General features: G+C 39.7%; 2 protein-coding genes and 2 pseudogenes across 2 annotated transcripts; 1 reads left to right on the top strand and 3 right to left on the bottom strand.

The window, feature by feature from the left end:
* Nucleotides 1-5,088: 5,088 nt before the first annotated feature.
* LOC101122037 (olfactory receptor 4D1-like) lies at nt 5,089-6,011 on the bottom strand (annotated as a pseudogene).
* Nucleotides 6,012-16,015: 10,004 nt separating this feature from the next.
* Nucleotides 16,016-16,982, bottom strand: LOC101103334 (olfactory receptor 4D2-like; annotated as a pseudogene).
* Nucleotides 16,983-36,002: 19,020 nt separating this feature from the next.
* On the bottom strand, nt 36,003-40,348 carry LOC101121785 (olfactory receptor 4D1). Its single transcript, XM_060394713.1, has one exon. It carries the CDS (start codon nt 37,652-37,654, stop codon nt 36,719-36,721), a length of 936 nt encoding a protein of 311 aa, XP_060250696.1. The 5' UTR covers nt 37,655-40,348; the 3' UTR covers nt 36,003-36,718.
* Nucleotides 40,349-49,070: 8,722 nt separating this feature from the next.
* LOC101121527 (olfactory receptor 4D2-like) lies at nt 49,071-50,029 on the top strand. Its single transcript, XM_027975497.2, has one exon. The coding sequence runs from the start codon at nt 49,094-49,096 to the stop codon at nt 50,027-50,029; it is 936 nt and encodes a 311-aa protein (XP_027831298.1). The 5' UTR covers nt 49,071-49,093.
* The last annotated feature ends 22,060 nt before the right edge of the window (nt 50,030-72,089 follow it).

Below are 72,089 nucleotides of genomic sequence, written 5' to 3'. Positions count from 1 at the left end.
CTATTTAACTATGCATATCTATTCTTTCTTTTTTCCTTTTCTCTCAACATATTTGTTAGTTTTATTTTCATTGCTTTATTCCCCAAATGACATCTTGCTTTAGTTTTGTTTTCCTTTTTGTGCTTCAGTTTGTTCTTAACTAGTAGATATAATTTTTGGTTTCTTTTGTTTGCTAGGTCAATTTACTGTACTTTATGTTTGTTGAACTGTTTTGAGTTTGCTGATGGGTGTATATGTATATGTGTATATTCAGTCGCCCTTTTTATTGTTGTTATAACTCTCTGCATCTACATTGGGCTTTTGCAGTTCTCTGGAGTTCCCCTTCCCCTTTTTTCTCCTTTTCTCTTTCTTCTTCCTTCTTTCCCCTTTTCTCTTTTTTATAATATTAATTTTAATTTTTAAACCTATTATATCTTTTCTACGTTTATTTCTTTGTTTGTCTTTCCTACTATTCTTTTCCCCTTAAGTCAATCTTTAATGTACATAAACCTTCATCTACCTCTATTTAACTTTACATATCTATTCTTTCTTTTTCCTTTCTGTCTTTTCCTCTCAACATATTTGTTAGTTTTGTTTTCATTGCTTTATTAGCCACTTGGCATCTGACTTTAGTACTGTTTTCCAGTTTGTGCTTTAGTTAGTTTCGTTTTTAACTGGTAAATATAAATTTTATTTCCTTTGTTCGCCAGGTCAATCTGCTGTTCTTTATTTTTGTTGGACTGTTTTGACTTCTCATGGGTGTATATGAGTATATTCTATTATTTTAATTATTATTTGCCTGATTTTGTAACTGCCATTTGTCTGGAGTTCATCTTTGGTTTCTTGATTCGGGGTAATTTGTTTTAATCTCACTTAATGCCGTAACAAACCACTTGTGGAATTTTTGTCTCTGACCAAGGATCAAGCCCTGAGCCTTTGGAGTGGAAGCACTGACTCCAAGACCCTAGACTACCAAAGAACTAACCCTAGGGAGGATCAAATAGTAAGAACTCTCACAAAGCAAAGTATTTGAATACAAGACCCGGCATCACCCAACCACCAGTAGCACTCTGTGCAGGACGCCTCATCTAAACACCAAACAAAACAAAAATACAAACCAAATCATAACCAGACAGGATTACCACCTCACTCAGCCTTGCCCATCAGAGGAAAAACCACAACAACAACAAAGACTCAGCACAAATCTCAGCCTATATGAAGCTTACACAAACCATTGGACCAACCTTAGGAGGGCAGAAACCAAAAGGAAGAAAGAATTCAACCTGGAAGCCTGGGAAAAGGAGACCACAAACACAATAAGTTTTTAAAAAATGAAAAGGCAGAGAAGTACCACACAAATGAAGGAATAAACTACAAACCCAGAAGTCCAAATAAATGAAAAGGAAAGAAGCAAAGTACCTGAAAAAGAATTCAGAATAATGATAGTAAACATGATCTAAAACCTTGAAAACAAAATGGAGAAGATGCAAGAATCAATTAACAAAGATATAGAAGAATTAAAGAATATGCCAACGCAAACAACACAATTACTGAAATTAAAAATACTCTAGCAGGACTCAATAACAGAATATTTGAAGCAGAAGAACGAATCAGTGAGCTGGAAGATAAAATGGTGGAAATAACTTTGGAAAAGCAACATATAGTAAAAAGAATGAAAAGAACTGAGGATAGTCTCAGAGGCCTTTGGGACAATTTCAAATGCACCATATGTGAATTATAGGGGTCCCAGAAGAAGAAGAGAAAAAAAAAAGGGTATGAGAAAAATTTTAAAGAGATTATAGTTGAAATTTTCCCCAACATGGAAAAGAAAATAGTCAATCAAGTCCAAGAGGTGCAAAGAGTCCCATACAGGATAAACCCAAGGAGAAACAAGCCAAGATTCATACTAATAAAACTAACAAAGACTAAACGCAAAGGAAGAACCTAGAGGGGTGGGATGGGGAGGGAGCTGTGAGGGAGGTTCAAAAGGGAGGGGATGTTTATATTCCTATGGCTGATTCATGTTGAGGTTTGACAAAAAACAACAAAATTCTGTAAAGCAATTATCCTTCAATTTAAAAAATAAATTAATTTTTAAAAACTACAATGAGATACCATTTCAGGCCTGTCGCTATGGCCATCATCAAAAAGTCTACAATCAATAAATGCTGGAGAGGGTGTGGAGAAAAGGGAACGTTCCTGCATTGTTGGTGGGAATGCAAACTGATACAACTACATGAAAGATGCTATGGAGACTCCTTAAAAAGCTTGGAGTAAAATCACCATATGACCCAGAAATCCCACTCCTAAGCATTTACCCCCTGAGGAAATAAAAACTGAAAAAGACACATATATCCCAATGTTCACTGCAGCACTTTTTACAATTGCTAGAACATGGAAGCAACCTAGATGTCCATCAACAGATGAATGGATAAAGAAGCTGTGGTACATACATATAATGGAATACTACTTGGCCATAAAAAGGATCCCATTTGAATGCGTTCTAATGAGGTGGATGAAAATAGAGCCCGTTATTCAGAGTGAAGTTGGTCAGAAAGAGAAATATAAATATCATATACTGACACATATATATGGAATAGATAGAGACAGCCCTGATGAATTTATTTTCAGGGCAGCAATGGAGAAACAGACATAGAGAATAGACCTATGGACACAGTGGGAAGAGAGGAGGGAGAAGGGGAAATGTATGGAGAGAGTAACAAAAATTTACAATACCATATGTAAACTACACAGCCAATGGGAATTTGCTGTATGACTCAGGGAACTCAAACAAGGACTCTGCAACAGGCTGAAGGGTAGGGTGGGAAGGGAGATGGGAGGGATGTCCAGGAATGAGGGGACATGGTGTACCTATGACTGATTCTTGTTGATGTATGACAGAAAACCACAAAATTCTATAAAACAATTATCCTTCAATTTAAAACTTTTAAAAATGATACAATGACTGAAGTTTTGGGAGTCATATTGCTATCATTAAGGGAAAGACAAGGAATTATAAAGCAGCAAAACCAGATCCTAAAATGTTGGAGTTGATGAATTAACCAACTATAGAATTGCCTACCCTCTAATCTTTCTAAGTGAGATAGTCTCCTCATTCTTTAAGCCACTGTGATTTTGTTATGTTGCTACTTGCAATCAAAAGCATCCTTATGGTGGATGTATATTTCAAAGAGGGCTATCATAGTGTCCAAAAGAGTTCACAGCCCCATATAGCTGTGTGTCATGTGCCAAGCATCACATTTTATGAGCCATGTGATCATATGAGAGTAAATACAGAGGAAATGGTCAGGTTGTTGGAATCAGGAAACTTGTCACAACAGGAATAATTGAAGGAATGTAGATGCTGCATCTGGAAGAGACTAATTAGAGGATGAGAGAAGTACTGTCAAATATTTAAAGGACTTTAGCATGAATGGGAAAACACTGTTCTGTGGGACCTCCCAGATCAAACATGACAGAGTTCATTTTCTCTCCCATCATCCACAAACACCCACTGCAAATGGGGAGAAATGTGTGAAATGGGACAGGGAAGTATAAGGGAAGAAAGGATGAATTCAGAGGTGCCATGATGGCTTGAAGAGTCTGTAACTTTTATTTCCTGCTTGGGATGGTTGCTGGGAAGGAAGGGGAAACAAGAAAGCTTTTTATTATCTTAACTTTGGAGCAATGTTATATGTTGCCCAAGACTTTAACAAAGAAAAACATACTTCAGTGAAATGGGGTAAATAAATACAAGTTATACAGAGATGTGGAGCTCCCCTGGGAGCTCAGCTGGTAAAGAATCTGCTTGCAATGTGGGAGACCTGGGTTTGATCCCTGGGTTGGGACGATCCCCCGGAGAAGGGAACAGCTACCCACTCCAGTATTCTGGCCTGGAGAATGCCAGGGACTGTATAGTCCATGGGGTCGCAAGGAGTTGGACATGACTGAACAAATTTCACCTCACTTTATACAGAGATAAAAGAAGATTTGAACTTCACAGGGAAAGAACAGGATGCAAGAAAAAGTAGAAATGCCTATCTGAATAGGATAATGTCTAGGTCCTGAGAGGATTTAAAGATGAATAAAGTACAGCCCCCACCCTTCAAGAAGCCCTCATTCCAGGGTAGGAAGTCAAAGAGAAAGGCAAAACCCCATGAGGCAGCAGCCTTGGCCTGAACCCATACCTCAGACCAGGACCACTAATAGACATGGTCCTGCTCTCTCTGGCCTTGGTTCCCCAACCATTCTAGAGCATCCTCTTCTTAGCCACATGATACAAATGATGTAAGGATTTGGTTTGGAAAGCAGAATAGTTTTCATATTATCCAAAGAGTATTTGGTAGAAAAGAAACAAATCCAAAGGGAAAATACACTTATGGGAATTTTTAGACAATGTTACAAGTGAGATCACTTCCAAAATACCACAGTGAGGTTGAGACAGAGAGACAGAGAGCAGAACAAATGTGATTGCTTCAGAGTTGAGATGAAAATATGGAGCATTCATCACAGATATTTATCCATAGATTGTCTGAGACTCTGAGTTTCAAATTCTACCCATATCCTCTGCCTTGAAACATGGAGTCAGAGAAACTGTCCCCTAGCCCAGCTCTTCACCTCACTTGCTCCTCATTATTGAACAAGTCACTTCTATCTGAGTTTTCCCATTTGTAAAACTGTTTCGTTCATTTAGTTGCTAAGTCACATCTGACTCTTTGGGACACCAAGGACTCTAGCCCACCAGGCTCTTCTGTCCATGGGATTTGCCAGGCAAGAATATTGGAGTAGGTTGCTGTTTCCTTCTCCAGGGGATCTTTCTGACCCAGGGATTGAACTCATGTTTCCTGCATTGGCAAGCACATTCTTTACCATTGAGGTACCAGGGCTGGGCAAAACTGTTTCATGTAATAATAGCATATCCACGGTCAGTTTTCTGAGAATGACACAGAAGTATGAAAGTGCCTAACACAATACCTGACACAGGAGGAGGTCCATAGAAATATTACTTTAATCTCAGCTGCCACACTCAATAAAATCTTTTCTCCACTTTTCACATTGGAAAACAGTTCAGAGAAAACATTTGTCGTTTAAAGTCAACCTATCTTAAGTTCACTTCCTGCTGGAAATCACTAGGTGCTTGCCTAATCTCTTCATGGTTGCCTGCATCTCCTGATTCCTCAGTGTGTAGATGATGGGGTTGAGCATGGGGGTCAAGACGGTGTAGCTGATAGACACAGCTTTGTCCAGGGGGAAAGAAGTGAAGGGCCGGGCATAGATATAGATACAGGGAATGAAGATCATAGACACAACAATGATGTGGGTGGTGCAGGTGGAAGTTGCCTTCCTCCTCGCCTGCCCAGACTGGGACCTCAGCATCACCAGGATGACAGTATAAGAGATCACAAGGAGGAGGAACCAGATGAAGACCAGCATCCCAGTGTTGGAGATCATAAGGAACTCCAGGAGGGAGGTGTCAGTGCAGGCAAGCCTCAGCACTTGTGGAATGTCACAGTAGAAGTTATTCAAGGTGTTGGGGCCACAAAAAGGCAATGGAAGCATCAAAACAAGCTGGACAATGGAGTGGACAAAGCCCCCTATCCAGGCAGCCACCACTAGCCCCTCACACACTCGAGTGTTCATGATGGTGATGTAGTGGACCGCTATGTAGCGGTCATAGGCCATCACTGAGAGGAAGAAGACAGTCCCACCTCCCAAGAGGTGGAAAAAGAAGATCTGGGCCATGCAGCCATGGTAGGAGATGGTCTTCTTCTCAGCAAGGAAGTCCACCAGCATCTTTGGGGTAGTGACTGAGGAGAAACAGAGATCTAAAACAGCCAGATTTCGCAGCAGGAAATACATGGGTGTGTTGTGCCTGGATTCAGAGGTCACCGTGACTATGATGAGGAGGTTTCCCATGACAGTGGTGGTGTAGACAAGCAGTAACACCAGGACCAAGAAGAGCTAGAGTTCCTCAGTCTGTGAGAGCCCCAGAAGACAAACTCTGACACCCATGTGTGGTTCCCTGAATCCATGCTATCTTCTCCATACACCTAAAGAAAACACACCACAAACAGAGATGTATAAAGTTACTATGCGCCATTCTAGTCCTCAGTGACTCAAAGCAATTGTCCAAGTCCAGACAAAGGACACCCTCATGTGCAGATCATAATACCCTCGCCTGATATAAACGATCTTGTATTTGGAGAGCTGATACTGGAATACGCATTCACAAGACACCTTAAATTGATCTAGAGACACATGCAACCTGCTTTTCAAAGATTCAGTGGTAATAGAGTGGTGGAAAGACACATAGAGCCCAACAGAACTGAAGTTCATAACTATATTTCTCTGAGATTTGACCTTGAGTAAATTTCTTGTCTATGTCTCAGATTTCATCTCTGTAAGAAAATGTTTTGTCTGTAAATCTGTCTAGGAGCTTGAATAAAATAATACATAAGTTTTCTAGAACAGTGTGTCAAATAATAAATGGTAAGCACTCTCCTCTGTGTAGTCTCCTACTCTTATGATATTCTCCCTTTTCCAGTCTCTAATACATTTTTGTACCAATCATTTTTCTTTCATGCAACAGTTAACAGATAATAATGTTAATGAACTTTTTCATGTGTCTATGTTTTTCTTCTACAATTCGACAAAAATGTGCTATGGATACAATCTTCATTTCAGAATTTATTTGTGCTCTGCAGCGCTCATCCTTGCTGTTAGTGACTAATAAGTACCTGGTATTAACTCTAGCATGAGTGAAATATGCAGGTCCATGCAGGAGAACCTCTGGCCACAGTTGCACACCTGGGACACTTCATTTTTCCCCATCCTCCATGGTAGGTAGCCCTTAACAGAGTGAGGCTCAGCTCACCCAGAACATAAGTGGAGTCAAGTGGCAGAAGGGTAACTAATTAGTACAGACATAGATGAATAGGTTGTTTGAAGAGGAGACTTAGAGCTCTTCTGAAAAGACAACAATTTCAGAAGCTGTCGAATCCAATCCAATAGAAGAGAAAAAAAATTATTGAAGGAGAAGAAATGGAAATAGGTGAAGAATTGAATGGAAGAAGAAATTTAAAAGGAAGGAAAATGTGGAAATAGAATGAGTGAAGGAAGAGAAATGGAAAGATGAAGGGGCAAAGGAGAAATTGGGACCAAAGGTGAAGAAAGACTCCCGGAAGGTGAGAGATAGAATGACATGTGCCCTCCCCTCCCCTTCCACTTCCTCTCAGTCTCCACTCGCTCTCACCTGACTCCCCAGATCCATTATCCATTAGAGATCACTCCCTTCTTATTTTTCACTTTCATCTTCTCTTCCTCCAGTACACCTTCTACACAGCTGTACCTGAGATCATTCTAAATGCTGATCTGATCACGTTTCCCTCTCACATTAATTCTTGTAGTGATTCCACCAGAGCCCCTTAGGAGCCACATCCAATACCCCGCGGAACGAGTCAGGGTAGAAAGACATACAGAAGTGTATGCAATTCAGCATGTCATACAGACTATGAAATGTAATCTTCATCTGCCTTCCTAATCAGCATCTATACCGCCAATGAACCACAGCTTTTCAATAGGTTATTAAATATTTTGTTTATTGCCATATTGGTTTCCCAGAATTCTGATCTGACTTTCTCAGAAAAGCCCATTTCTCTCTAGAAAAGCCCATTTCTCTCTAGAAAAGCCCATTTCTCTTTAGAAAAGCCCATTCAAATGTCACCTTCTGTTACTCCTATCACCATTTCTCCCATGCAGAACAAATTCCCCATTCTCAGGGTTCTTATAACATTTCAAAAATACTTCTGTTATATATCTACCATCATTCATTTTTCCAGTTTCTCCCCTCAATCAACTGCATCTTAATTTCAATATCTTAGTAACTCCAGAACTTGGAACAGAAACTCTGGTAACAACACATGCTCAGTGAATGTTGCCAAATACTGTATTAAGTAGGTAATGGATTATGTGGAGATATTTAAAGTGAACTTACTTATCCTCCATTTCCTATCTCACAAGGGCAGTGCTATACTTGGCTGCAAAAAGTACTGGGTTTTACATGGAACCTGAAGCAGTTATTTTAACAGTACATCCACCCAAATTACTTCCTAAAGCTCTCTTCTAACATTAGACCATCAAGTCCATGTGAAAGTGAAGTGAAAATAAAAGTCGCTCAGTCGTGTCCGACTCTTTGCGACCCCATGGACTATACAAACCCTGGAATTCTCCATGCCAGAATACTAGAGTGGATAGCCATTCCCTTCTCCAGGGAATCTTTCCAACCCAGGGATTGAATCCAGGTCTCCCTTATTACAGGTGGATTCTTTCCCAGCTGAGCCACAAGGGAAGCCCAAGAATACTGGAGTGGGTAGTCTATCCCTTCTCCAGCACATCTTCCAGATCCAGGAATCAAACTGGGGTCTCCTGCATTGCAGGTGGATTCTTTACCAACTGAACTACTATGTCACATGTTTATTCTTCAGCTGGTGTTTCCAAAAACCTAACTACCATTGGCTTATATGCTTGTGTGGAAAGCCCTCAGGCTCTCAGCTTCTTTCAGCCCTGAATGGGGGAAGAGAGTTGAGGTCTTACATCTTTTGGTGGGATCCTCCCCATGTAGCCCCACGGCTTCCTGTTCTCTGTCCATCCCTCACACACAGGACTCAGGGGCATGACCCTAGGGAAGAGAGTATATCCTTAGGGAGAAATGATTGGACTGGGCTCAGGAAGCAGAGCTGGAATGATTCCTGCTGGGTACAAGGGAACAATGAGAGTTGTTTCAAAGTTCCAAAGTCTTTTAGAAAGACTTACTATTAGAAAGTTCTCCTTGGGCCAGAAGACAAAGAAACCAAAAACAACAACAAAAACTTACACAAAACAACAAAAGAAAACAAAATCCCACTAAGAATACTGAAAACTGTAGAGATTCATAACATGTAAGATTAGGAGATGAGGATCAGAAAGGACAGAGTTTCTCCAAAATAAACAAAATTTCTGGGATTTTTGGAAAGACCCATTTCACAGTTCATTCATTCACATACTTGAACATCCACTAGAATTATCTGGAGGGGATGTTAAAACTCAGAAAACCCATGAAGAATTCTTCCTTTAGTAGGTCTTGCGTTGAGTCAGAGAATTCGCATTTCTAACAAGTTTTCAGATGATGCTAATGCTGTTTGTTTGGGGCCACAGTTTTGAGAACCACCAACTTTGAGTTCTACTGCTCTTGTTAGCACAATAAAGAAAGAAAAGAAAGAAAGTGAAGTCATCCAGTTGTGTCCGACTCTTTGCGGCCCCATGGACTGTAGCCCACCAGGCTCCTCCATCCATGGGATTTTCCAGGCAAGAGTCCGGAGTGGGTTGCCATTTCCTTCTCCAGGGTCTCTTCCCAACCCAGGGATCGAACCTGGGTCTCCCAGATTGTAGGCAGACACTTTACCGTCTAACCCACCAGGGAAGTTCGTTGTCAGTACAATGGACAGTTCTTTTTCACAGTGTCATTAAAGACAACAGATTTGATAGTTTCGTTTTTTACAAAGAATTAATTGATCTTTTAAAAATTAATTAATTTATTTTATTTAATTTTTAATTTTTATTTTTACTTTATAATACTGTATTGGTTTTGCCATACATTGACATGAATCAGCCATGGGTGTACATGAGTTCCCAATCTTGAAACCCCCTCCCACCTCCAACCCCATATCATCTCTCTAGATCATCCCCGTGCACCAGCCCCAAGCATCCTGCATCGAACATGGACTGGCGATTCATTTCTTACATGATAGTATACATGTTTCATTGCCATTCTCCCAAATCATCCCAACCTCTCTCTCTCCCACAGAGTCCAAAAGTCCGTTCTATACATCTGTGTCTTTTTGCTGTCTCACATAGAGGGTTATCATTACCATCTTTCTAAATTCCATATATATGTGTTAGTAAACTCTATTGGTGTTTTTCTTTCTGGCTTACTTCACTCTGTATAATCGGCTCCAGTTTCATCCACCTCATTAGAACTGATTCAAATGTATTCTTTTTAATGGCTGAGTAATACTTCATTGTGTATATGTACCACAGCTTTCTTATCCATTCATCTGCTGATGGACATCTAGGTTGTTTCCATGTCCTGGCTATTATAGTGTAATTGGAGGCTAATTACAATATTCTAGTGGTTTTTGCCATACATTCGCATGAATCAGCCATGGGTGTACATGTGTCCCCATCCTGAACCCCCCTCCCACCTCCCTTCCCAACCCATCCCTCAGGGTCATCCCAGTGCACCAGCCCTGAGTACCCTGTCTCATGCATCAAACCTGGACTGGTGATCTACTTCACATATGGGAATATACATGTTTCAATGCTAGAATTAATTGATCTTAACTTGCACAATGCCATAGGTGGAAAAATGTTTGTTTACTACATTAGTGGCTCAGACCGTAAAGCGTCTGTCTACAATGCGGGAGAGCCAGGTTCGATCCCTGGGTTGGGAAGATCCCCTGGAGAAGGAAATAGCAATCCACTCCAGTACTATTGCCTGGAAAATCTCATGAACAGAGGAGCCTGGTAGGCTACAGTCCATGGGGTTGCAAAGAGTCAGACATGACTGAGGGACTTCACTTTCACTTTACTACATTGGAAACAAACCTTGTAAATTCTTTTATTTTCTCAACCAGATTTGAAGGTTGATTTCCCATCCATATCCAAGTATACTGAACCATCTGTAACATTCTAGTATTATTTATATAGGAATTATTATTCAGTAAGAGCATCCTTTCATAAAAGTAGTAGTACAGGATGTATATACACCATCTTATGATGAACTGTTTAGAACTGTAATTAACTGGCTTCATAATCCTAGTGTACAATAAAAACTGTATTTCTTAGAGTTTCCTATTCTACTTTAGATTTCAGGTTGGTCCGAATTCCTTGTTACAAATCTTTATAGTTAGCAAGATGTAATCTCTCAGATTTGTTTTTTAAAAAAAAATTACTGGTGAGCTCTGATTTTTCCCACATAGAAGAGATTTTAAAAACACGAATTCCTCCAAGTATTGAGTTTTAGTTCATTTTAAACTCCAGCTTCTTGTCAAAATACCCTGGTCAATGCTAGGGAAGGGAATAGGTCTTACTGGCCTCGTTGACTATCGGATGTTAATAACTGTAGCATTATCTATTGTTATTCAGTCACTAAGTCGTGTCCCACTCGTTGGGACCCCATGGACTCACTCCACCAGTCTTCTCTGTCTGTGGAATTTTTCAAACAAGAATACTGAAGTGGGTTTCCATTTCCCCCTCCCAGAGATCTTCCTGACCCAAGGATTGAAACTGGGTCTCTTGTGCCTCCACAGCAACTAATTAAATTACCTGGATTAATTCATTGTTACTCTGATTTGGTTTTCAGTAAGGAAGTCCTTGTATATTCTACTTTATATATTTCTTCTCTCAAGGAATGCACTCTTTTTGTAAATTAATTAATTAATTTTAATTGGAGGCTAATTATTTTACAATATTGTATTGTTTTTTGCCATACATTGACATGAATCAGCCATGGGTGTACATGTGTCCCCCATCCTGAACCCTCTTCCCACTTCCCTCCACATCCCATCCCTCAGTGTTGTCCCAGTGCACTGGCCCTGAGTGCCCTGTATCATGCGTTGAACGTGGACTGGTGATCTATTTCACATATGGTAATATACATGTTTCAGTGCTGTTCTCTCAAATCATCCCACCCTCGCCTTCTCCCACAGAGTCCAAAAGTCTCTCTTTACATCTGTGTCTCTTTTCCTGTCTCGCATATAGGGTCGTTACCATCTTTCTAAATGCCATATATATGCATTAATGTACTATATTGGTGTTTTCCTTCCTGACTTACTTCACTCCGTATAATAGGCTCCAGTTTCATCCACCTCATTAGAACTGATTCAAACGCATTCTTTTTAATAGCTGAGTAATATTTCATTGTGTATATGTACCACACATTCTTATCCATTCATCTGCCAATGGACATCTAGGTTGATTCCATTTCCTAGCTATTATAAACAGTGCTGCAATGAGCATTGGGGTACACGTGTTTCTTTCAATTCTGGTTTCCTCAGTGTGTATGCCCAGCAGTGGGATTGCTGTGTTGTATAACAGAAAGAGAAATTAAGGAAACAATTCCATTCACCATTGCAATGAAAAGAATAAAATATTTAGGAATAAATCTACCTAAAGAAACAAAAGACCTATATGTAGAAAACAATAAAACACTGATGAAAGAAATCAAAGAGGACACAAATAGGTGAAGAAATATACCATGTTCATGGATCGGAAGAATCAATATAGTGAAAGTGAGTATACTACCCGAAGCAATCTATAGATTCAATGCAATCCCTATCAAGCTACCAATGGTAGTTTTCTGAAAACTAGAACAAATAATTTCATGATTTGTATGGAAATACAAAAAACCTTGAATAGCCAAAGCAATCTTGAAGAACGGAACTGGAGGGATCAACCTGCCTGACTTGAGACTATACTACAAAGCTACAGTCATCAAGACAGTATGGTACTTGTACAAAGACAGAAAAATAGAACAATGGAACAAAAAGGAAGCCCAGAGATTAATCCACGCACCTATGGACACCTTATCTTTGACAAAGGAGCCAAGAATGGAGAAAAGAAAATTTCTTTAACAAGTGGTGCTGGGAAAATGAGTCAACCACTTATAAAAGAATGAAACTAGAACACTTTCTAACACCATACACACAAATAAACTCAAAATGGATTAAAGATCTAAACGTAAGACCAGAAACTAGAAAACTCCTAGAAGATAACATAGGCAAAACACTCTCCAATATAAATCACAGCAGGATCCTCTATGACCCACCACCAAAAATATTGGAAATAAAAGCAGAAATACACAAATGGGACCTAATTAAAATTAAAAGCTTCTGCACAACAAAGGAAACTATAAGCAAGGTGAAATGACAGCCTTCAGAATAGGAGAAAATAATAGCAAATGAAGCAACTGACAAACAACTAATCTCAAAAATATACAAGCAACTCCTGCAGCTCAATTCCAGAAAAATAAATGACCCAATCAAAAAACGGGCCAAAGAACTAAATAGACATTTCTCCAAAGAAGACATACAGATGGCTAACAAACACATGAAAAGATGCACAATATCACTCATTATCAGAGAAATGCAAATCAAAACCACAATGAGGTACCATCTCACGCCAGTCAGAATGGCTGCGATCCAAAAGTCTACAAGCAATAAATGCTGAAGAGGGTGTGGAGAAAAGGGAACCCTCTTACACTGTTGGTGGGAATGCAAACTAGTACAGCCACTATGGAGAACAGTGTGGAGATTCCTTAAAAAACTGGAAGTAGAACTGCCTTATGACCCAGCAATCCCACTGCTGGGCATACACACCGAGGAAACCAGAATTGAAAGAGACACGTGTACCCCAATGTTCATCGCAGCACTGTTTATAATAGCCAGGACATGGAAGCAACCTAGATGTCCATCAGCAGACGAATGGATAAGAAAGCTGTGGTACATATACACAATGGAATATTACTCAGCTATTAAAAAGAAGGCATTTGAATCAGTTCTAATGAGGTGGATGAAACTGAAGCCTATTATACAGAGTGAAGTAAGTCAGGAAGGAAAACACTAATACAGTATATTAACGCATATATGTGGAATTTAGAAAGATGGTAATGATGACCCTATATGTGAGACAGCAAAAGAGACACAGATGTAAAGAACAGACTGTTGGACTCTGTGGGAGAAGGCGAGGATGCTTTGAAAGAATAGCACTGAAACATGTATATTATCATATGCAAAATAGATCACCAGCCCAGGCTCGATGCATGAGACAGGGTGCTCAAGGCTGGTGCACTGGTATGACCCTGAAGGACAGGATAGGGAGGGAAGAGGAAGGGAGGGTCAGGATGGGGAACACATGCACACCCATGACTGATTCATGTTAAGGTATGGCAAAATCCACCACAATGTTGTAAAGTAATTAGCCTCCAATATAATAAAAAATAAATAAAATAAAAATAAAAATGGCAATGAACACAAAAGGACAAAACAAAATAAACAGAAAAATGAATGAGAAACAAACAAATGGTGTAGAAGACAGACAGAAGAAAAGATTATACAATCAGCATCCTTTAAGAGAAGCAAGAACACATTCCTGTCTGCTGAGAAAAGAATCTATGTTTAAATATTAGGTCTCAATAGACACTAAGACAGAAATGAAAGATTGATACATATGACTATGTGAAAACTAATACCAAAAATAAAGAAGAAAAACCACAAATTGGATGAAAGAAAGAAAGTGAAGTTGCTCAGTCATATCCGACTCTTTACGATCCCATGGACTGTAGCCTGCCAGGCTCCTCTGTCCATGGGATTCTCCAGGCAAGAATACTGGAGTGGGTTGCCATTTCCTTTTTCAGGGGATCTTCCCAACCTAAGGATTGAGCCTGTGTCTCCCGCACTGCAGGCAGACTCTACCATCTAAGCCACCAGGGGAGCCCCCAAACTGGGAAAAGGTATTGTAATAAATAAGACTGAAAAAGACCAGTAACAAATTGTATAAGAACTTCTACATTAACAAGAAACAGGCAATAGAAAATCATGCTAAAGGCATTCATGAGAAATTTGAATATAATTAAAACATGGGGAAATGCTAAAGAAATGCAAATCAAGACTACAGTGAAATACCATTTTTTACCTGCTTAATTGAGAAAAATGAAAAACTATGACAATCAACTGTTAGGAGGATGAGAATCAATGGGAACAGTGCAGTGCTGCTGATAACGAAGTAATTTGGTACAACTTCTTTGGAAAACAACTTAGCCCTATTTTGTGAAAGTAAAACTTTGAAGATCTCATGATCCAGCAATTACACTTCAAAGTAATGACCCATAGCTCCTCAACATGACAACTGGAGACAAGCAGAAGATTATCATTCAAAAGAGCATTGTTCCAAGAGCAAAAACTGGGAACTTTTCCAGTAAGCTTATCTCACTTTGGAATATTATACAACAGAGCAAATGAATGAACTACAGCCAAACAGAATATGTGACATTTAGAAACAAAATGTTGAGTGAAAAAAATCAAATGCCAGAATATTACCTAAAGTCTGATATTTTATAAACTCAATAAAACAATATAGTGCTTATGTTAATATGTGATAAAATTGTTTTTATGAATGATGGAATGATAAACACAAAACTCAAGAAAGTGGTTTCATCTGGGTGAAGTGATGTGATGGAGAGGTACCATAGGCAGGTATAAGCTGTTGGTATCATGTGGTTCTTGAACTGAGGAGCATGTACATGTGTTCATATGATATAATATAGTGTTTTTATAACTTACATGCATATTACACATAATCATTTGCTTGCAATAATTATACTGTACTAAAACATACAGTGGAAAATTGGAATACTCATGATTTCTAAATAGAAAATTAAATAAAATATATGGTTAGCTCAATGTTTTCTCACAATTTTTGGATTTGATACTTATAATAAGCCTGAGGGATTTGGGATCAGATATTAATTTCAGCGAGTTTGTTGAGGAAGAAGTTATGAGTTCAAGAGAGGCCACATGTCTCATTCAAGGTCATCTGTCAGGTAAATTTTGGACATGATCTCCAATTTAAGGCATAAGACTAAGTATTGTTCAGTTTCCAACAATCCAGCCTCACACCAAAACAGGGTCCTGGGAAAAGAGGTCAAACACAGAAAATAGAACTGCTCTTCTGGGGGAATGCTGTCATCCTAACAGAAAACTATCTGCCAAGAAGACAAAAAGGAGAGTGTGGCTTTCCAGAATGTTTCCATGGCAGCATATCTTATTGTCATAGGAGAGTTCAAATCATCCAACACAGACAAAAGTAAGGATAGTTACCTTTATCCTCAAAATCTGGATAAGCTGCTCATTTTCAAGTTATGAAGAGGCAAGATACAGCAACGCTCTCTCCAGCTTATCGATGGAAAACCAAACAGCCAAAATCCAATAGAAGTGACTCACTGTCACTCCCTTTTACAAAGAAGCCTGGTGCCTCCCTAACCTCTTCATTGCTGACTATATCTTCTGCTTCTTCAGGGTATAGATTTGGGCCGGGGTTGGGGGTGGTGGTGAGCATGTGAGTCATGACCGTGTGGCTGATGGATACAGCCTTGTCAATGGAGAAATAAATGAAGGGCCAGGCATAGAGATAAATGCTTGGAATGAAGACCATAGACACCATGACAAAAGTGGTGGTGCAGGTGGAAGCTGCCTTTCTCCTCACCTGCCCTGAGTGGGACCTCAGCATCACCAGGATGACTGAGTAGGAGACGAGGAGGAGGAGGAACCAGATGACATCCAGCATCCCAATGTTGCAGATCATGAGGAACTCCAGGACAGAAGTGTCAGTGCAGGCGAATCTCAGCACTTGTGGAACATCACAGTAGAAGTTATCTAGGACATTGGGGCCACAAAAAGGCAGTGGGAGCATCAGAGCCAGTTGGGAAATGGAATGAACAAAATCTACCATCCAGGCTGTCACAAGCAGCCCCACACAGAGCTGAGTGTTCATGATGGTGACATAGTGGAGGGGCCGGGATATAGCAACAAGGCAGTCATAGGCCATCACTGAGAGGAAGAAGACCATGGCACCTCCCAGAAAGTGGAATAAAAAAATCTGGGCCATGCATCCCTGGTAGGAGATGGTCTTCTTCTCAGTGAGGAAGTCCACCAGCATCTTTGGAGCAGTGACTGAGGAGAAACAGAGGTCTATGACAGCCAAGTTTCACAGCAGTGTGAGGTGTGTGAATTTCACACAGATGTGTGGAACCTGAAATCAGAGGTCACTGTGACCATAACCAGGAGGGTTCCCATGACAGTGGTTGTGTAGACAAACAGGAAAACCAGAAACAAGACTAGCTGGAGCTCCTGAGTCTGTGAGAGCCCCAGGAAGACAAAATTTGACACTCACGTGAGGTTCCCCAGTTCCATGGTGTCTTCTCCAGGCATCTAAAGAAAACACACCACAGACAGTAATGTACTAATGCTCAGGGACTCAAATTGAGTTCCTCAGATCTAGATGATGGATATTTATGTGCACATCTTAATTCCAGTTGCTGACTAAATGGTCCTGCCCCTGGAATGTGTACAACTTGGTAATAGAATATATACTCATGAAATATTTAAATCCATCCAGAGACACATGCAACCTACTTTTAAAAGATTCAGTGTTACTGAGGAAACCAGAATTGAAAGAGACACGTGTACCCCAATGTTCATCACAGCACCGTTTACAGCTAGGACAGGGAAGCAACCTATTTGTCCATCAGGAGATGAATGGATAAGAATGTTGTGGTACATATTTACAATGGAGTATTACTCAGCTATTAAAAAGAATGAATTTGAATCAGTTCTAATGAGGTAGATGAAACTGGAACCTATTATACAGAGTGAAGTAGGTAAAAAAGAAAAATGCCAATACAGTATATTAAAGCATATATATATATATATATATGGAATTTAGAAAGATGGTCGCGATGACCCTATATATGAGACAACAAAAGAGACAGATATAAAGAACATACTTTTGGACTCTGTGGGAGAAGGTGAGGGTGGGATGATTTGAGAGAATAGCATTGAAACATGTATATTACCATATGTGAAATAGATCACCAGTCCAAGTTCGAAGCAAGAAAGAGCGTATTCAAAGCCAGTGTACTGGGACAACCCTGAGGGATGGGATGGGGAAGGAGGTGGGAGGGGGTTTCAGTACGGGGGACACATGTACACCTGTGGCTGATTCATGTCAATGTATTGCAAAAACAAACATAATATAGTAAAGTAATTAGCCTCCAATTAAAATAAATTAATTAATTTTTTAAAAGATTCAGTGTTAATATAGTGATAGAAAACACGTAGAGTCCAACTGATTTGTAGTTAAATTCCAGATTCTTATTCCTTGAGATTTGACCCAGAATAAATTATTCAAGCTCTGTTTCAGTCTCCACGTCTGTAAGGTGGGAAGAAAAATGTTGTCTTTATAGAATGTCTAGAGGTATAAATGAGATAGCACATAAGGTTCCTAGAACAGTATCTGGAATAATAAATGCTAATCACTCTTCTCTGTGTAGTCTCTTACTCTGAAGACATCCTACCTTCTTAGAGTCTGTAATACATTTTTGTACCAGTCATTTCTCATGTGATAGTTAATACATTAAAATGTTAGTGAACTTTTCATATTTCTAGGTTTTTCCTCCACAGTTCAATCATAATGTGTTTGCCTGCTCACAATTCAGCCAACCTATGTCTTGATTCAAAACTTATTTGTGCCCTGAAGTTCTCATGTTTGCTCAGTCAATGCTCAAAAAACATGGGGTTTGACTCTGAGTACATAAATAATTATAGAGGTGCCCCTCACTGGTGTGGTGGCCCCTTACTGAGAGAAGCCAGGACATACATGGTGTTTGTGCTTAGACATAAGAAGGTGGGGAGAGATTCTCTGCCTTAAGAAATGGGTGATGGATCTTGTATGAAGGGGACTGCAAGAGCTGTTCCAAAAGGCACAAATAATTTAGACGTTACCGAATACAAGGAGAGAGACACAGGAAGATATTGAAATAAAAGAAATAGAGTAGACAAAGGAATAAAGAGGATGAGATTAAGGAGGAGAAAGGAAAGGGAATGACAAGGTGGAGGGGCAGGAGATGGAAGGGAACAAAGGTGAAGAAGGATAGGGAGGTGAGAGACAGAGGTGACAGTTGAGGGCTAAGTGGCCTCCCCACTTCTCTGCCATGTCTCACTCCCCTCCCTCACCTGCCTCTTGAAATATACTGTCCAGTAGAGGTCATTTTAGTCTCACCCTTCTGCTTCCATCTGTATCCACTCCGGTCCATCTTCTATATCACTGTCACAAAGACCTTTCTAAACACATATCTGGTCCTACCTCATTATAATCTTTTAATGACTATTGAGGACCCACAGCTTAAAACCCAGACTCTTAGAAACTGCCTAACTTGCTTTGTGGGTTAATTCAGGGTAGGAAAGTATACTTACATGCATGCATACAACTCCCTCTCAATGTGTCACACCAAACTCTAAGATGTAGGCTCCATCTACCTTTCTCATCAGTATCCCTGTTACCCAGGAACTGGTTGCTGTTCAAGGAATCCATAGTCTCTCACACATGTCATATGCTTGGTTATTTCTGTAGCTTTGGGAATGAATTCTATTTCCTGAAGTACCTTCTGTAACTTTCTCAACTTAGAAGATTCTTAGAAGATTCAGATATCACCTTCTCTGTTACTCCTCCATTTCTCCCATGCAGAATTAATCCCTAACATCTCTGGATTCAAATAATATTTTATAAATATTTCCTTTATATATTTATCATATTGTTGTCCCTTTAAATGAGATTGTAAACTCAATAACTTATTCATCCCAGCACCTACAATAGCATCTCTGATTTAGCAGTTGCTAAAAAAGGTTTGCTAACATAATGTATTAGAAGATTATTATGTGATCTTGTTCAGTATGACCATGTGAAGAATTCTGTGGTGTATTCCATTATTATTTGCTTTATGTGATCTTGTTCAGTGTGACCATGTAAACAATTTGTGGTGTATTATCATTTGCCCTCAGCATCCATCCTCTAAATCACATGACCAAGTTTTCACTTGGTTGTTGAAAGCCTAGTTTTGTACATGCAACTTGAAGAATCTGTTTTTGATACCTCATTTCCCTTGCATTACTTTCTGAAGTTTTCCTCACACTTCAGCCTTACTATCATCAAGTCTAAATCTCTTGCTTTTTCTCTGCACTCTCCAGCAAGTGCATCTGGAAACTTCTTACAGCTGCTCTATCTACAGGTGAGAAAACCCTGGTCTCTTCAGCCTAGACTGGGAGACAGCCTTCAGGTCTTCCATCTTCTTGGAGATCTTTTTTCTGCAGATTTAGTTTCCCAGTCACTGCTCATATGTCACCTATACAATAATCAGTGTGACCCTTGGGGAAGAGAAAATGTCTTTGGGGAGAAACTACTGGACTCAGTTCTGGAAGCAGAGTTGGGCCTATTACCACTGGGGGCAAGGGAGCAATGGGAGTAGGTAAAAAGTAGCTAAATGTCTCAAAAACACATATTCATTAAGCTTGGGGCTGGTGTACTGAGACGACCCAGAGGGATGGTACGGGGAGGGAGGAGGGAGGGAGGTTCAGGATGGGGAACACGTGTATACCTGTGAGGGATTCATGTTGATGTATGGCAAAACCAATACAATATTGTAAAGTAATTAACGTCCAATTAAAATAAATAATTTTTTTAAAGAGTTATTCCTTGGGACCAAAAGGACAAGGACAATACAATTTTATAGATTTATAGAATGTAGAATTCTCAGGCCAAATTCTAGAAGGACAAGTCTCTTCAAAAGGAACAGACTCTGGGATTTTTTTTTAATTTAAATTTATTTATTTTCAGTTCACTTTAGTCCCTCAGTCATGTCCGACTCTTTGCGACCCCATGAATCACAGCACGCCAGGCTTCCCTGTCCATCACCATCTCCCGGAGTTCACTCAGACTCGCATCCATCAAGTCGGTGATGCCATCCAGCCATCACATCCTCTGTCGTCCCCTTCTCCTCCTGCACCCAATCCTTCCCAGCATCAGAGTCTTTCCAATAAGTCAACTCTTCACATGAGGTGGCCAAAGTACTGAAGTTTCAGCTTCAGCATCATTCCCTCCAAGGAAATCCCAGGGCTGATCTCCTTCAGAATGGACCAGTTGGATCTCCTTGCAGGCCAAGGGACTCTCAAGAGTCTTCTCCAACACTACAGTTCAAAAGCACCAATTCTTTGGCGCTCAGCCTACTTCATAGTCCAACTCTCACATCCATACATGACTACTGGAGAAATCATAGCCTTGACTAGACGCACCTTTGTTGGCAAAGTAATGTCTCTGCTTTTCAATATGCTATCTAGGTTGGTCATAACTTTTTTTCCAAGGAGTAAGCATCTTTTAATTTCATGGCTGCAATCACCATCTGCAGTGATTTTGGAGCCCCCCAAATAAAGTCTGCCACTGTTTCCACTGTTTCCCCATCTATTTCCCATGAAGTGATGGGACCAGCTGCCAGGATCTTCGTTTTCTGAGTGTTGAACTTTAAGCCAACTTTTTCACTCTCCTCTTTCACTTTCATCAAGAGGCTTTTTAGCTCCTCTTCACTTTCTGCCATAAGGGTGGTGTTATCTGCATATCTGAGGTTACTGATATTTCTCCCGGCAATCTTGATTCCAGCTTCTCTTTCTTCCAGCCCAGCGTTTCTCATGATGTACTCTGCATAGAAGTTAAATAAGCAGGGTGACAATATACAGCCTTGATGGACTCCTTTTCCTATTTGGAACCAGTCTGTTGTTCCATGTCCAGTTCTAACTGTTGCTTCCTGACCTGCATATGTTTCTCAAGAGGCAGGTCAGGTGGTCTGTATTCCCATCTCTTTCAGAATTTTCCACAGTTTATTGTGATCCACACAGTCAAAGGCTTTGGCATAGGCAATAAAGCAGAAATAGATGTTTATCTGGACCTCTCTTGCTTTTTCGAAGATCCAGCGAATGTTGGCAATTTGATCTCTGGTTCCTCTGCCTTTTCTAAAACCAACTTGAACATCTAGAAGTTCACGGTTCACGTATTGCTGAAGCCTGGCTTGGAGAATCTTGAGCATTACTTTACTAGCATGTGAGATTTTAGTTGGAGGCTAATTACTTTACAATATTGTATTGGTTTTGCCATACATCACCATGAATCTGCCACGGGTGTACACGTGTTCCCCATCCTGAACCCCCCTCCCACCTCCCTCCCTGTACCATCCTTCTGGGTCATCCCAGTGCACCAGCCCCACGCATCCAGTATCCTGCATTGAACCTGGACTAGTGATTCATTTCTTATATGATATTATACATGTTTCAATGCCATTCTCCCAAATCATCCCAACCTCTCCCTCTCCCACAGAGTCCGAAAGACTGTTCTATACAACAGTGTCTCTTTTGCTGTCTCGCATACAGGGTTATCGTTACCATCTTTCTAAATTCCATATATATGCGTTGGTATACTGTATTGGTGTTTTTCTTTCTGGCTTACTTCACTCTGTATAATAGGCTCCAGTTTCATCCATCTCATTAGAACTGATTCAAATGTATTCTTTTTAATGGCTGAGTAATATTCCATTGTGTATATGTACCACAGCTTTCTTATCCATTTGTCTGCTGATGGACATCCAGGTTGCTTCCATGTTCTGGCTATTATAAACAGTGCTGTGATGAACATTGGGGTACACGTGTCTCTTTCAATTCTGGTTTCCTCGGTGTGTATGCCCAGCAGTGGGATTGCTGGGTCATAAGGCAGTTCTATTTCCAGTTTTTTATTTTTTTTTTTTTTACTTCCTGTTTATTTTATTTTTTTTTTTTAATTTTAAAAACTTTAATTCTGTTCTCCATAGTGGCACTTCACTTGCTTAATAGTGTAGTTTTGATCATCCCCATGTCCATTCTGGTTCATTGAGAGTTTTTGATCGCAACCATTCTGACTGGCATGAAATGGTACCTCATTGTGGTTTTGATTTGCATTTCTCTGATAATGAGTGATATTGTGCATCTTTTCATGTGTTTGTTAGCCATCTGTATGTCTTCTTTGGAGAAATGTCTATTTAGTTCTTTGGCCCATTTTTTGATTGGGTCATTTATTTTTCTGGAATTGAGCTGCAGGAGTTGCTTGTATATTTTTGAGATTAGTTGTTTGTCAGTTGCTTCATTTGCTATTATTTTCTCCCATTCTGAAAGCTGTCATTTCACCTTGCTTATAGTTTCCTTTGTTGTGCAGAAGCTTTTAATTTTAATTAGGTCCCATTTGTTTATTTTTGCTTTTATTTCCAATATTCTGGGAGGTGGGTCATAGAGGATCCTGCTGTGATTTATGTCAGAGAGTGTTTTGCCTATGTTCTCCTCTAGGAGTTTTCTAGTTTCTGGTCTTACATTTAGATCTTTAATCCATTTTGAGTTTATTATTGTGTATGGTGTTAGAAAGTGTTCTAGTTTCATTCTTCTACAAGTGGTTGACCACTTTTCCCAGCACCACTTGTTAAAGAGATTGTCTTTTCTCCATTGTATATTCTTGCCTCCTTTGTCAAAGATAAGGTGTCCATAGGTGCGTGGATTTATCTCTGGCTTTCTGTTTTGTTCCATTGATCTATATTTCTGTCTTTCTGCCTGTACCATACTGTCTTGATGACTGTGGCTTTGTAGTAGAGCCTGAAGTCTGGCAGGTTGATTCCTCCAGTTCCATTCTTCTTTCTCAAGATTGCTTTGGCTATTCGAGGTTTTTTTGTACTTCCATATAAATTATGAAATTATTTGTTCTAGCTCTGTGAAAAATACCATTGGTAGCTTGATAGGGATTGCATTGAATCTATAGATTGCTTTGGGTAGTATACTCATTTTCACTATATTGATTCTTCCAATCCATGAACATGGTATATTTCTCCATCTATTAGTGTCCTCTTTGATTTCTTTCATCAGTGTTTTATAGTTTTCTATATATAGGTCTTTAGTTTCTTTAGGTAGATATATTCCTAAGTATTTTATCTTTTCATTGCAATGGTGAATGGAATTGTTTCCTGAATTTTTCTATTTTCTCATTATTAGTGTATAGGAATGCAAGGGATTTCTGTGTGTTGATTTTATATCCTGCAACTTTACTATATTCATTGATTAGCTCTAGTAATTTTCTGGTGGAGTCTTTAGGGTTTTCTATGCAGAGGATCATGTCATCTGCAAACAGTGAGAGTTTTACTTCTTCTTTTCCAGTTTGGATTCCTTTTATTTCTTTTGCTGCTCTGATTGCTGTCACCAAAACTTCCAAAACTATGTTGAATAGTAGTGGTGAGAGTGGGCACCCTTGTCTTGTTCCTGACTTTAGGGGAAATTCTTTCAATTTTTCACCATTGAGGATAATGTTTGCTGTGGGTTTGTCATATATAGCTTTTATTATGTTGTGGTATGTTCCTTGTATTCCTGCTTTCTGGAGAGTTTTTATCATAAATGGATGTTGAATTTTGTCAAAGTCTTTCTCTGCCTCTATTGAGATAATCATATGGTTTTTATTTTTCAATTTGTTAATGTGGTGTATTACATTGATTGATTTGTGGATATGAAGAATCCTTGCATCCCTGGGATAAAGCCCACTTGGTCATGGTGTATGATCTTTTTAATGTGTTGTTGGATTCTGATTGCTAGAATTTTGTTAAGGATTTTTGCATCTATGCTCATCAGTGATATTGGCCTGTAGATTTCTTTTTTTGTGGCATCTTTGTCAGGTTTTGGTATTAGGGTGATGGTGCCCTCATAGAATGAGTTTGGAAGTTTACCTTCCTCTGAAATTTTCTGGAAGAGTTTGAGGAGGATAGGTGTTAGCTCTTCTCGAAATTTTTGGTAGAATTCAGCTGTGAAGCCATCTGGACCTGGGCTATTGTTTGCTGGAAGATTTCTGATTACAGTTTCAATTTCCGTGCTTGTGATGGGTCTGTTAAGATTTTCTATTTCTTCCTGGTTCAGTTTTGGAAAGTTGTACTTTTCTAAGAATTTGTCCATTTCTTCCACGTTGTCCATTTTATTGGCATATAACTTCTGATAGTAGTCTCTTATGATCCTTTGTATTCCTGGGTTGTCTGTTGTGATCTCTCCATTTTCATTTCTAATTTTATTGATTTGATTTTTCTCCTTTTGTTTCTTGATGAGTCTGGCTAATGGTTTGTCATTTTTATTTATCCTTTCAAAGAACCAGCTTTTGGCTTTGTTGATTTTTGCTATGGTCTCTTTTTTCTTTTGCATATATTTCTGCCCTAATTTTCAAGATTTCTTTCCTTCTACTAGCTCTGGGGTTCTCCATTTCTTCCTTTTCTAATTGCTTTAGGTGTAGAGTTAGGTTATTTATTTGACTTTTTCTTGTTTCTTGAGGTATGCCTGTATTGCTATGAACTTTCCCCTTAGCACTGCTTTTACAGTGTCCCACAGCTTTGGGTTGCTATGTTTTCATTTTCATTCGTTTCTATGCATATTTTGATTTCTTTTTTGATTTCTTCTGTGATTTGTTGGTTATTCAGCAGTGTGTTGTTCAGCCTCCATATGTTGGAATTTTCAGTAGTTTTTCTCCTGTAATTGAGATCTAATCTTACTACATTGTGGCCAGAAAAGATGCCTGGAATGATTTCAATTTTTTTGAATTTTCCCAGGCTAGATTTATGGCCCAGGATGTGATCTGTCCTGGAGAAGGTTCCATGTGTGCTTGAGAAAAGGTGAAATTCATTGTTTGGGGGCAAAATGTCCTATAGATATCAATTAGGTCTAACTGGCCCATTGTATCATTTAAAGTTAGTGTTTCCTTGTTAATTTTCTGTTTAGTCAATCTATCCATAGGTGTGAGTAGGGTATTAAAGTCTCCCACTATTATTGTGTTATTGTTGATTTCCCCTTTCATACTTGTTAGCATTTGTCTTACATATTGTGGTGCTCCTATGTTGGGTGCATGTATATTTATGATTGTTATATCTTTTTCTTGGAAGAAGATTGTTATATCTTCTTCTTTGATCATTATGTAGTGTCCTTTTGGCTCTTTTCACAGCCTTTGTTTTAAAGTCTATTTTATCTGATATTAATATTGTTACTCCTGCTTTCTTTTGGTCTCTATTTGCATGGAATATATTTTTCCAGCCCTTCAATTTCAGTCTGTATGTGTCCCCTGTTTTGAGGTTGGTCTCTTGTAGACAACATGTACAGGGGTCTTATTTTTGTATCCATTCAGCCAGTCTTTGTCTTTTGGTTGGGGTATTCAACCCATTTATGTTTAAGGTAATTATTGATATGTATGATCCCTTTGCCATTTACTTTATTGTTTTGGGTTTGAGTTTATACACCCTTTTTGTATTTCCTGTCTACAGAAGATCCTTTAGCATTTGTTGGAAAGCTGGTTTGGTGGTGCTGAATTCTCTCAGCTTTTGCTTGTCTGTAACACTTTGGATTTCTCCTTCATATTTGAATGAGATCCTTGATGGGTACAGTAATCTGGGCTGTAGGTTATTTTCTTTCATCACTTTATTTATGTCTTGCCATTCCCTCCTGACTTGAATAGTTTCTATTGAAAGATCAGCTGTTATCCTTATGGGAATCCCCTTGTGTATTATTTGTTGTTTTTCCTTGCTGCTTTTAATATTTGTTCTTTGTGTTTGATCTTTGTTAATTTGATTAATATGTGTCTTGGGGTGTTTTGCCCTTCGTTTATCCTGTTTGGGACTCTCTGTGTTTCTTGGACTTGGGTGATTATTTCCTTCCCCATTTTAGGGAAGTTTTCAACTACTATCTCCTCAAGTATTTTCTCATGGTCTTTCTTTTTGTCTTCTTCCTCTGGGACTCCTATGATTCGAATGTTGGGGCATTTAATATTGTCCTGGAGATGTCTGAGATTGTCCTCATTTCTTTTAATTCGTTTTTCTTTTTTCCTCTCGGATTCATTTATTTCTACCATTCTATCTTCTACTTCACTAATCCTATCTTCTGCCTCCGTTATTCTACTATTTGTTGCCTCCAGAGTGTTTTTATCTCATTTATTGCATTATTCATTATATATTGACTCTTTTTTTATTTCTTCTGGGTCCCTGTTAAACCTTCTTGCATCTTCTCAATCCTTGTGTCCAGGCTATTTATCTGTGATTCCATTTTGATTTCAAGATTTTGGATCATTTTCACTATCATTATTTGGAATTCTTTATCAGGTGATTCCCTGTCTCTTCCTCTTTTGTTTGGTTTGGTGGGCATTTATCCTATTCCTTTACCTGCTGGGTATTGCTCTGTCTCTTCAGTTTGTTTATATTGATGAGTTTGGGGTGGCCTTTCTGTATCCTGGCAGTTCGTGGAGTTCTCTTTATTGTGGAGTTTCCTTGCTGTGGGTGGGGTTGTATGGGTGGCCTCTCAAGGTTTCCTGGTTAAGGAAGCTTGTGCCTGTGTTCTGGTGGGTGGAGTTGGATTTCTTCTCTCTGGAGTGCAATGAAATGTCCAGTAATGAGTTATGAGATGTCACTGGGTTTGGGGTAACTTTGGGCAGCTTGTATATTGAAGCTCAGGGCTGTGTTCCTGTGTTGCTGGATAATTTGCATGGTATGTCTTGTTCTGGAACTTGTTGGCCCTTGGGTGGTGCTTGGTTTCAGTGTAGGTATGGAGGCATTTGATGAGCTCCTGTCGATTACTGTTCCCTGGAGTCAAGAGTTCTCTGGTGTTCTCAGGATTTGGATGTAAGCCTCCTGCTTCTGGTTTTCAGTCTTATTTTTACAGTAGTCTCAAGACTTCTCCACCTATACGGCACTGTTGATAAAACATTTAGGTTAAAGATGAAATGTTTCTCCACAGTGAGGGACACCCAGAGAGGTTCAGAGAGTTACATGGAGAAGAGAAGAGGGAGGAAGGAGTTAGAGGTGACCTGAATGAGATGAGGTGGAATCAAAAGAGGAGAGAGCAAGCTAGCCAGTAACCACTTCCTTATGTGCACTCCACAGTCTGGACCACTCAGAGATATTCACAGAGTTATACAGAGAAGAGAAGAAGGAGGAAGGAGACAGAGGTGGCCAGGAGGATAAAGGGGGGAATCAAAAGGAGAGAGACAGATCCAGCCAGTAATCAGTTCCCTAAGTGTTCTCCACCATCTGGAACACACAAAGATATTCACAGGGTTGGGTAGAGAAGAGAAGGGGAGGGAGGAGATAGAGGTGACCTGGTGGAGAAAAAGGAGATTCCAAAGGGGGAGAGAGCAGTCAAGCCAGGAATCTCACTCCCAAGTAAAAATGGGTACTGAAGATTGGGTTCTTAAAGGTACAAAATTGATAACAAATACCAAAAAGCAAAGATTAAAAATCTAGATTAGAGGTTGGATTTTCAAAAATACAATATTAAAGAAAAGAAAAAAAGTCACAAAAATTATTAAAATATATATATATATGAAGTTTGCTTTAAAAAATAGGGTCTTTTTTTGCAAAGGAATAGTATGTTATAAAAATGAAAATTAAAGGAGTAATAGAGGACTTAAAAATTAAAATAATTAAAGAAAAAAACGAATGATCATAAAAATAGTAAAAATATATGTAGGACTTTCTCTGGTGTTGTTGTGGGCAGTGTGGGGTCAGTTCATTTTCGTAGTTCCTTGGTCCGGCTTATATTTCTCAAGATCTATAGGCCCCTTCCTTTGTAGTCAGTACTAACTACAGGGTTTTAATCTATTGCACCTGTCACTTCCAAGGCTATTCCCTCTGTTTTAGCTTTTTCTGTTTGCTGGTCTCTTCAGTGTCTGATTTCCGCCCTGACACACTTTTTTAGGCTCACTTGTTCAGTCGCGCTGTGGGGAGGGAGGGACGCTGCAAGCAAATAACACTGGTTTGTGCTCTCAGTGTCTCAGCCACACTGGGCCTGCCCCCACTCATGACACGCGTGCCCTCCCTGACCACACTGCTCAGGCTCTAGGTTGATCCACAGGGAACTGTCTGAGGCCCACCCTGGGTTGTATGCACTTCCCAGGTCTAAGCCGCTCAGGTTCAGGCACTCAGGTAGTCCTCAGAGGTGCAGACTCAGTTGGGCCCGCATTTTGTGCCCTTCTCAGGTCCGAGCAGCTCAGGTTTTGGCGAGCGCAGTCGCTTATTGCCTCCCCTGTCCCTGCCACTCAGTTGTTTGGGTGTACAACCGGCGCACCTTCTCAGGTGGATGTTGACTGTCCAGAACCCCAAGAAGTCTTAGTTAGCAAAGAATCCTGCTTGCAGTTTGGAAGATAATGTCTCTCTGGGGCTGCGATTGCCCCCTTTCTGGCTCTGGCTGCCTGTCACTGGAGGGGAATGGTCTGCAGCCGACTAGCTCTGTACAGTCCTTTGTTCTGTGAGCGGGCCTGGCAGTATCTTAGGTTAGGGCTTTTTGCGTGGTAGCTATCCCACAGTCTGGTTTGCTAGCCCAAGTTAGTTCACTCAGATTGCCCTCAGGGCATTCAGGCCTGGTGCTTACTCTAAGCAATGCAGCCCGCATCTCCCTGCCAAGCCCCCGCTTGCTAGCAGCAGGCGCAGGCGTCTGTGCTGCTTCTCTGCTGGGGGAGTTACCACTGGGCAAGTAATCTGTGGGTTTTAATTATTTATTTATTTTTCCTCCCTGTTATGTTGCCTTCTGTGGTTCCAAGGCTCGCCACAGACTCGGCAGTGAAAGAGTTTCCTGGTGTTTGGAAACTACTCTCTTTTTAAGACTCCCTTCCCAGGACAGAGCTCCATCCCTACCTCTTTTGTCTCTTTTTTTGTCCTTTATATTTTTTCCAACCTCCTTTCGAAGACAACGGGCTGCTTTTCTGGGTGCCTGATGTCCTCTGCTGGAATTCAGAAGTTGTTTCGTGAAATTTACTCAGCGTTTAAATGTTCTTTTGATGAATTTGTGGGGAGAAAGTGGTCTCCCCATCCTATTCCTCCACCTTCTTAGGACCACCCCCTGGAACTTTGAGAAGAACCCATTTCTTACCCAGTGATTCTCACTGTTGAGACAAGACTTGCAGAGCTTGTTGAAAAACAAATGACTGTGCCCCAGCTCCAGATTTTCTCATTCTATTGGTCAATGAAAAGGCCAAGATTTTGCACTTGTACCAAGTTCTCAGATGATGCTGATGTCCTTGTTTCCAAGATCACACTTTGAGAACCACAGTCTTGCTTCTCAGCACAGGGACTGTTCTCTCTCTCCTGAAATCTTCCAGATAACTGATTTGATTTCTTTCCTTCTTCTTCACCTTCTTCCCTTCCTCCTTTTCTTCTACTTTGAAGCCTAATTAATTTTTATTTATGGATAGCCATAGAGGGGCAAATGTGTACTATCATTACAATAGAAACTTACTTTTCTGTAAACCTTGTCCTTTATTTTGTCCACCAAAGTCCCAGTATTGACTTACCACTGCCAGGAGCCACCACGGGAGATCCCACCCATGACAAGGTCACGTGGAAGAGACCTGATAAGCAAGGCTTCAGGACTCAAGGGGCTCCCTAGACCTTCTCGAGCATCTACCCCAAAACCAGAATCTGTCTGTCTTACTATTTTGTGCCTTTCACCAACTCGCATGACATTAACAGGGGGCTGTCCCCAACCACCTTTCTCTGGATAAAGTCAACTTAGGGCTTTAGCTAATAAGTCTCTTGGGCATGAGAGGAATATTTCAATTCAAACCCCCTATGTTAGAATTCTAGCTTGCTTGGCAGGTTTATCCAGACTCTTGCAGCTATGCATATGATTGTTCACAGCCTCCCAACTGTGAGAGGCATGGAAAGCTGAAAACATAGAGCCTTTTAAAGAGTTTAAATTTATCAGAGTAGTGCTGGTGTAGGATTACATTATTGGGTCAATGCTTGCTGCTAAGTTCCCATATCTCTTATCCACTGTGCACCTGGGAGTGCATTAGTTAACATAGTTGGAATGTAAGAAAAACAAGTGTAGCCTTGAAATTAACCACATCAGACCTTTGAGCTAATTGGTTCTTTCTTGTAACTCACTGCACCTTTGCTCCATGAGAAATGTAACTCTGTTTAGCATTTTTTGAGGCTGACATAGATTAGAAATATAAAGAAAAAACATTTCAAGGGAAAATAAGTTTTCTGGTTGAGCAGCCTTTATCAAAAGAGGGTCATAAAATGTTCACAGGACTCCAAGGCCAGAAGATAATGTACACAACATTGTTTATGGGAAAGGTATGCAGAAAAAATCCTGGTTTCGATAAAGACAAAACAGATGTAATGTTTGGACTGACTCTGTATGCCTTTGCATCTTTCATTTCCCTCTATGTACAAGTTAAGGTATAAAAGCTTCCCTAAAAAATAAAGCGACAGACCAGGATCTGTTCCACGAAAGCCTGGTTCCCCCGTGTTTTTCTTTCTTTCTTTCTTTCTTTCTTTCTTTCTTTCTTTCTTTCTTTCTCTCCTCTATTTTCTTATCTGCAACTTTCTTTCTTTTTCTCTCTCTAAATCATTTTCTTTGCTGACGCCGTTTCTCCTTCGGGTTCCCCTGGATCTTGTGGGGGCTGGATCCCGGCATACCACCAGTACTCAAGTCTACTATGTCATCTATAAAATGCCAGCATTCTTTACTTGTGAATTCTTACTGACTCTAACACAAGGATTGATACAAGAAACAAATATAATGCTCATTATGAGGAATTGGTCAACCCTGGAATTAACTGACATTTTAAAACTGAAGTGCTGTTAAAAAAAAAAAAACTCGTTTCTTAGACAGAGCCCTCTGATCTGCATAAAACTTATAGGTTGGTCTCAATTATTTCACTGCAAATGTTTATTCCTGGCAAAACAGAGTATCTTCCTTTGGCAGGTGAGAGTATTATGTGAAACTCTTCTACATACCAGAGATGTAGATTTTTTTTAAAAAAATTCTTATTTAGAGCTCTAGTCCACTTTAAAATAGAGCCACTAAGAAAAAACTAATAACATAAAATTGAGTCACTTAGAAAAGCAGCTTTGTTTGATTCTGGGGAAGGGGACAGGATGTGTCCATCTCATTGATTATCATGTGGATGATTTTGATTTATATTTCAATAAGTGAAACCTGATATGTTCCAGTTTATATTTTCTCCGGTTTGGGCACATGTAAGTCTATAAAACGTTCACCAGACTTCATCTATTTACTGCATCCACCCACCAAAATGATGACTCCAAACCCCAGAATGGCTGGAATGGAGTCATTATGCTAAAGACCCAGTCATGGACAATGAACTGAGAAATTTATTTTCCTGTGTATAACACATCTAACCAATACAGTATTGTAAAGTAAAAAAATAAAATTTAAATTAAAAAAAAAGAAAGAAACTATGTATTTGTCAGACTTAATTTCAAACTGCTTAATGGATGCAGGATACATTTAGAAGGTGTTTCGTTTACCTCCTCATTAGGGAGCCCAGCATCACTGATGATTAAGATTTCTCCCCTTGTGATGGTCCATTTTATGTGTCAGCTTGACTAGTCTATAGGTCTCAGTTATGCAAACATAATCTAAGTGCTGATGGGAAGGTATTTTATAGATATAATTGATTCTATTGCATAATCTGTTGGTTTTGTTTATTTATTTATTGGAATTAGTTGGTTTTATGCAAAGGAGACCATCCTAGCTAATCTAGATGCACCCGATTCAATAAGTTAAAGGGTCTTAAGAGCAGGACACAGGTTTCCCTGAAGGAGATGAAATTCTGGACTGCAGCTTCATATCTAAGAGCTCCAGCCTGCCCTTCCTGTTGGCCAGCCTACATGTTTCATGCTTACCTTACCAGTCTCACGATCAGGTAAGGCATTCCTTGCAAGAAATTTCTCTTATTCTCTCTCTCTGTCTCCATGGCATGTGGATTATATTGAGCTGAAAGCAATCAAGGCTCAAAAGACTCAGGGAGAAACCTTGAGCTTTTCCTTCAGCTGCCTGAAGAATTTAGATAGAGGACCTGTTCCCATAATAAAGCTTTCATCAGAGACACCAGCAAAGAATGTGGCATAGGTGTGAGTGGGGGTGGGGGTAGGGAAGGGGAAACAGGGCCTAGAGATCAGTGTCCACTCTGTGTTCCAATGTCTCTACATGGCCCGACAAATATTTGCTTTTCAAACACTTTCTTTTCCATCTCTGTGTGAATTGTCTTTCTCCCTTTTCAAGTTCTACACCCCTTTCTCCAACATCCTCTTTTGTCTGTAGCTAAATATGGTGTTTAGGGTGAAGGTTTCAGCCATTTTTATGGGTTACTCAGTTTGCCTGGGTCACTCCCATGTGTACATGTTCTCAAATCTTGCTTGACTTTTTCCCGTTAAACTCTCATGTCAATTTCCTTTATAGTTCCAGCAGGAGAACCTGTAAGGATAAAGGAAAACTTTTCTTCCTTCCCAACATTTCCATATCATACTGTAACTGAAAGTGGTGTCTGGCTGCTCATTACTGAAAAGTCAATGAAGAGGCAAGATTGGTGGAAAGGCAACTTTGCTCTACTTTGGATATTGGCAACTGGTGGGGGTGGGGAAGGGAAGGAGCACTTCTACTCAAAGGCTAACTGCCTCCCCCCTTGACAAGGGCGTTTATAGATGGAAAGAGGGATCTACAAGGAGAAACAGCAAGTCAACTCTGACAGTCATCTTCCAATTGGTCATATGGTGTTCTGAAAAGTGTCATTTTTATTATTTTAGGTACAATTAATCTTCAGTTCCAGAATCTGTCTGTTTCCATTTTCTTGAGACCAATCCTTGGAATTGTGGCAGGTAATGTCATGGCTTCAGTCTGGTCATAACATGGTAGAGATTTCAGTATCTACAAGATAGCTCACAGGATATGGCTCAGAAAATTATTTATAGGTCCTTGACTATGCTTAATGACTAATATATAATTATTTAGTCTTTTTGGAATGTTTTCCTTTGTTTCTATATTTTCTCACTTCTCTGATTAAACATTATTCTTTGGCTAAAGTTTTTCCACTAACAAAAGACAGGTGAAGGACATGGAGGGCAAGAACTAAGGTCCTGCTCCATTTCTATACTGGTTCTGTTCCTCTAGCAGAACCGTAACTGATACACCACTTTTAATGGATCATATATGAAGTAAACCTCATTGGCAAGTTTATTAAGGTCTTTCTCTTACACTTAAATCATCCCTGAGTTTGATTATAAATACAAGTGGGATGGCAAGATCAAGAAATTAATGAGCCTGAGAAGAAGGGAAGTACTCTCTGGACCATAATATTTTTTCTGGATCATAATTAATCTACCATCACTGGAATGACTTACAGCCTTCCATCAACAACTTTTAAGGGAGTTGCTTTCACTAATCATATAAATAAAATAACTGAAGAGTAGCACTTGACCTGATAGTTCATTATTCATTTAGGATCAATAAATTTTATTTTGAGTTGAGTCAAATTCACATCATCAACACAGCAGAACTTCCATGAGAGACGTCTTAAAGGTATAAATTCTCATGGAAAGAGCTGTAGTCACTAAGGCCTCTGTTTGGGATGATCAGATCAGTTGTTTTGTCAGAAGATCCCTGAATGCCAGTTTGGGAATATGGTCAATTTGGGAAGATAGCCAATTTGGAAAGATGGCCTGGACTATTTCTCTGGAGCTATTTAGTATCTCTAAATAAAATCCTTCTGATTGTTCTGTAAAGACTTAGATATTGGAGCTCTGCATAAGGATGGGAAAGAGCCCACTGGCCTGGATGTGTACTATCTATTTCACCTTAGGTTCACTGGGCCCACTTAATGTCTTAATTTTACCTGTCAGTTCCTTTAGGCATTTGATTTTATGGCCCTGTCCATGACAAACTTTGTTCACTGTCAAGATTTCTGACTCTCATGTCTACCATCCTGCTACCAGTGGCTTCTGCCACGTGGCAGATACTGTTGATTGTCATTTTCAATCCCCTTCTTTCTGGATGAAATAACCAGCCATTCACTTTCCATCCTTCCCTGTAGATTGGGGCGGCCATATGACCCAAGTTTCTGGCCAAAAAGTCATAAGGGAATTCTGCTGGAAGGCAGGAATGGAACTAGAAAAAAAATTCAACCCGGGTTTTTAAGAAAAAGTACATGAATGCCCTTCTTCTTCCTTCTTGCTGAGCTATTTGGGTATAAAGGTATAATTGTAGTTTTAATAGCCACATTGCCATCATGATGGGAAAGACAGGGAATTATAGAGCAGCCAACCTAGGCCCCTAAAATGTTAGAACCAAAGAATTAACCGACTCTAGAATTGCCTATCATCTGCTTCCCTGGTGGCTCAGAGGGTAATGCATCTGCTTGCATTACAGGAGACCTGGGTTCAATCCCTGGGTCAGGAAGATCCCCTGGAGAAGGAAATGGCAACCCACTCCAGTATTGTTGCCTGGAAAATCCCATGGACGGAGAAGCCTGGTAGGCTATAGTCCATGGGGTCGCAAAGAGTCGGACACGACTGAGTGACTTCACTTCTTCACTTCTAATCTTTATAAGTGAGATAATCTCATTCTTTAAGCCATTGTGATTTGGTTATGCTGCTACTTGCAATCAACAGCATCCTTATGGATATATATTTCAAAGAGGACTATCATAGTGTCCAAAAGAGCTCACATCCTCCCATAGAGATGTGTGCCCTATGTCGAGTATCACATTTTATAGGCATGTGGTCATATGAGAGTAAATATAGAGGAGATGGTCAGGATGTTGGAATCAAGAAACCGGTCACAATGGGAACAATTGAATGAATGTAGATGTTGCATCTGGAGAAGAGACAAATTAGAAGATGAGAAAAGCATTGTCAAATATTTAAAGGACTTTACCATGAATGGGAAAACACTGTTCTGTGGGACCTCCCAGATCAAACATGACAGAGTTCATTTTCTCTCCTGTCATCTCACCCACTGCGAATGGGGAGAAATGTGTGAAATGGGGCAGGGAAGTATAAGTGAAGAAAGGATGAACTCGAAGCTGCCATGCTGGCTTGGAGAGCCTATAGCTTTTATTTCCTGGATGGGATTGTTGCTGGGAGGGAAGCAGAAACAAGAAAATGTTTTTATTATCTTCTTAACTTTGGAGCAATGTTATACATTGACCAAGACTTTAACAAAGGGAAACATACCTCAAAGAGATGAGGTAAATAAATACTGGCTCTACAGAGACAAATGAAAAGATTTGAACTTGAAAGGGAAAGAACAGGGTGCAAGAAAAAGCAGAAATGCTTATCTGAGTAGGATAATGTCTAGGTGCTAAGGGGATTTAAAGATAAATACAGCTCAATCCTCAACCCCAAGAAAGCCCTCATTCCAAGGTAGGAAGTCAAAGAGAAAGGCAAAAGCCCATGAGGTTGGCAGCTTTGGACTGAACCCATACCTAAATCAGGATCACTAATAGACATGGCCCTGCCCTCTCTGGCTTTGGTTCCCCAACCATACTACAGCATCCTCTTCTTAGCCATATCATGCAAATGATGTAAAGATTGTGCACAGAAAGCAAAATAGTTCTCAGATTACCCAAGGAGCATTTGGTAGAAAAGGAACAAATAAAAGGAAAATACTCTTATGGGAAATATTTAGACAATATTAAAAATGAAAAAAGAGTTACATAATAAAAACTCATTGTTTATGAAAAAATATTAAAAATAAGACTACTTCCAAAATACCACCATGGAGAATGAGGCATAGAGGCAAGGAACAGAAAAAAAAAAATGTGATTGCTCTAGAATTCAGATGAAAGTGTTGGCCATTCATCACAGATATTCATTCACAGATGAGGAATTCTCTAAGTTTTCCCTTGTGATTATATGAGACCCTGAATTTCAAATTCCATCCACATCTCCTGCCTCAAAACTTGGAGTCAGAGGAACCATCTATTGACCAGGCTCTGCCCCTCACTTGCCCTTCTTCATTGAGCAAGTCAGTTCTCTCTGAGTTTTTTCACTTGCAAACTGTTTAATATAATAATAATATATCCACTGTCAGTTTTCTGAGAATGAGACAAAAGTGTAAAAGTGCCTAACACAACACCTGACACAGGAGATTTTGCTTTCTGTAGAAATACTAGCTTAATCTCAACTGCCACACTCAATAAATATGTTTCATCACTTCTCACATGGAAAAACAAAAGTTCAGAGGGAAGATCTGTCATTTAAAGTCAACCTATTTTAAGTTTACTTCCTGCTGGAAATCACTAGGCGCTTGCCCAATCTCTTCATGGCTGCCTGCATCTCCTGGTTCCTCAGGGTGTAGATGATGGGATTGAGCATGGGGGTCAAGACAGTGTAGCTGATGGATGCTGTCTTGTCCATGGGGAATGAAGTGAAGGGCCGGGCATAGATATAGACACAAGGAATGAAAATCATAGATACAACTATGATGTGAGTGATGCAGGTGGAAGCTGCCTTCCTCCTCGCCTGCCCAGACTGGGACCTCAGCATCACCAGGATGACAGTATAAGAGATCAGAAGGAGCAAGAACCAGATGAGGACTAGCATCCCACTGTTGGAGATCATAAGGAACTCCAGGAGGGAGGTGTCAGTGCAGGCAAGTCTCAGCACTTGTGGAATGTCACAGTAGAAGTTATCCAAGGTGTTGGGGCCACAAAAAGGCAGTGGGAGCATCAAAACAAGCTGGACAATGGAGTGGACAAAGCCCCCTACCCAGGCAGCCACCACCAGCCCCACACACACTCGAGTGTTCATGATGGTGATGTAGTGGAGAGGCCAGGAGATAGCTATGTAGCGGTCATAGGCCATCACTGAGAGGAAGAAGACAGTCCCACCTCCCAAGAGGTGGAAGAAGAAGATCTGGGCCATGCAGCCCTGGTAGGAGATGGTCTTGGTCTCATGCAAGAAGTCCACTAACATCTTTGGAGAAGTGACTGTGGAATAGCAGAGGTCTATGACAGCAAGATTTCGCAGCAGGAAATACATAGGTGTGTGGAGCCTGGAATCAGAGGTCACTGTGATCATGATGAGGAGGTTTCCCATGACAGTGGTGGTGTAAACAAACAGGAACACTAGAAACAAGAAGAGCTGGAGCTCCTGAGTCTGTGAGAGCCCTAGGAGGACAAATTCTGACACCCACGTGAGGTTCCCTGATGCCATGGTGTCTTCTCCATACACCTAAGTAACACAAATGACAGGCCTCTGTCTGAAGTTGCTGCTCGCCTTTCAAGTGCTCAGGGGCTCAAAATGATTTGTCCAAGTCCAGAAGATGAACATTCTCATGTGCATATCATAATACCACGTGCTGATCTAAGTAGTCTTTCTCTAAACGGTTCACTAATTGGTGCTGGAATACATATTCATGAAATAGCTTAAAGCTGTCAAAAGACATGTGCAACCTGTCTTTCAAATATTCAGTGTAACATAATGGTAGCAAGACACTTGGAGTCTAACAGAAACAGTCAAAATTCCAAGCTTCCACATCCTTGAGATTTGACCTGCAAGTTACTTAATCTGAGTCCTAGATTCTACATCTATAAGAATATGTTTTCCCTATGAATTGTCTAGGGAATCAAATAAAATAGTACATAAATTTCATAGAACAGTATCTGGAATAATAAATGGTAATCAGTCTCCTCTGTATAGTCTCCTATTCTAAAGACCTCCTCCCTTTTTCCAGTCTTTAATATCAATACATTTTTGTACCAGTAGTTCTTCATGCAACAGTTAACACATCATAACGTTAACAAACATTTCATTTGTCTATGATTTTCCTCCACTATTGAACCTACTGTGTTACAGACATAGGTCTTGATTTCACAATTTGCATCCTTGCTCATAGTGCATGATAGGTACCTGATGTTAACTGCTTTTGTTGTTCAGTTGCTAAGTCATGTCCACCTCTTTGTGATCATGTGGACTGCAGCATGCCAGGCTTCGTTGTCCTCCACTATCTTGAGTTTGCTCAAATTCATGTCCATTGTGTCAGTAGTACTATCTAACCATCTCATCCTCTGCCTCCCACTTCTTCTTTTACTTTCAATCTTTCCCAGAATCATTGTATTTGCAGGTCCCGGAAGGGGTGCCTCTGGACAGAGTTGCACCCTTGGATATTTCATTTCTCCCCATCCCCAACTGTAGGTGGCTCCTTCCTGGGTAAGGCCCCCCAGATCACAAGAGTCAGAGGAGTAACTACTTCATTAGCGGAGAAACAAATGATGAATATATTGCTTGAAGACTAGAACTCTTCTGAAAGGACAGCAATTCCAGAAAGTGATATTGAATCCAAGGGTAGAAGAGAAAAAATGTTGAAAAAATGGAAATAGATGAAAACTCTAAAGGAGGAAGCAAACTATAAGGAAGGAAAATAGGGGAATAAAATGAGTGAAGAAAGGAGAGATGGGGTGAAGAAAGGAGAGATGGAAAGATGGTGGGGCAAGGGAGGAAATATAAACAAAGGTGAAGAAGAACTCTCAGGGTGAGAGATAGAGGTGATAGGTGAGGGTCAAGTGTTCTCCTCTCTCCCTGCCTCATCTCAGCCCCCACTCTCTCCCACCTGACTTCATGCATTCCATTATTGATCAGAGATCACTCCCTTCTTATCTTTCACTTCAATTTGCTTTCACTTCACTCTTCCCTCTACAAAGCTGTCCATGAGACCTTTCTAAATGCTGACCCAATCACTTCCCCCTCTCACCTCTTATAGTGATGCTCACCAGAGCCCCTTAGAAGCCACATCCAGTATTTTGTGGATCAAGTCAGGGTAGAAACACACATACTTACACTTGTACATGCAGCTCAGCTTGTCATACAGGGCTATAAAACATAACCTCCATATGCCTTTCTAATCAATATCTCCACCTCTAATTAACAACTTGCTCTTTAGTGGATTATAGTCTTAAAGATGATAACATATTTATTTATTTCCATGTTTATTTCCTGGAATTTTCTTCCCTACCGTCTCATCTCAACCTTAGAAAAGCCCACCTTACCCTTTCTGTCACTCCTATCACCATTTCTCCTTTGCAGAAAAAAATCCAATTGCTCAAGTTTCTTTAAACATTTAAAGCATACCCCAATAATGTTTATCATCATTTGTTTCCTTTTTCAGCTTCTCCCCTAAGCCAACTATATCATGATTTCAGTGTCTTAGTAACCTCAGAAATTGGAACAGCAACTCTGATAACAGCACATGCTCAGTGAATGTTGCCAAATAATGTATTAAGTAGGTGATAGATGATGTGCAGTATTTTTAGTGTTTTAGTACTTTAAGTATCCTGTTTCTTGTCTCATAAAGCCAGTTCTATGCTTGGTTGCTGAAATTCCTGGGTTTCACATGTAACATGAAGCCACTGTATTAACAGCACAGTGCCCCCTCCAAATTACTTCCCAAGGCTCTCCTCTTTTTTAGACTTAGTACCATCAGGTCTATGACACTGGCTTATTCTCCTCACCTTCTAGCAGATGTTTTTAAAAACCTAACTACTATTTTCCTATCAGTAGGTATGGAAACACTCGGACTCTCACCTTCCTTCAGCCCCAAGTGGAAGAAGAGAGTTCATGTCTTACACTTTCTGGGAGGTCCTCTCCATGCAGTCTCATAGCTTCCTGACCTCTGCCATCACTCACACACATGACTCATGGGCATGGCCTTGGGGAAGAGGGGATCTCCTCAGGGAGAAATGATTGGACTGGGCTCAGGAAGCAGAGCTGGAATGAGTCCTGCTGGGGACGAGGGAACAATGGGACCTGTTAATAAGTTTCTAGGTGTCTCAAAAGCATTATTTGAAAGGCCATCTTGAAGCCAATAAACAAAGAAGTAATCAAAAACAAAATAATAGAAGCCCCACAAAACAAAAACAAACAAAAACCCACCAAAGACACTGAAAATTGTGGAGGTTCATGACATGTTTGGTAGGATACCAAGATCAGAAAGAACAGAACCTCTCCGAAAGAATCAAAATCTCTGGGAGTTTTGGGAGGACCCATTAGATCACCTAGAATGGATATGAAGACTCAGAAATGCCCACACAGAATTTTTGATGCGGAAGGTCTTAGTTGGAGCATGAAAATTTGCATTTCAAACAAGTTTTCAGGGGATGATGATGATGATGCTTCTCTGAAACCACAGTTTGAGACCAACTGACTCTGAGTTTCACTGTTCTCTGCCAGCACAGTGGTAGTGGTTTAGGCCCTAAGTCATGTCCGACTCTTGTGGCCCCATGGACTATGGCCCGCCAGGCTCCTCTGTCCATGGGATTTTCCAAGCAAGAATACTGGAGTGAGTTGCTATTTCCTTCTCCAGGGGATCTTCCCAACCCAGGAATCGAACCTGGTCTCCTGCAGGTAGATTCTTTACCCACTGAACTACCAGGGAAGCTCATCAGCACAGTGAATAGTTCTTTCTCATATTACCAAAACAACTTGACTGATAGCTTACATTAAAAAAGTTAATTGATCTTAATTTGGATGATGTCATAGGTGGGAAAACGTTTGTATACTACATTGGAAACAAATCCTGTAAACTCTTTCATTTTGTCAACCAGATCCCAAGATCGATTTCTCATCCATATGCAATTATTGCATCATCTTAAAACTCTAGCACTCTTTATATATGAATTAGTACTCAATGAGATCCTTCCTTTCATATAAGCACTAATACAGGAAATGTTTGTATTTTCTTAATATGATGAACTGTTCAGAATTGGAATTAACTGGCTTCATAACCTCGGTGAACAATAAAAACTGATATTTCTTAAATAGCTTTCTATTCTACATGAGATTCCAGGTTGGTCTGAATTCTTTTGAAACAATTATTTATGCTTAGCAAAATGTAATCCCTCTGGAATATTAAAAAGTGTGAAGCTCTGTTTTGTTTCTTTTTCCCCAGGTGGTGCTAGTGATAAAGAATCCACCTGCCAATGGAGGAGGCAAGAGACATGGGTCTGATCCCTGGATCAAGATCTCCTGAAGATCCCCTAGAGAAAACTAAGATCATGGCATCTGGTCCCATCAATTCAGTTCAGTCACTCAGTCGTGTCTGACTCTTTATGACCCCATGTGTTGCAGCACGCCAGGCCTCCCTGTCCATCACCAACTCCCTGAGTTCACTCAAACTCATGTCCATCGAGTCGGTGATGCCATCCAGCCATCTCATCCTCGGTCGTGCCCTTCTCCTCCTGCTCCCAATCCCTTCCAGCATCAGGGTCTTTTCCAATGAGTCAACTCTTCGCATGAGGTGGCCAAAGTATTGGAGTTTCAGCTTTAGCATCAGTCCTTCCAATGAGCACCCAGGACTGATCTCCTTTAGAATAGACTGGTTGGATCTCATGCAGTCCAAGGGACTCTCAAGAGTCTTCTCCAACACCACAGTTCAAAAGCATCAATTCTTCAGCGCTCAGCCTTCTTCACAGTCCAACTCTCACATCCATACATGACCACTGGAAAACCATAGCCTTGACTAGACGGACCTTTGTTGGCAAAGTAATGTCTCGCCTTTTTAATATGCTATCTAGGTTGGTCATAACTTTTCTAAAGCGTCTTTTAATTTCCTGGCTGCAATCACCATCTGCAGTGATTTCGGAGCCCCCCAAAATAAAGTCTGACACTGTTTCCACTATTTCCCCATCTATTTCCCATGAAGTGATGGGAGCAGATGCCAGGATTTTCGTTTTCTGAATGTTGAGCTTTAAGCCAACTTTTTCACTCTCCTCTTTCACTTTCATCAAGAGGCTTTTTAGTTCCTCTTCACTTTCTGCCATAAGAGTGGTGTCATCTGCATATCTGAGGTTATTGATATTAATCTTGGTTCCAGCTTGTACTTCTTCCAGCCCAGCGTTTCTCATGATGTACTCTGAATAGAAGTTAAATAAGCAGGGTGACAATATACAGCCTTGATGGACTCCTTTTCCTATTTGGAACCAGTCTGTTGTTCCATGTCCAGTTCTAATTGTTGCTTCCTGACCTGAATATAGGTTTCTCAAGAGGCAGGTCAGGTGGTCTGGTATTCCCATCTCTTTCAGAATTTTCCACACTTTATTGTGATCCACACAGTCAAAGGCTTTGGCATAGTCAATTAAGCAATAGATGTTTTTCTGGAACTCTCTTCCTTTTTTGATGATCCAGCGGATGTTGGCAATTTGATCTCTGGTTCCTCTGCCTTTTCTAAAGCCAGCTTGAACATCAGGGAGTTCATGGTTCTCGTATTGCTGAAGCCTGGCTTGGAGAATTTTGAGCATTACTTTACTAGCGTGTGAGATAAGTGCAATTGTGCAGTAGTTTGAGCATTCTTTGGCATTGCCTTTCTTTGGGATTGGAATGAAAACGGACCTTTTCCAGTCCTGTGGCCACTGCTGAGTTTTCCAAATTTGCTGGCATATTGAGTGCAGCACTTTCACAGCATCATCTTTCAGGATTTGAAATAGCTCAACTGAAATTTAATCACCTCCACTAGCTTTGTTCATAGTGATGCTTCCTAAGGCCCACTTGACTTCACATTCCAGGATGTCTGGCTCTAGGTGAGTGATCACACCATCGTGATTATCTTGGTCGTGAAGATCTTTTTTGTACAGTTCATTTGTGTATTCTTGCCACCTCTTCTTAATATCTTCTGCTTCTGTTAGGTTTATACCATTTCTGATCTTTATCGCGCCCATCTTTGCATGAAATATTCCCTTGGCATCTCTAATTTTCTTGAAGAGATCTCTAGTCTTTCCCATTCTGTTGTTTTTTCCTATTTCTTTGCATTGATCGCTGAGGAAGGCTTTCTTATCTCTCCTTGCTATTCTTTGGAACTCTGCATTCAGATGCTTATATCTCTCCTTTTCTCCTTTGCTTTTCACTTCTCTTCTTTTCACAGCTATTTGTAAGGCCTCCCCAGACAGGTCCCATCACTTCATGGCAAATAGATAGGGAAACAATGGAAACAGTGACAGACTTAATTTTCTTGGGCTCAAAAATCACTGCAGATGGTGGCTGCATCTATGAAATTAAAAGACACTTGCTCCTTGGAAGAAAAACTATGACCAACCTAGATATCATATTAAAAAGCAGAGATATTACTTTACCGACAAAGGTCCATCCAGTCAAACCTATAGTTTTTCCATTAGTCACGTATGGATGTGAGAGTTGAACTATAAAGAAAGCTGGGTCCCGAAGAATTGATGCTTTTGAACTCTGGTGTTGGAGAAGACTCTTGAGAGTCCTTTGGACTGCAAGGAGATCCAGCCAGTTCATCCTAAAGGAAATCAGTCCTGAATATTCATTGGAAAGACTGATGCTGAACCAGAAACTCCAGTACTTTGGCCGCCTGATGAGAACTGACTCCTTGGAAAAGACCATATCCTCGGAAAGATTGAGGGCAGGAGAAGAAGGGAGTGACAGAGGATGAGGTGGTTGGATGGCATCACTGACTCAATGGACATGAGTTTGAGTAAACTCTGGGAGTTGGTGATGGACAGGGAAGCCTGGCATGCTGCAGTCATGGGGTCCAAAGAGTTGGACTCAACTGAGTGACTGAACTGAACTGATGTCTTCTTTGGAGAAATGTCTATTTAGTTCTTTGGCCCACTTTTGATTGGGTATTCATTTTCTGGTATTGAACGGCATGAGCTGCTTGTATATTTTGGAGATTAATTCTTTGTCAGTTATTTCATTTGCTATTATTTTCTCCCATTTTGAAGGCTGCCTTTTCTTCTTGCTTATAGTTTCCTTTGTTGTGCAAAAGTTGTTAAGTTTAATTAGGTCCCATTTGTTTATTTTTGCTTTTATTTCCATTACTCTGGGAGGTGGGTCATAGAGGATCTTGCTGTGATTTATGTCAGAAAGGGTTTTACTTATGTTTTCCTCTAGGAGTTTTATAGTTTCTGGTCTTACATTTAGATCTTTAATCCATTTTGAATTTATTTTCGTGTATGGTGTTAGAAAATGTTCTAGTTTCATTCTTTTACAGGCGGTTGACCAGTTCTCCCAGCACCACTTGTTAAAGAGATTTTTTTTCTCCATTGTATATTTTTGCCTCCTTTGTCAAAGATAAGGTTTCCATAGATGTGTGCTCACTCTCAACACTACTGTTTAACATAGTTTTGGAAGTCCTAGCCACAGCAATCAGAGAAGAAAAAGAAACAAAAGGAATCCAGATTTGAAAAGAAGAAGTAAAACTCTCACTGTTTGCAGATGACATAATCCTCTACATGGAAAACCCTAAAGGTACTACCAGAAAATCACTGGAGCTAATCAATAAATATAGTAAAGTTGCAGCATATAAATTTAATACACAGAAATCCCTTGCATTCCTATACACTAACAGTGAAGAAACAGAAAGAGAAATTAAAGAAAGAATCCCATTTACCATTGCAACAAAAAGAATAAAATACCTAGGAATAAATTTACATAAAGAAGCAAAGACCTATATATAGAAAACTATAAAACAGTGATGAAAGATATCAAAGATGTTATAAATAGATAAAGAAATATATCATGTTAGTGTTTTGGAAAAATCAATGTAGTGAAAATGAGTATACTACCCAAAGCAATCTATAGATTCAATGCAATCCCTATCAAAATACCAATGGCACTTTTCACAGAACTTGAACAAATAATTTCACAATTTGTATGGAAACATGTAAAACCTCGAATAGCCAAAGCAATCTTGAGAAAGAAGAATGGAACTGGAGTAGTCAACATTCCTGACTTTAGGCTATACTGCAAAGCTACAGTCATCAAGACAGTATGGTACTGGCACAAAGAAATATAGATTAATGGAAGTCAGATAATTTTTACAGCACATCAAGATTACAATGCCAGTTAATTCCAGTGTTGAGCAATTCCTCATAATGAAAAAAATGTGGGTTTCCTGTACCAATCCTTATTCTAGAGGTGGTTAGAATTCACATGTAAAGAATGTTGGCATCAGTATGGGTGGTTAATCAATTTTGGAGCTTTGGTTGGCAAAATAAGGGACAAGGTTTACAGGGCAGTAAGTTTCCACTGTAGTCTACAGTTTCTACTGTAGTACAGTTTCTACTGTAGTATTTTTCCACCTACAAATTTCCCTAGGAAAAGATCAATTAGGCTTAAAAGTAAGAGAAAAAGATGAAAAGAAGAAGGGGAAGAAGAAGGAAAGAAATCAGACCATTTATCCCAAAGATTGCATGACAGAGAGAACCATCCCTGTGTTGATAAGAAAGTCCATGGGTCTCAAAGTGTGGTCCCCAGAACAGGGGCATTAACATCATCTGAGAGCTTGCTATAAATGCAAATTCTTGGCCTTATCATTGACCAACTGAATGAGAAAGTCTGGGGCAGGAGCACAGTCGTTTCTCTTTTAAGAGGCATTCCAGGTGATTGTCTCACAGGTAAGAACCACTGTTCTAAGAACTAATTTCTTCTAAAACTTTCAGAGAATTGGTTCCTTTTGAAGAGACTCTTGTCCTTTTGGACCTTGGCCTGAGAATTCTATATTCTACAAATCTATAAAATTATATTGTCCTTGGTCTTTTTGACCCCAAGGGAATAGCTCTTAATGAATACGTGTTTTTGAGGCATTTTGAAACTTTTTAACAACTCCCATTGCTCCCTTTCCCCCAGTGGTAATCGGCCCAGCCCTGTTTCCTGAGTGAGTCCAGTAGTTTCTCCCTAAGGATATTCCCTCCTCCTTGGGTCACACCTCTTGTTGTACACGTGATGTATGGGCAGTGGCTGGTAAATTAAAATTAAAGCAGAAAAAGGATCTTCAAGAAGATGTTAGACCTGAAGACTCTCTACCATTCTGGGCTGAAAGAAGGTAAGAGACCCAGGCTCTCCTCACCTGTATATAGAGTAGCTGTAAGAAGCATCCAGAAACACTTGCTAGAGGGTGGAGAGAATAAACAGATGATATAGACTTGATAGAAGTAACTCATAAATGTGATGAGAGCATCTAAAAGTAATGCAGGGAAAACAAAAAGGTATTGAAAACAGATTCCTCAAGTTGCATGTGCAAAACCAAGCTTTTCACAACCAAGTGAAAACTTGGTCCTGTGATTTAGAGGGAGAATGCTGAAAGCAAAGGAAAACAGAATACACAACAAAATTTTCTACATGGTCGCGTTGAACAAGATAATACAATTACGTACTCATACATTATGTTAGCAAGCTTATTTGAGCAACTGCTAGATCAGAGTTGTTATTCTAGATGATGGGGCTACTAAGTAATTGAATTTACAATCTAGCTAAGAAAAACAACAGAAAATAAATGATAAAAGCTATAACTAAGAGAACTTATAAAGTGTTATTGGAACCCTGAGAAGTTAGGGATTAATTCTGCATGGGAGAAATGGAGGAGCCACAGAAAAGGTGATATCTGGAGACTTCTAAGTTGAGAAGGTTGTAGAAGGTATTTCAGGAAGCACAATTTATTCCCAAAGCTACAGAGATAACCAAGCATATGGCATATGGCATATGTGAGAGACTTTGGATTCCTTGAACATCAGTTCCTGGGTAACAGGGATACTGATGAGAAAGGTAGATGGAGCCTACATTTTAAAGCTTGGTGTGACATACTGAGAGGGAGTTACATGTATGTAAGCATGTATGTCAACCCTGAATTAACCCATTAGATCACTTCTAAAAGTTTGCGTTTTAAGCTGTGGGCCCTCGATACTCATTAAAAGATTATTGAAAAAGTTGGCTTAAAGCTCAACATACAGAAAACTAAGATCCTGGCATCTGGTCCCATCTCTTCATGGCAAATAGATGGGGAAACAGTGGAAACAGTGTCAGACTTTATTTTTCTGGGCTCCAAAATCACTGTAGATGGTGATTGCAGCCATGAAATCAAAAGACTCTTACTCCTTGGAAGGAAAGTTATGACCAACCTAGACAGCATATTCAAAAGCAGAGACATTACTTTGCCAACAAAGGTCCATCTAGTCAAGGCTGTGGTTTTTCCAGTGGTCATGTATGGATGTGAGAGTTGGACTGTGAAGATAGCTGAGCACCAAAGAATTGATGCTTTTGAACTGTGGTATTGGAGAAGACGCTTGAGAGTCCCTTGACTGCAAGGAGATCCAGCCAGTCCATTCTAAAGGAGATCAGTCCTGGGTGTTCATTGGAAGGACTGATGCTGAAGTTGAAACTACAGTATTTTGGCCATGTCATGCGAAGAGTTGACTCATTTGAAAAGACCCTGATGCTGGGAAAGATGGAGGGCAGGAGAAGAAGGGTACACAGAGGATGAGATGGCTGGATGGCATCACCAACTCAATAGACATGGGTTTGGGTGGACTCCAGGAGTTGGTGATGGACAGGGAGGCCTGGCGTCCTGCAGTTCATGGGGTTGCAAAGAGTTGGACACGACTGAGTGACTGAACTGAACTGAACTGAACTGAATGAGGGAAGAAGACGATGGGATATGAGTTTAGAAAGCTCTCTGTGACAGTAACATAGAAGATGGACTGGAGTGGCTGCAGATGGAAGCAGAAGGATGAGACTAAAATGACCTCTGATGGACAATAGGTTGTAGGAGGCAGGTGAGGGAGGGGAGTGAGGCAAGGCAAGGGGAGTGAGGAAGCCCCTTAACCCTCACCTGTCACCTCTATCTCTCACTCTCCATGTCCTTCTTCATCTTTGTTCCCATTCCCACTCCTGCCCCTCCTCCTTTCCATTCCTCTTCCTTCTTGCTTCCTTTTAATCCACCTTCTTTATTCCTTTGCCTATTCTGTTTCTCTTATGTCAATATCTTTCTTTGTCTTCTCCCTTGTAATCAGTAATATCTTCTAAAATTGTTTCTTTGAGTATTCCAGTCTCCTTTGTACAAGATCCATCACCCATTTATTAATCCAGAGAACCCCTCTCCCCCTTTTCTTGTCTCAGGACATATATCATACATGTCCTGTTACTGCTCCCAGTAAAGGACCACCTACGTCAGTCAGAGGAGGCACTCCCTATAGCTTTTCACCCACCCAGAATCAACACCACATACTTTTTGAATATTGACTATCAGCAAAGTGTGCATGGTAGGGCATAAATAAGTTATAAGATACGTATTTATATCTCTGGGAGCTTAGAGTTGAATTATAGAGGGAAAACAAAGACTTATGGAAAGTCCATTCATATTATAATGTGTTAACTGTTGCTTGATAAATGACTGATACAAAAAATGTATTAGAGATTGGAACATGGATTTATTTAGATTAGGACGCTACACAGAGGAGAGTGATGAGCATTTATTATTCCAGACATATTCTAGAAACCTTATGTGTTATTTAATTCCATGGAAATTTTCTAGAAAAGAAAACTTCTTAGAGATGTGGAAACCGACTCAGGTAAATACCTTACTCAAGGTCAAATCTCATGGAATATTAAGTTCTGAAATTTGACTCTGGTTCTGTTGGACTCTGTTTTCCCACCACTATATTACACTGAATCTTTGAAAAGCAGATAGCGTGTGTCTGGATGGCTTTAAGATATCTCATGAATGTGTATTCCAGCATCAGATGAGGGTGTCCATCATTTGGACTTGGACAGTTGCTTTGAGTCACTGAGCACTAGAACAGCACATAGTAACTTCATGCATCTCTGTCTGTGGTGTGTTTTCTTTAGGAGTATGGAGAAGGCATCATGGCATCAGGGAACCACACATATATGACAGAATTTGTCTTCCTGGGGCTCTCACAGACTCAGGAGCTCCAGCTAGTCTTGTTTCTGGTATTCCTGTTTGTCTACACAACCACTGTCATGGGCAACCTCCTCATCATAGTGACAGTGACCTCTGATTCCAGGCTCCACACACCCCTGTATTTTCTGCTCAGAAACCTGGCTATCTTAGACCTCTGCTTCTCTTCAGTCACTGCTCCAAAGATGCTGGTGGACTTGTGTGCTGAGAAGAAGACCATCTCCTACCAGGGATGCATGACTCAGGTCTTCTTCTTCCACTTTCTGGGAGGTGCCATGGTCTTCTTCCTCTCAGTGATGGCCTATGATCGCCTTGTTGCTATATCCCGGCCCCTCCACTATGTCACCATCATGAACAATCAGCTTTGTGTGGGGCTGGTCGTGACAGCCTGGATGGTAGGTTTTGTTCATTCCATTTCCCAACTGGTCCTGATGCTCCCACTGCCTTTTTGTGGCCCCAATGTCCTAGATAACTTCTACTGTGATGTTCCCCAAGTGCTGAGACTCGCCTGCACTGACACCTCCCTCCTGGAGTTCCTCATGATCTGCAACAGTGGGATGCTGGATGTCATCTGGTTCCTCCTCCTTCTGGTCTCCTACTCAGTCATCCTGGTGATGCTGAGGTCCCACTCAGGGCAGGCAAGGAGGAAGGCAGCTTCTACCTGCACCACCCACATCATCGTGGTGTCTATGGTCTTCATTCCAAGCATTTACCTCTATGCCCGGCCCTTCACCTCCTTCTCCATGGACAAGGCTGTATCCATCAGCCACACGGTCATGACCCCCATGCTCAACCCCATGATCTACACCCTGAGGAACCAGGAGATGCAGGCAGCAGTGAGGAGATTAGGGAAATGCCGGGTGCTTTGTAAAAAGGAGTGATAGTGGATCACTCCTGTTTGACTTTGTTTTCTATTTGTAAAGTGGAGAAAGAACTGTTGTGTCTGTCCTCTTCATAGCTTGTGGATGTGCTGTGAGGGTAATTGTGGAAATGAATGAGTATCAAAAATAAGCAACTGATTCAGATTTTTAGGAAAAAGGAAAATATCCTTTTTTTTAATGTGGTGGATTGTTTGAACACTCCTACAACAATAAGATGCATTGCCATGGAAACATTCTGGAAAGCCACACCCTCCTTTCTGCCTTCTTGGCGGACAGTTTCCTCTTAGGATAACAGCATTTCTCCAGAAGAGCAGTTCTGTTTTCTGTATTTGACCTATTTTTCCTGTACCCCATTTAGGTATGAGTCTGGATTGTTGGAAACTGTATAATATTTAGAGTCTTAAGCCTTGGAGACCCTAACCCATCATTTACCAAATAGATAAGCTTGAATGAGACACTTGGCCTCTCTTGAACTCATAACTTCTTCTTCAACAAAGTTACTGAAATTGGTATCTGACCCCACACTTCCCAGCTCTATTATAAGAATCAAATCCAAAAAATTGTGAGAAAACATTGAGTAAACCATATACTTTATTTGATTCAATTTTCAAGTTTGAAATTATCATGAATATGTAATTTTTTCTCTTTACCTTTTAATATAGTATAATTTAATATAGTATAATTATTACAAGCAAAATGTTCACTATTATGTGAACATTCATATACCTGCTACTCAGTTCAAGAACCATAGGGTACCAAAAGCTTATACCTACCTACCCATAGATTCTCTCATCACATCACTTTTCCACAGATGAAACTATGTTTTTGAATTTTATGTTTATCATTCCATTGCTTATAAAAATAGCTTTACTACATTTTGACACAATCAGTTTATTGTAATGTTTTGCTTCTTTGAGTTTTATAAACATATCAGACTGCATATAATATTCTGTTTTTTTCACTCAACAACTGTTTTTGTTTTTTTTTTTAATTGGGGGCTAATTACTTTACAATATTGTAGTGGGTTTTGTCATACATTGACATGAATCAGCCATGGGTGTAGATGTGTTTTAAATGCTGCATATTATTTTTTTGGATTAGTTTATTCTTTTGTGTGGAGAAGGCAATGGTACTGCTGTATAATATGCCATTATGAAAATTAGCTTTGGGGGATTGTGCCCAGTTTTCATTCTAGCCAACAGTACTCTTTTGCATATTCTTTTACTTGTCTCTAGCTGTTTTGTTGAGGAGCTATGGGCCTTTACCTTGAAGTGGAATTGCTGAGTCAAGACATCTTCAAACATTTACCTTTACATAAAAAGTGCCAAATGGTTTTCCAAAGTTGTATCTCATTCACCTTCCTCAGTAGTGCTGAAGTGTTCCCATTAATTCATGTTCTCCCAACAGTGGATTTTGTTGAACTTCATTTTTGCCCATTAAGTGGGTAAAAATGATATTTCACAATAGCCTTAATTTTAATTTCTCTAACATTTATTTCCATATTTTTTATTGTATTCAGGTTTTCTGTGAATGCATTTTGTTCAGTTTTTCTATTGAATTTTTCTAGTTCATGTAGGAATTCTTATATAATTTGTTGATGATCTATTTTCAGTTATATTTATTATAATGCGTGTGTGCATGCTAAGTTGCTTCAGTCATGTCAGACTCTGCTACACTATGGACTGTAGCCCTCAAGGCTCCTCTGTCCCTGGGAATCTCCAGACAAGAATACTGGAGTGGGTTACTGTGCCCTCCTTCAGGGGATCCTCCCAACACAGGGATCGAACCTATATGTCTCTTAAGTGTCTCCAGCATTGGCAGGATTTCTTACTATAACTTCTCCCAGTTTGTGATTTGTCTTCTCTACTTTTGTTGTTAATTTTCATGTAGTCAGGCAGGCATACCAATCTTTTATTTTAGTATTTGTTCTTATTGAGACCAAATTTTTAAACATTTTTTTTCTTATTCAGAGGACAGAAAAATATTTTGCTACATAGTTCTTTTAACTTAAAAACGTCCACTTTAAAATCATTTTAAGCTTTTTGAAAAATTTCGGACTTACAGTAAAGTTGCAAATATAGTATAAAGGACTTTTTTCCTGACCATTTGAGGACACTGCTTAAGTTGCCAACCTGACGCCCACCATTCCTTAATATTTGTCTGCATTTTCTACAGAGTCATTTCCCTCTATTACTGCCATAGAGTCTTTAAAATTGATATGCTATCAGTACATTGCTATAATTTTTAGCCTCTACTCAAGTTTTGCCAAATATCCCAATAAAGTCTCATAGACAGAAAATCTGCTTCAAAAGCAAGTGTTGCATTTAATTGTCACGTCTCTCCAGACTTTTTTTGATCTGAAAGATCTCCTTGATTTTGATTATCTTGGGAACTTTACAAAATTATTGGCCAGTTATTTCGTAGGATGTCCTCCAGTTTGGATTTGTCGGATGTTTCATGATGATTAGACTCAGATGATGCATCTCTGTCACTTTACCAGAAACAACCCTCCAGTCATGCTGTGTCCCTGTCACAGCCTATGAGGTGTGAATGCTTTTGTCCTGTCACTAATGAGCCATCACTCTGACTACTTGACTAACACGCTCACTAGCTTTCATCCCTGATTTTTCTTAATTACCTTACAATCCTCCTCCTTCTTTCTTGGCTCCCATCTCCTTTTCCCTTTCTCCTCTAGCTCTTCACTCTCTTCACATCATTAATGATTTTGAAGCTGGTATAGGCTGAGTCCTGAACACAGGAAAATTATACACCTTTAACTGCCTTCATCAAGTCTTTGCTGAAACAGGATGGGAATATGAGTAAACAGAGCAGCTGTATACCGCTCTGTCCATCCCCTCAGCTCTCCCCTCTTTCCTCCTCCCTGCTGCCACAGAGGCCCTCCTCTGCACTCTTTTGCAAACTTCCTCCACTGGCTTCTAACCTCCCTCAAGGTAAAACGTAAATGTAGGCACCCGGTATCTTAACATTATTCAGAGTGATTTGTGCCTCCTCTCCACTCTAATGTCCTACCACTTCCCCCTGTGCTCCAGCCTTGTCAAGGCTTTCAGGGTTCATGAAGTGTATGCTGAACCATTTCATCTCTAGATCCCTATTCTGCCAGAAACACTTTCCCTCCTTTGTCTGCCTAACACACTTGAATTTCACTTCTGTCTAAATGTTATATCTTCTGGGAAGCCATCCCCTCTCTCCCAGTCACGGTTACTCAGTCTTTTAACCTTTCGTGTTCCTCTAGTTAAGCTATCTCCCCTGTGAAGTACACTTCTATATTTCTGGGTCTGTTTTTCCCATGAGCCCTGTAAGTTTGTTGAGAGGAGAATGTATGTCTTCTTTTTGTATTCTCAGCATTAAATATTGAGGTATACCCAACTTGCCTTTTATTGCTCTCCTACTCTTAAAAAGGATAACTTTCAGTTATGTTAACAAATGTTGACCTAAAACAAATAGCAAATATTTCTCTAGCAAAGATGGGTTTATTCAGGATCAGCAGAGAATTGCAATTCAGGCTCTGCACCCATGGTGAGTGGAAGTGCACCCATGCACAAGTCCTTCGAGGCAAGGACTTGGAGAGAGAAAGGAGGGTGAGAAGGCAGGAATAAACAAAGAGTTCATGGCTTTTCACTGGCTGAGTCCTTGCCAGGAAAGAAGAGGTGTCTTTCTTTTTCCTGTTGGGCTCTGCTATTGTCACACGGTGTGAGAGCTCCCTGCTCTGGTCTCCCAACTCTACTTAACTGAGGTTTCAGCTTACTAGCTTTTCACATTTATAAACTTTCAAAATAGTCCAATACAATAACTTCAAAACTACAAGCCATATTAGAACCATTTTCTAAAACAGATAAATTATCCACAATCCTAATCTGAAGAATCAACTTTGAATTTTAGATGTGGTTCGGTAAATATTTTATATTCATTTATGTGCCTTGAGAGGACAAATATGTAAACTAGAGTATACAAAGGTTATCTTATGGAGAATTATATCAGAATCATAAGGAATTAATTCAGGCAATTAATTAGTCACTTTATCAATAGTGACATCTGACAGTCAAGGAGATTGACAAGACATATTCACTTCCCTAGCATCAACTCAGGCTATCTTATTTTTTATTTTAAATTATTATTTTATTTTGAAAATTATTATTTTTTTAGCTACAATGTGCAATTTGTGGGATCTTCGTTCCCCAACCAGGGGTCAAACTTGGACCCTTGCAGTAAAAGTGCTGAGTCCTAACCAGGGAATTCCACCATGGAATTCCTCAATCTGTTTTATTAAATGGTTGGATTTTAAAATGAACTAGAGCTAAGTGTGTGAGATGAGTGCAATTGTGCAGTAGTTTGAACATTCTTTGGCATTGCCTTTCTTTGGGATTGGAATAAAAACTGACCTTTTCCAGTCCCGTGGCCACTACTGAGTTTTCCAAATTTGCTGGCATATTGAGTGTAACACTTTCACAGAATCATCTTTTAGGATTTGAAATAGCTCAACTGGATTTCCATCACTTCCACTAGCTTTGTTAGTAGTGATGCTTCCTGAGGCCCACTCGACTTCACATTCCAGGATGTCTGGCTCTAGGTGAGTGATCACACGATTATGGTTATCTGGATCATGAAGATCTTTTTTGTATACTTCCCCAGTTTCCCCCATTGTCAGTCTCTCCTATCAGGAAGCTTTCATAAGCCTCTTATCCTTATCTATCAGAGGGAAGACAGAATGAAAACCACAATCACAAAAAACTAATCAAACTGATCACATAGACCACAGCCTTGTCTAACTCAATGAAACTATGAGCCATGCCGTGTAGGGCCGCCCAAGACGAATGAGTCATGGTGGAGAATTCTGACAAAATGTGGTCCCCTGGAGAAGGGAATGGCAAACCACTTCAGTATTCTTGCCTTGAGAACCCCATGAACAGTATGAAAAGAAAACATACAGACGGCTAATAAACACATGAAAAGATGCTCAACATCACTCATTATCAGAGAAATCCAAATTAAAAGACACAGTGAGGTACCATTTCACGCTGGTCAGTATGGCTACCATCGAAAAGTCTACAAACAATAAATTCTGGAGAGGGTGTGGAGAAAAGGCAATCCTCTTAAACTATTGGTGGGAATGCAAACTAGTATAGCCACTATGGAGAACAGTGTGGAGATTCCTTTAAAAAAACGGAAATAGAACTGCCATATGACCCAGCAATCCCCCTCCTGGGCACACACCCCAAGGAAACCAGAATTGAAAGAGACACATGTATCCCAATGTTCACTGCAGCACTGTTTACAATAGCCAGGACATGGAAGCAACCTAGATGTCCATCAGCAGATGAATGGATAAGAAAGCTGTGGTACATATACACAATGGAATACTACTCAGCTATCAAAAAGAATGCATTTGAGTCAGTTCTAATGAGGTGGATGAAACTGGAGCCTATTATACAGAGTGAAGTCAAGTCAGAAAGAGAAACACCAGTACAGTATGCATATATATGGAATTTAGAAAGACAGTAATGATGTAAGTAATGATATAGATTTCCCTATATGCAAAACAGCAAAAGAGACACAGATGTAAAGAACAGACTTTTGGACTATGTGGGAGAAGGCGAGGGTGGGATGATTTTAGAGAAGAGCATTGAAACATGTATATTACCATTTGTAAAATAGATGACCAGTACAAGTTTGATGCATGAAGCAGGGCACCCAAAGCCAGTGAGCTGGGACAATGCAGAGGGATGGGGAGGGGAGGGAGGTGGGGAGGGTGTTCAAGATGGGGGGACACATGTTGATGTATGGCAAAAACCACCACAATATTGTAAAGTAATCAGCCTCCGATTAAAATAAATAATTTTTTTCAAAGAAAAGGCAAAAAAAAAAAAAATCTGACTTCTTAGAGCTTTCTGAACTGCATAGGATTTCCAGGTTGGCCTGAATTCTTTGCAAATGTTTACACTTGGCAAAATAAAGTATCTGCCTATGACAAATAAGAATATACTGTGAAACTCTTCCACATACAAGAGATAATAGATTTTTTAAGTAATTTTTCAAATTGACATAATAGTTGCTATATAATATTATGTATGTTACAGGTGTACAATATTCTGACCAACAGTTTTAAAGGTTATACTTCATTTATAGTTATTATAAAATATTTGTTGTATTTCCTGTGTTTTACAATACATCCTTACTCTCCATGTCCATTCACATTGCTGAAAATGGCAAATTTCTATTCCTTTTATGACTGGGTAATATTCCATTATATATAAAACATATATAAAAAACATCTTCTTTATCCGTTCACCTTAGACACTTCGGTTGTTTTCATATCTTGGGAACTATATAAATAACATTTCTATGAACATTGTACATGTGTCTTTCAAATCAGTGTTTTGGGGATTTTTTGAAAATATATCCAGAAGTGGAAATGTTGGGTCATGTAGTATTTCTATTTTCAATTTTTTCAGAAACCTCTATACTGTTTTTCACAGTGGCTGCACCAGTCTACATTCCCACCAATAGTATATGAGGGTTCCCTTTTCCCCACATCCTCACCAACACTTGTTATTTGTGTTCTTTTTGATGATAGCAATTCTGACAAGTATGAGGTGATATCTCATTATGATTTTCATTTGCATTTACCTGATAATTAGCAATATTGACCATCTTTTCTTCTGCCTGTTAACTATACGTATTTTTCCTGAAAAATGTCTATTCAGGGACTTCCCTGGTGGTCCACTGGCTAAGACTCCCTGCTCCCAGTGCAGGGGGCAAAGATTTGATCTCATGTGGGCAAGGATCCACATGCCATAATTAAAAGCTCACATGCTGCGACTAAAAGAGCCTGCATATTACAGCTAAAAAGATCTCACTTGCTGCAATGGAAATCGAAGATTCTGCATACTGCAGCTAAGGCCCAGAGAAGCCAAATAAATGTTAAAAAAAAAAAAAGAAAGAAAGAAAGAAAAGAAAAATGTCTATTCAGTTCTTCTGCTCATTTTTAAATTGGGATTTTTGTTTTTTGGATGTTGAGTTGCATGAGCCATTTATATATGTTGGATATTAATCCCTTATTAGGCTTATCATTTGCAAACATTTCTTCTCATTCTCTAGGTTGGCTTTTCACTTTGCTGATGTTTTCCTTTGTTGTGCAAATGCTGAGTTTAATTAGCTTCCGTTTGTTTATTTTCGCTTTTGTTTCCTTTACTTTAGGAGACAGAGCCAAAACAATATTGTGGCAATTTATGTCAGTGTTCTGGCTATGTTTTTCTCTACGAGTTTTGTAGTATTCAGCTGTCTGTTTAGGTCTGTAATCCGTTTTGAGCTTATTTTTTAATGTGATGTTAGAGGATGTTCTAATTTCATTCTTTTACATGTAAGACCCCCTGGAGAAGGGAAAGGCTACCCACTCCAGTATTCTGGCCTGGAGATTTCCAAGGACTGCATAGCCCATAGTGTCACAAAGAGTCAGACATGACCGAGCAACTTTCACTTCACTTCTACATATAGATGCCCAGTTTTTTCAGCACGACTTATTGAAGAGACTGTCTTTTCTCCATTATATATTTTTGCCTATTTTGTTGTAGATTAATTGATCATAAGTGCATGAGTTTATTTCTGGGCTCTCAATTCTGTTCCATTAATCTATGTGTCTGTTTTCATGCCAGGGTCATGCTATTTTGATTACTATAGCTTTGTAGTATAGTCTGAAATCAAGAAGTATGATTCGTCCAGCTCCGTTCTTCTTCCTTAAGATTATTTTGGTTCTTCAGGGTCTTTTGTGTTTCCATACAAAATTTTAAATTATTCCTTCTAGTTCTATGAAAAATACCATTGGTATTTAGGTAGGGATTGCATGAGTCTGTAGATTGCCTTGGGTATTATGGTCATTTTAACAATATTGATTTTTCCAGTCCAAGAACACAGAATATCTATCCATCTGTTCCTGCCATCTGTTTCTTTCATCAGTGTCTTACAATTTGCCAAGTATAGGTTTTCTTAGATAGGTCTATTCCTAGATATTTTATTTCTTTTGATGTAATAGTAAATTGGATTATTTATTTAATTTCTCTTTCTGATAGTTTGCTATTAGTGTATAGAAATGCAGGAGATTTCTGAACATTAATTTTGTATTTTGCAATTTTACCAAATTCAGTGATGAGTTCTAGAAGTGTTCTGGTGGTGTTTTTAGGATTTTCTGTGAATAATATCATGTCATCTGCAAACAGCAACACTTTCACTTCTTCCTTTCCAGTTTGGAATCCTTTTACTTCTTTTTCTTGTCTGATTGCTGTGGCTACGTCTTTGAAAATTATGCTGAATAAAAGTGATGAGAGTGGACACCCTTGTCTTGTTCCTGATCTTAGAGGAAATGCTTTCTGCTTTCCACTGTTGAGAGTATGTTAGCTATGGGGGAGGGGAGGAATCTTTTCTTTTATTTAGAGGATTAGTCTATCTTAAAACTGAGTCACCTGGAAAAAGCACCCTGGATTGATTCTGGGGAAGGGGACAGTTATCATATGGGTGATTTTGATTCTGACTTACCTTTCAATAAGAGAAAATTGATATGTTCCAGTTTATATATTTCCCCTATCTGACACAAGTGACTCTGCAAAATGTTCCCCAGGCCTCATCTGTTCACTGCATCCTCTAGTCAATAATTTATTTCAAAAGCCCTGAATGGTCTGAATGGAGTAATTATGCTAAAGACCCAGTCAAGGACACTAAGCTGAGAAAATGATTTCACTATATTCTTTCACATATGAAAGAAAATGTTTTTCAGACTTAACTTCAAACTGTTAAATGGATGCAGGATATACATGAAAAGAACTTCATTCACATCTTCATTAAGGGATCTCAGTGTCACTGATAATTAATAATTCTACCCTTGCAAAGGTCAGTTTTATGTCATAACTTGACTATTCTATAGTTCTCAGTTATGCAAACATGAATCTAGGTGTTGCTATGAAGGTATTTTGTAGTTGTAATTGATTCTATAATCAGTTATTTTGATTTTACTTTTTTATTAATTTATTTTTTATTGAAAGATAATTGCTTTACAGAATTCTGTTGTTTTCTGTCAAGCCTCAACATGAATCAGCCATAGGCACACATATATTTCCTCCCTTTTGAAAATCCCTCCCATCTCCCATCCTATCCCACCCCTCTAGGTTGATACAGAGCCCCTGTTTGATTTTCCTGAGCCATATAGCAAATTCCCATTGGCTATTTTACATGTAAGTTTCCATGTTATTCTTTCCATGAAATTCACCCTCTCCTCCCCTCTCCCCATGTCCATGAGTCTATTCTCTGTTTCTCCACTGCTGCCCTGTAAATAAATTCTTCAGTACCATTTTTCTAGATTCTGTATATATGCATTAGAATATGATACTTACCTTTCTCTTTCTGACTCACTTCACTCTGTATAATAGGTTCTAAGTTCATCCACCTCATTAGAACTGACTCAAATGCATTCCTTTTTAAGGCTAAGTAATATTCCATTGTGAATATATATCACTACTTCTATAATAGTCCATTCATCTGTCGATGGACATCTAGGTTGCTTCCATGTTCTAGATATTGTAAATAGTGCTGCAATAAACAATGGGACACATGTGTCTTTTTCAATTTTGGTTTCCTCAGGGTATATGCCTAGGAGTGGGATTCCTGCGTCATATGGTGGTTTTATTCCTAGTTTTTTAAGGAATCACCATACCATCTTCCATAGTAGCTGTATCAACTTACATTCCCACCAACAATGCAAGAACTCTCCCTTTTTTCCACACCCTCTCCAGCATTTATTGTTTGTAGGCTTTTTGATGACGGCCATTTAGAAGGGTGTGAGGTGATATCTCATTATAGTTTCGATTTGCATTTGTTGGAGAAGACTCTTGAGAGTCCCTTGGACTGCAAAGAGATCCAACCAGTCCAGAATTAAAGATTTTAAAATTAAAAAAAAATTAAAACAAATGAAACAAGGTACAGAAATGAAACACTAAAATAAAAAAAAAATAAAAATAAAGGAGATCAGCCCTGGGTGTTCTTTGGAAGGAATGATGCTAAAGCTGAAACTCCAGTACTTGGGCAACCTTATGCTAAGAGTTGACTCATTGGAAAAGACTCTGATGCTGGGAGGGATTGGGGGCAGGAGGAGGAGGAGACGACAGAGGATGAGATGGCTGGATGGCATCATCAACTCGATGGAAGTGAGTCTGAGTGAATTCCGGGAGTTGGTGATGGACAGGGAGGCCTGGTGTACTGCGATTCATGGGGTCACAAAGAGTCGGACACAACTGAGCGACTGAACTGAACTGAACTGAATACTGAATGATGTTGAGCATCTTTTAATGTGTTTATTAGCCATCTGTATGTCTTCTTGGGAGAAATATCTGTTTAGAGCTTTTCCCCACTTTTTCATTGGGTTGTTTGTTTTTCTGGCATTGAGTTGTATGAGCTGCTCGTATACTTTGGAAATTAATCCTTTGTCAGTTGTTTCATTTGCTATTATTTTATCTATTCTGAGGGTTGTCTTTCCACCTTGTTTATAGTTTCCTTTGCTGTGCAAAAGCTTTTAAGTTTAATCAGGTCCCATTTGTTTACTTTTGTTTTTATTTCTGTTACTCTAAAAGGTGGGTAATAGAGGATCTTGCTTTGATTTATGTCACTGAGTGTTCTGCCTATGTTTTCCTCCAAGAGTTTTATAGTTTTGGTCTTACATTTAGGTCTTTAATCCATTTTGAGTTTATCTTTGTGTATGGCATTAGAAAGTGCTCTAATTTCATTCTTTTACATGTAGCTATGCAGTTTTTACAGCATCATTTATTGAAGAGGCTGTATTTGCCCCATTGTATATTCTTTCTTCCTTTGTCAAAAATAAGGTACCCATAGGTGCATGGGTTTATTTCCAGGCTTTCTATCTTGTTCCATAGGTCTATATTTCTGTTTTTGTGCCAGTACCATACTGTCTTGATGATAGTAGCTTTGTAGTATAACCTGAAGTCAGGAAGGTTGATTCCTCCAGCTCCATTCTTCTTTCTCAAGACAGCTGTGATTATTCAGAGTCTCTTATGTTTCCATATGAATTGTGAAACTTTTTGTTCTAGCTCTGTGAAAAATGCCATTGGTAATTTGATAGGGATCACATTGACTCTGTAGATTGCATTTCACAGTGTAGTGATTTTCACAATATTGATTCTTCCTAACCAGGAACATGGAATATTTTTCCATCTGTTTGTATCATCTTTGACTTTTTTCATTCAGTTCAGTTCAGTCACCAGGTTGTGTCTGATCTGCAACCCCATGGACTGCAGCACACCAGGCCTCCCTGTCCATCACCAACTCCCAGGGTTTACTCAAACTCATGTTCATTGAGTCAGTGATTCCATCCATTCCATTCCATCTCATCCTCTGTCATCCCCTATTCCTCCCATCTTCAATCTATCCTAGCATTAGGGTCTTTTCAAATGAGTCAGTTCTTCTCATCAGGTGGCCAAAGTACTGGAGTTTCAGCTTCAGCATCAGTCCTTCCAATGAATATTCAGGACTGATTTCTTTTAGGATGGACTGGTTGGATCTCCTTGCAGTCCAAGGGACTCTCAAGAGTCTTCTCCAGCACCACAGTTCAAAAGCATCAATTCTTTGACACTCAGCTTTCTTTATAGTCCAACTCTTACATCCAAACATGAGTACTGGAAAAACCATAGCTTTGACTAGATGGACCTTTGTTGGCAAAGTAATGTCTCTGCTTTTTAATATGCTGTCTAGGTTGGTCATAACTTTTCTTCCAAAGAGCAAGCGTCTTTTCATTTCATGGCTGCAATCACCATCTGCAGTGATTTTGGAGCCTCAAAAAAATAAAATCTGTCACTGTTTCCACTGTTTCCCCATCTATTTGCCATGAAATGATGGGACCAGATGCCATTATCTTCGTTTTCTGAATGTTGAGTTTTAAGCCAACTTTTTCACTCTCCTCTTTCACTTTCATCAGGAGTCTCTTTAGTTCTTTTTCACTTTCTGCCATAAGGGTGGTGTCATCTGCATACCTGAGTTTATTGATATTTCTCCCGATAATCTTGATTCCAGCCTGTGCTTCATGCAGTCCAGTGTTTCTGATGATGTACTCTGCACAGAAGTTAAATAAGCAGGGTGACAATATACAGCTTCAACGTACTCCTTTCCCGATTTGGAATCAGTCTGTTGTTCCATGTCGAGTTGTAACTATTGCTTCTTGACCTGCATACAGATTTCTCAGGAGGCAGGTCAGGTCGTCTTGGATTCCCATCTTTTTCAGAATTTTCCACAGTTTCTTGTGATCCACACGGTCAAAGGCTTTGGCATAGTCAACAAAGCAGAAGTAGATTTTTAACTCTCTTGCTTTTGATGATCCAACGGATGTTGGCAATTTGATCTCTGGTTCCTCTGCCTTTTCTAACCCCAGCTTGAAAATTTGGAAGTTCACGGTTCACATATTGTTGAAGCCTGGCCTGGAGAATTTTGAGCATTACTTTGCTAGCATGTGAGATGAATGCAATTGTGCAGTAGTTTGAGCATTCTTTGGCATTGCCTTTCTTTGGGATTGGAATGAAAACTGACCTTTGCCAGTCCTGTGGCCACTGCTGAGTTTTCCAAATTTGCTGGCATATTGAGTGCAGCACTTTCACAGCATCATCTTCCAGGATTTGAAATAGCTCAACTGGAATTCCATCACCTCCACTAGCTTTGGTCATAGTGATGCTTCCTACGGCCCACTTCACTTCACATTCCAGGATGTCTGGCTCTAGGTGAGTGACTACACCATCGTGATTATCTGGGTCATGAAGATCATTTTTGCATGTTCTTCTGTGTGTTCTTTCCATCTCTTCTTAATATCTTCTGCTTCTGTTAGGTCCATACCATTTCTGTCCTTTATTGAGCCCATCTTTGCGTGAAATATTCCCTTGGTATCTCTAATATTCTTGAAGAGATCTCTAGTCTTTCCCATTCTATTGTTTTCATTTATTTCTTTGCATTGATCACTGAGGAAGGCTTTCTTATCTCTGCTTGCTATTCCTTGGAACTCTGCATTCAAATGGGTATATCTTTCTTTTTCTCCTTTGCCTTTCACTTCTCTTCTTTTCACAGCTGTTTGCAAGGCCTCCTCAGACAACCATTTGCCTGTTTGTATTTCTTTTTCTTGGGGATGGTCTTGATCTCTGCCTCCTGTACAATGTCACGAACCTCTGCCCACAGTTCTTCAGGAACTCTATCAGATATAATTCCTTGAATCTACTTGTCACTTCCACTGTATAGTCATAAGGCATTTGATTAAAGTCATATCTGAATGGTCTTGTTTTTTCCCTACTTTCTTCAATTTAAGTCTGAATTTGGCAATAAGGAGTTCATGATCTCAGCTACAGTCAGGTCCAAGTCTTGTTTTTGCTGACTGTATAGAGTTTCTCCATCTTTGGCTGCAAAGAATATAATCAATCTGATTTTGGTATTAACAATCTGGTGATGTCCATGTGTAAAGTCCTCTCTTGTGTTGTTGAAAGAGGGTGTTTGCTATTACCAGTGTGTTCTCTTGGAAAAACTCTATTATCCTTTGCCCTCCTTCATTTTGTACTCCAAGACCAAACTTGCCTGTTACTCTAGGTATCTCTTGACTTCTTACCTTTGCATTCCAGTCCGCTACAATGAAAAGGACATCATTTTTAATTGTTAGTTATAGAATGTCTTGTAGGTCTTCATAAAAGAGCTCAACTTCAGCTTCTTTAGCATTATTGGTCAGAGCATAGACTTGGATTACTGTGATGTTGAATGGTTTGCCTTGGAAACAAACAGAGATCATTCTCTCGTTTTTGAGATAGCATCCAAGTACTGCATTTTGGACTCCTTTGTTGACTATAATGGCTACTTCATTTCTTCTAAGGGATTCTTGGCCAGAGTAGTAGATATAATGGTCATCTGAGGAGGCGGTCTTAAGACGGCAGAGGAATAGGATGGGGAGACCACTTTCTCCCCCACAAATTCATCAAAAGAACATTTATTTTTTTTTTTAGTTTTTATTTTTTAATTTTAAAATCTTTAATTCTTACATGCGTTCCCAAACATGAACCCCCCTCCCACCTCCCTCCCCACAACATCTCTCTGGATCATCCCCATGCACCAGCCCCAAGCATGCTGCACCCTGCGTCAGACATAGACTGGCGATTCAATTCTTACATGATAGTATACATGTTAGAATTCCCATTCTCCCAAATCATCCCACCCTCTCCCTCTCCCTCTGAGTCCAAAAGTCCGTATAAACATCTGCGTCTTTTTTCCTGTCTTGCATACAGGGTCGTCATTGCCATCTTCCTAAATTCCATATATATGTGTTAGTATACTATATTGGTGTTTTTCTTTCTGGCTTACTTCACTCTGTATAATCGGCTCCAGTTTCATCCATCTCATCAGAACTGATTCAAATGAATTCTTTTCAATGGCTGAGTAATACTCCATTGTGTATATGTACCACAGCTTTCTTATCCATTCATCTGCTGATGGACATCTAGGTTGTTTCCATGTCCTGGCTATTATAAACAGTGCTGCGATGAACATTGGGGTACATGTGTCTCTTTCAATTCTGGTTTCCTCTGTGTGTATGCCCAGCAGTGGGATTGCTGGGTCATAAGGTAGTTCTATTTGCAATTTTTTAAGGAATCTCCACACTGTTCTCCATAGTGGCTGTACTAGTTTGCATTCCCACCAACAGTGTAGGAGGGTTCCCTTTTCTCCACACCCTCTCCAGCATTTATTGCTTGCAGATTTTTGGATTGCAGACATTCTGACTGGTGTGAAGTGGTACCTCATTGTGGTTTTGATTTGCATTTCTCTAATAATGAGTGATGTTGAGCATCTTTTCATGTGTTTGTTAGCCATCTGTATGTCTTCTTTGGAGAAATGTCTATTTAGTTCTTTGGCCCATTTTTTGATTGGGTCGTTTATTTTTCTGGAATTGAGCTGCAGAAGTTGCTTGTATATTTTTGAGATTAGTTGTTTGTCAGTTGCTTCATTTGCTATTATTTTCTCCCATTCAGAAGGCTGTCTTTTCACCTTGCTTATATTTTCCTTTGTTGTGCAGAAGCTTTTAATTTTAATTAGATCCCATTTGTTTATTTTTGCTTTTATTTCCAGTATTCTGGGAGGTGGATCATAGAGGATCCTGCTGTGATTTATGTCGGAGAGTGTTTTGCCCGTGTTCTCCTCTAGGAGTTTTATAGTTTCTGATCTTACATTTAGATCTTTAATCCATTTTGAGTTTATTTTTGTGTGCGGTGTTAGAAAGTGATCTAGTTTCATTCTTTTACAAGTGGTTGACCAGTTTTCCCAACACCACTTGTTAAAGAGATTGTCTTTACTCCATTGTATATAAAAGAACATTTAAACACTGAGTAAATTCCACAAAACAACTTCTGAATGTCGGCAGAGAACATCAGGCACCCAGAAAAGCAGCCCATTGTCTTCAAAAGGAGGTAGGAAAAAATATAAAAACAAAAAAAGAGACAAAAGAGGTAGGGATAGAGCTCCATCCTGGGAAGGGAGTCTTAAAAAGAGAGATGTTTCAAAACTCCAGGAAACACTCTCACTGCCGAGTCTGTGGAGAGCCTTGGAACCACAGAGGGCAACATAACAGGGAAGAAAAATAAATAAATAATTAAAACCCACAGATTAAGTGCCCAACGGTAACTCCCCCAGCGGAGAAGCAGCACAGACGCCTGGACCCGCCAGTAGTAAGCATGGGCTGGGCAGGGAGGCACGGGCTGTATTGCTTAGTGTAAAGAACCGGCCTGAATGCCCCGAGGGCAATCTGAGTGAACTAAATTGGACTAGCAAAGCAGACTGTGGGATAGCTACCACGCAAAAAGCCCTAAGACACCGCCAGGCCCACACACAGAACAAAGGACTGAACAGAACTAGCTGGCTGCAGATCATCCCCTTCCAGTGACAGGCAGCCAGAGCCAGAAGGGGGCAATCGCAACCCCAGAGAGACATTATCTACCAAACTACAAGCAGGCTTCTTTGCTAACTAAGACTTCTTGGGGTTCTGGACAGTCAACATTTCCCTGAAAAGGTGTGCTGGTTGTACACCCAGAAAACCAAGCAGCAGGGATGGGAGAGGCGATAAGTCATAGTGACCGTGCTCGCCAAACACCTCATCACCTTAGCTGCTCAGACCTGGGAAGGGCACAAAACGCAGGCCCAACCGAGTCTGCACCTCTGAGGACTACCCGAGTGCCTGAACGTGAGCGGCTTAGACCTGGGAGGTTCATGCAGCCCAGGGCCGGCCTCCAACGGTTCTCAGTGGAGCAACCTAGAGCCTGAGCAGTGTGGGTAGGGAGGGCACATGCGCCGTGAGCAGGGGCAGGCCCAGTGTGGCTGAGACACTGTGAGCAGACGCCAGTGTTATTTGTTTGCAGCGTCCCTCCCTCCCCACAGCGCGACTGAACAAGTGAGCCTAAAAAAACTGTCCACCACCACCACCGTTGTGTCAGGGCGGAAAACAGACACCAAAGAGACCAGCAAACAGAAGAATTAAAACAGAGGGAACCACCTTGGAAGGGACAGATGCAATAGATTAAAACCCTGTCGTTAGTACCAACTACATAGGAAGGGGCCTATAGATGTTGAGAAATATAAGCCGGACCAAGGAACTATCTGAAAATGAACTGACCCCACACTGCCCACAACAACACCAGAGAAAGTCCTAGATATATTTTTTGGTTTTTTTTTCTTTCTTTTTTTTTTTTTTTCTTCTTTTCTTTAAAACTGTATTTTTGAAATTCCAACCTCTACTCTAGATTTTTAATCTTTGCTTTTTGGTATTTGTTAATCAATTTTGTACCTTTAAGAACCCAATCTTCAGTACCTATTTTTACTTGGGAGTGAGATTACTAGCTTGACTGTTCTTTCCCCCTTTGGAATCTCCTTTTTCTCCACCAGGTCGCCTCTATCTCCTCCTTACCCCCTCTCTTCTCTATCTAACTCTGTGAATCTCTGTGTGTTCCAGACAGTGGAGAATACTTAGGGAACTGATTACTGGCTGGATCTGTCTCACTCTTTTTGATTCCCCCCCCCCTTTTATCCTCCTGGCCACCTCTGTCTCCTTCCTCCCTCTTCTCTTCTCTGTATAACTCCATGAACATCTCTGAGTGGTCCAGTTGTGGAGTGCACATAAGGAAGTGGTTACTGGCTAGCTTGCTCACTCTTCTATTGATACCACCTCATCTCATTCGGGTCACCTCTAACTCCTTCCTCCCTCTTCTCTTCTCCATGTAACTCTGTGAATCTATCTGGGCGTCCCTTACTGTGGAGAAACATTTCATCTTTAACCTAAATGTTTTATCAACAGTGCTGTATAGGTGGAGAAGTCTTGAGACCACTGTAAAAATAAGACTGAAAACCAGAAGCAGGAGGCTTAAGTCTAAATCCTGAGAACACCAGAGAACTCCTGACTCCAGGGAACATTAATCAACAGAAGCCCATCAAACGCCTCCATACCTACACTGAAACCAAGCACCGCCCAAGGGCCAACAAGTTCCAGAGCAAGACATACCATGCAAATTATCCGGCAACACAGGAATACAGACCTGAGCTCCAATATACAGCCTGCCCAAAGTGACTCCAAACCCAGTGACATCTCATAACTCATTACTGGACATTCCATTGCACTCCAGAGAGAAGAAATCCAGCTCCACCCACCAGAACACCGACACAAGCTTCCCTAACCAAGAAACCTTGACAAGCCCCCTGTATAACCCCACCCACAGTGAGGAAACTCCACAATAAAGAGAACTCCACAAACTGCCACCCCAAACTCATCAATATAAACAAATTGAAGAGACAGAGCAATACCCAGCAGGTAAAGGAACAGGATAAATGCCCACCAAGCCCAACAAAAGAGGAAGAGATAAGGAATCTATCTGATAAAGAATTTCAAATAATGATAGTGAAAATGATCCAAAATCTTGAAAGCAAAATGGAATCACAGATAAATAGCCTGGACAAAAGGATTGGGAGGATGCAAGAAAGGTTTACCAAGACCTAGAAGAAATAAAAAAGAGTCAATCTATAATGAATAATGCAATAAATATCATCAAAAACACTGTGGAGGCAACAAATAGTAGAATAATGGAGGCAGAATGTAGGATTAGTGAAGTAGAAGATAGAATGGTAGAAAAAAATGAATCAGAGAAGAAAAAAGAAAACCGAATTAAAAGAAATTAGGACAATCTCAGAGACCTCCAGGACAGTGTTAAACACCTCAACATTTGAGTCATAAGAGTCCCAGAAGAAGAAGACAAAAAGAAAGACCATGAGAAAATACTTGAGTAGATAATAGTTGAAAACTTCCCTAAAATGGGGAAGGAAATAATCACCCAAGTCCAAGAAACCCAGAGAGTCCCAAACAGGATAAACCCAAGGTGAAACACCCCAAGACATATATTAATCAAATTAACAAAGATCAAACACAAAGAACAAATATTAAAAGCAGCACGGGAAAAACAACAAATAACACACAAGGGCATTCCCATAAGGAAAACAGCTGATCTTTCAGTAGAAACTCTTCAGGCCAGGAGGGAATGGCAAGACATACTTAAAGTGATGAAAGAAAATAATCTACAACCCAGATTACTGTACCCAGCAGGGATCTCATTCAAATATGAAGGAGAAATCAAAAGCTTTACAGACAAGCAAAAGCTGAGAGAATTCAGCACCACCAAACCAGCTCTCCACAAATGCTAAAGGATATTCTCTAGATGGGAAACACAAAAAGGGTGTATAAACTCAAACCCAAAACAATAAAGTAAGTGGCAATGGGATCATACTTATCAATAATTACCTTAAATGTAATGGGTTGAATGTCCCAACCGAAGACAAAGACTGGCTGGATGGATACAAAAACAAGACCCCTATATATGTTGTCTACAAGAGACCCACCTCAAAACAGGCGACACATACAGACTGAAAGTGAAGGGCTGGAAAAAGTTATTCCACGCAAATAGAGACCAAAAGAAAGCAGGGGTAGCAATACTCATATCAGATAAAATGGACTTTATAACAAAGGCTGTGAAAAGAGACAAAGAAGGACACTACATAATGATCAAAGGATCAATCCAAAAAGAAGATATAACAGTTATAAATATATATGCACCCAACATAGGAGCACCACAATATGTAAGACAAATGCTAACAAGTATGAAAGGGGAAATTAACAATGACACAATAATAGTGGGAGACTTTAATACCCCACTCACACCTATGGATAGATCAACTAAACAGAAAATTAACAAGGAAACACAAATTTTAAACAATACAATAGACGAGTTAGACCTCACTGATATCTATAGGACATTTCACCCCCCGAAAATGAATTTCATCTTTCTCTCAAGCGCACGTGGAACCTTCTCTAGGATAGACCACATCCTGGGCTGTAAATCTAGCCTTGGTAAATTCAAAAAAATTGAAATCATTCCAAGCATCTTTTCTGACCACAATGTAGTAAGATTAGATCTCAGTTACAGGAGAAAAACTATTAAATTTTTCAACATATGGAGGCTGAACAACACGCTGCTGAATAACCAACAAATCACAGAAGAAATCAAAAAAGAAATCAAAATTTGCATAGAAATGAATGAAAATGAAAACATAACAACCCAAAACCTATGGGACACTGTAAAACAGTGCTAAGGGGAAAGTTCATAGCAATACAGGCTTACCTCAAGAAACAAGAAAAAAGTCAAATAAATAACCTAACTCTACATCTAAAACACCTAGAAAAGGAAGAAATGGAGAACACCAGGGTTAGTAGAAGGAAAGAAATCTTAAAAATTAGGGCAGAAATAAATGCAAAAGAAACACAAGAGACCATAGCAAAAATCAACAAAGCCAAAAGCTGGTTCTTTGAAAGGATAAATAAAATTGACAAACCATTAGCCAGACTCATCAAGAAACAAAGGGAGAAAAGTCAAATCAATAAAATTAGAAATGAAAATGGAGAGATCACAACAGACAACACAGAAATACAAAGGATCATAAGAGACTACTATCAGCAATTATATGCCAATAAGATGGACAACGTGGAAGAAATGGACAAATTCTTAGAAAAGTACAACTTTCCAAAACTGAACCAGGAAGAAAATCTTAACAGACCCATCAGTTCAGTTCAGTTTGGTTCAGTTCAGTCGCTCAATCGTGTCTGACTCTGCGACCCCATGAATCGCAGCACACCAGGCCTCCCTGTCCATCACCATCTCCCCGAGTTCACTCAGACTCACGTCCATCGAGTCCGTGATGCCATCCAGCCATCACAAGCATGGAAATTGAAACTGTAATCAGAAATCTTCCAGCAAACAAAAGCCCAGGTCCAGACGGCTTCACAGCTGAATTCTACCAAAAATTTAGAGAAGAGCTAATACCTATCCTACACAAACTCTTCCAGAAAATTGCAGAGGGAGGTAAACTTCCAAACACATTCTATGAGGCCGCCATTACCCTAATACCAAAACCTGACAAAGATGCCACAAAAAAAGAAAACTACAGGCCAATATCACTGATGAACATAGATGCAAACATCCTTAACAAAATTCCAGCAATCAGAATCCAACAACACATTATAAAGATCATACACCATGACCAAGTGGGCTTTATCCCAGGGATGCAAGGATTCTTCAATATCCACAAATCAATCAATGTAATACACCACATTAACAAATTGAAAAATAATAGCCACATGATTATCTCAATAGATGCAGAGAAAGCCTTTGACAAAATTCAACATCTATTTATGATTTAAAAAAAAAAAAACTCTCCAGAAAGCAGGAATAGAAGGAACATACCACAACATAATAAAAGCTATATATGACAAACCCACAGCAAACACTATCCTCAATGGTGAAAAAGTGAGAGCATTTCCCCTAAAGTCAGGAACAAGACAAGGGTGCCCACTTTCACCACTACTATTCAACATAGTTTTGGAACTTTTGGCTACAGCATCAGAACAGAAAAAGAAATAAAAGGAATCCAAATTGGAAAATAAGTAAAACTCTCACTGTTTGCAGATGACACGATCCTCTGCATAGAAAACCCTAAAGACTCCACCAGAAAACTACTAGAGCTAGTCAATGAATATAGTAAAGTTGCAGGATATAAAATCAACACACAGAAATCCCTTGCATTCCTATACACTAATAATGAGTAAATAGAAAGAGAAATTCAGGAAACAATTCCATTCACCATTGCAATGAAAAGAATAAAATATTTAAGAATATGTCTACCTAAAGAAACTAAAGACCTATATATAGAAAACTATAAAACACTGGTGAAAGAAATCAAAGAGGGCACTAATAGATGGAGAAATACACCATGTTCATGGATCAGAAGAATCAACATAGTGAAAATGAGTATACTACCCAAAGCAATCTATAGATTCAATGCAATCCCTATCAAGCTACCAACAGTATTTTTCACAGAGCTAGAACAAATAACTTCACAATTTGTATGGAAATACAAAAAACCTCTAATAGCCAAAGCAATCTTGAGGAAGAAGAATGGAACTGGAGGAATCAACCTGCCTGACTTCAGGCTCTACTACAAAGCCGCAGTCATGGTACAGGCCAGAAGACAGAAATATAGATCAGTGGAACAAAACAGAAAGCCAGAGATAAGTCCACGCACCTATGGACACCTTATCTTTGACAAAGGAGGCAAGAATATACAATGGAGAAAAGACAATCTCTTTAACAAGTGGTGCTGGGAAAAGTGGTCAACCACTTGTAGAAGAATGAAACTAGAACACTTTCTAACACCATACACAAAAATAAACTCAAAATGGATTAAAAAGATAAATGTAAGACCAGAAACTAGAAAACTCCTAGAGGAGAACATAGACAAAACACTCTCAGACATAAACCACAGCAGGATCCTCTATGACCCACCTCCCAGAGGAATGGAAATAAAAGCAAAAATTAACAAATGGGACCTAATTAAAATTAAAAGCTTCTGCACAACAAAGGAAACTATTAGCAAGCTGAAAAGACAG

Source organism: Ovis aries, chromosome 11 (assembly GCF_016772045.2).
Source record: "Ovis aries strain OAR_USU_Benz2616 breed Rambouillet chromosome 11, ARS-UI_Ramb_v3.0, whole genome shotgun sequence".
Lineage (NCBI taxonomy): Eukaryota > Metazoa > Chordata > Mammalia > Artiodactyla > Bovidae > Ovis > Ovis aries.
The sequence above is the reverse complement of the archived record's forward strand: the minus strand, read 5'-3'. Positions and strand labels throughout refer to the sequence as shown.

Coding starts and splice junctions, on each gene's coding strand:
- LOC101121527 (XM_027975497.2), top strand. CDS start 49,094: ATGGCATCAGGGAACCACACATATATGACAGAATTTGTCTTCCTGGGG.
- LOC101121785 (XM_060394713.1), bottom strand. CDS start 37,654: ATGGCATCAGGGAACCTCACGTGGGTGTCAGAATTTGTCCTCCTAGGG.